This window comes from Coenobita brevimanus, chromosome 50 (assembly GCF_032717465.1).
Source record: "Coenobita brevimanus isolate Jiangsu-jjx chromosome 50, ASM3271746v2, whole genome shotgun sequence".
Classification (NCBI taxonomy): domain Eukaryota; kingdom Metazoa; phylum Arthropoda; class Malacostraca; order Decapoda; family Coenobitidae; genus Coenobita; species Coenobita brevimanus.
Genome location: NC_137003.1, coordinates 53167694 through 53239782, shown reverse-complemented (window position 1 = coordinate 53239782; position 72089 = coordinate 53167694). Strand labels below are relative to the sequence as shown.

At 41.9% G+C, this 72089-nt stretch overlaps 1 protein-coding gene and 1 non-coding gene across 2 annotated transcripts; both read left to right on the top strand.

The window, feature by feature from the left end:
* Positions 1-57408: 57408 nt before the first annotated feature.
* Positions 57409-57527, top strand: LOC145399907 (5S ribosomal RNA). Its single transcript, XR_013897354.1, has one exon. It is a non-coding gene; the product is annotated as a 5S ribosomal RNA (ribosomal RNA).
* A 2076-nt stretch (positions 57528-59603) lies between these two features.
* On the top strand, positions 59604-71831 carry Pdp (pyruvate dehydrogenase [acetyl-transferring]-phosphatase 1-like protein, mitochondrial). Its single transcript, XM_080272401.1, has 3 exons — positions 59604-59857; positions 68985-69171; positions 70663-71831. The coding sequence occupies exons 1-3, from the start codon at positions 59642-59644 to the stop codon at positions 71829-71831; spliced, it is 1572 nt and encodes a 523-aa protein (XP_080128527.1). The 5' UTR covers positions 59604-59641.
* Positions 71832-72089: the final 258 nt, after the last annotated feature.

The window sequence follows — 72089 nt, the reverse complement described above, 5'->3', positions numbered from 1 at the left end:
ATCAGAATTTCTGTAAACGTCCTCTTGGCATACTCTGAATAACTTTGGTGAAATTGTAGCCATATCCTTGTCTAACGCCTCTCATTATCCTTATGGAGTTTTATTTTGATGTTTTCAAGCAAAATCTTCTTGTACTTCTGCAGAAGTTTTTTCCTTACCTTGTCTTCGATTTGCTTCAATCACTGCTGCTGTTTGAAGTTAATTAAATGCCATGCACAGGCCGGGGTGTCCATAACCCCATGACACACGTGTCAGAATGTTCTCTCACATCAGACCACACCACACCACACCATACCACACCCGTACTGTATCAATTCACCTTGCCCACCCTCCCCTCCCCTCTCCCATCCTGTCATTTCTCCTCTCCCCCCTCCCCCTCCGGCCCTGCACACACACTCAGTCATCCCTCCTATCACTCGAGATTCTCCAGACTGCAGCGCTTGAAGGTGAGGCTGGGGGTGAGAGTGGGGTTGCAATGGGTTGGTGCTTCTCCCCTTGGCAGTGTGTGTCGGTGGGTGCACCTCACCGACACACACTGCCAAGAAGGGTTGGGGTAGGGGTAAGGAGAGTGAGTAAGGTTTAGTGAATGAGAGTGGGGTGAATACTGATCAGTCATATATGTGCTACAGAGATAATGTAGATGGAAGAAGTGGTAAGAGTGAATGCTGGGTGACGAGGAAGTGAGAGTCAGTGAGAATTAATAAGTGAGCGAATGAGTTAGTGAAAATGAAAAAGGGTGAGTGAAAGGGTAGTGAGTGTGTAAAGGTGAGGAGGGAGATGGTAAGAGTGAACAATGTTTTGCTGGAAGTAGTGAAGTTATCTTTTATCAAAGCGAGGAGACAGGCAGAAGTATAGAGTAACTGTGACTGCCAATGAAAAGTAAGTCTGTGGTACTGCATCATCTTCAGATCACCGCACAGGACTGAGTATCGTACTTTAGGTGGCACAGAAAGTCTTATTCTTAGCGATTCATTAAGCATATTAGCATATTACACCTTCATTGTGCTAGCGAGGGACACTTTCATGTGGTGGCACCAAGTAACTCCTATGCCCGGCTATGCAAACGTCCCACAGCTCCATCACCATCTCCTGACAGGAGGAAAATGGAGCATGATAAGGGTAGCTTTAGTCTGGAGTCCACTGGGTTCACATTTCAGATGAGTCTGGGGTTGCAACTTCAACAACAACAACAATAACAATAGCAACAACAACCACTACAACAACTACTACTATTACTACTACTACTGTCTGGTCCATATGCTCAGTACCATCTACCAGCAGCAGTATGATACAAATGACGGACTCATAATGAAGGTATTAGGTTTGTGGGGCTCAGACGGCTCGCAGAGTACAATGCAAATCCCGGATTCATAAACTTACGATGAATTCCTCATCATAACTACAATTTTCAGATTACCTCAATTATATATTGTTTACAGTATTTATTTATTTATTTTGTTTACTTATGCTGGAACATAACGTAAAAGAGGATACCTTCAGTAGGCCAGTTGGGCCATGCTAGGCAGCTCCTAAAAGAGTAACTGAACTACTAGAATGAGATATGGATAGCAAAGAAGATAACATTCTCCTCGACGCGCCTGTGAACTCAAATCACAGACACGGCTAGGATTCATCGTAATTGTGTTTGTGAATACGGGGTCAGAGACACGCTGGCTAAATATAAACACCAGATGACGCTTACCACCTCCACAGCGGCCATGCACGTCATTCAGGGGATTTGTCCTCACTCACCCTCCTACACACGCATCTCTGGCTATAATTACCGCGGCAATACTATAAATACCCCCATCAGACGCAAATAGAAGGTATTTGTGGAAAACGGCCAACCCACGCTCAGCACGTGTCTTTCAAAATTGGGACAGATTTTAATTGGTTGATATTTGCTTCATAGTTTATAATTAACCTCATAATTTCTTCTTTTTTATTTTATCACTTTTTGCATGGTACCGCCAGAAGACTAATCGCACTGTCAATGGGCCTCTCTTACTGAAAGATTTAAAAACAATCACAGTTACGAAGGTCGCTGTTTACTAAAGGGTTAACGGAGACTTTCTAACACCAGAGCTACAAAAGGCTGTCAGACGATAGCAAGAATGAAATGAACAAGCAAAGCTGTGCAGCCCACCTCCAGGGCAGCTGCTATGACGAATATGAAGCCTAGATCACAGCAAGGCCAAATATTGTCATAGATAACCCAAAAAAGATTCGCAAAACAACACCACATTTAGCCCTGAAACAGCTTACTGCAACGGAACACGGATCGTCGTTACATTTCCTCTTGAAACTTCCTCTGTCCTCCTCTTCCTCTTCCTCCCCCTCCAAAAAGGCTGTGCTTTGTTCCACTCCTAACTCACGGAAACAAAAAATAAAGTGGTTAAATCAGGAAAAAATAATGATACGTGATGTTCCCTAGTGCCATTTCAACACCACCTCGCCCTTAACAAACAAAGGGTGGCGTTGCGGGGAAACTGGCAAACAACGCCATTTGTAAAGGAGAAAACGTGACGATGAGGCTGCACTTGTGACGTGAGAGGCTGGGAAACTGCTGAGACTGATGGGAAAGATGATGGCGTCAAGGTCTGTTCTCTCTCTCTCTCTCTCTCTCTCTCTCTCTCACACACACACACACACACACACACACACACACACCACTTTCAGCAGGTTTATTTCCTTGAGACAACAGAGAACCTCAGTACTAACACTCTCAACAAAAGGGCACACTTTTTTCTTTCTGCTATGTACATTTTTTTTTCTTTAAGTTTAGGGAAGGTGATAACAGAGGCTATTTTACCCTTCCTGTTCGAACATTCTATCCTAAATTCAAAAAGTCCTGAGATACCAAAAAATATGTTAAAAATACCTCATCGGATTAAGGATGTTAATGAATGTCAATAAACACTCCTAATCGAGATCTAACTCTTTGTTGGCCGGGCGTCTTCCTCAGCAGGGGAAAAAATCGCCTGTCGTTAGCCAGAATAAAACATGCATTCAACACCCAGAGTCCAGTGACTGTGTGTGTGTGTGTGTGTGTGTGTGTGTGTGAACTAATACAGTATAACTTCAAGCATCTATTAACTCATTAATATACTGAGTTTCTGTAACACTGAATAAACCAATGCCTAAAGAATAAACTGTGAGGAGGGAACGAAAATAATAAAAGATAAATCACACTGAAAGGATCGGAAGATGGCTTTTAACATCTTTGCAGTAACAAGTCTCTTCTAAACTGAATAAACTAGTTTGTCTGTGTCATGAATTGTATACTGTACAGTGCACACATCACTGTAGTAAATGAGCAAGTCGTGCGTCTGGCAGGGGGAGGTCGGGGGAAGGGGATAAGTTGGGGGTTGGGATAGGAGGTAAAGGATGTGGTAAAGGTGCTGGAGGTGAGGAGTGAAGCAGCAGATAACACCTGTCAACGTACACTTTTTACACACGTATAATTATTTCATCGTTCAACGCATCCCACCATCGTTTTTTTTTTTTGGCCGATGTCTCCATAAGGAGCCCCAGGGGGAGAACCTCTAAACAGTGATATATATATATATATATATATATATATATATATATATATATATATATATATATATATATATATATATATATATATATATATATATATCATCCAATCCTACATTGCCCTATGAGGAGCGTAGGAGCCCGGGGCTAGGTAGTGGGTCCCGACATTTAAGATGAGAGTGACCAGCCTCACTCATCCCTGAGTGACACTACATGAGCAATAAACCCCAACCACCTCTTGGATATAAACCTTCACCGGCTCAATCCGACTGGAGCGCAATAATTACCCACTAAACCATCAGGCGCCAACATTTGGTTATATGGTTACCACCCAGCGTAGTAAATGGTTTCCTGATGTACAGGAAACCTTTGGCTTGTCACTCAGTGTAGAGTCACCCACAGGCAGAAGGAAGAGGAAAGAATGAAGGAAAGAAAGAAGAGGGAGTGTAAAGTCACCCGTAGGCAGAAGGACAAGGAAAGAATGAAGGAAAAGAAGACAGAAGAGGATGGAAGGAAAGAAGGATGGAGGAGAGGAAAGGGCAGACACCCGACAGCAGCACTAAATAGAGTGAGTGGATGGTGACCGCCCCCGGGGGAGGGTGTTCGTAGAGCAGGAATTTAATTTACTGAGGGTCCTTAACACATCAAAGTCTGATTAAGCCTGCCAGGGTGTAGCAGTAAGATGTTATGGACCTGAAAGTTTTGAACCCCTTCTCCATGAATTGCATTCACTTGCAGACAGCCCTCATTGTAAGCCACAGACGTTCCAGTATTTTAAAACTTTTTCCATGCATCTGGCACTGTATACTGGGGAAACTGACCAATCAGCTTTATAGATGGCAATGGAACTCTGCTAACAAGGATATTTTCCTGCAAGTTTCTGTGAAGTCAATAGCAAAGGTGCACGACAAAAATAGACTTACAGCAAGGATTTACTGTAATTCTGGAAACCGCCATGTGAATAAATATGTAACTAATTTTATTGGACGCTTTAATTCTTGTGTTTTATGCTCTCTTGTTCCTTTTTCTGGATCCCTAAAACCCCATGTATTTTGTTACCGAGTAGCGAAGTTAAAATGATGATGATGATGGTGATGGTGATGATGATGGTGACTGTTGCAATTATTACTACAGCCAGACAACACAGCTTCCGGGAGACATCTTGAGGGAACAGGTTAACATCCAAGTATTCCGGTTCAGTGTTAAGAAAAAGTAATAGAAAATGAACGTAGAACGAAGTGGTCATTTCATAGTGAACACAGTGTATCATGTGGGTGTATTTTCCTCGTTACCCTTTCACCAAAATTAACATTACTGTTGGTTCTCTAGAAACAGCATTCACAGTAACAAGAATTATCAGCCATAGAAGAATAAGAGAAAAAAAAAAAAACTGTCGTGAAATCGTGTATAGACTGCGCAGTAGTACTCGTATGTTCCCCAGTTTCACCCAGGCTTAATTGAGAAGGAAAGCACCCCAGATCATTTCCACATACTGTGCTACTACTGCGAAGAGGACACCGATGCGTGACTTGGGACCGTATTTGTGTGAGTATTAGTCTTAAAATATCGACATAAACTGCATAAAAACATGCAAGAGGATACCAATATATAATATGCAAAAATTAACTGCTAGCGAGAAGGTGCAAGGCAAGTTTACTTATATAATTAAATATGAAAGTGTCATATCCAAAATTAATTGGTAAGGACTAGGTGTAAACATACAAGGGAATATCAACGTGTCACATGCAGATAAAGAAGACATAAACACAAAATATCAGCATGTACCATACAAGAGAATAACATCGTGACACATCGATGCCAAAATGAGCTTTTAGGAAGGAGGTGTAAGACAGATTCCTCGGCTGATGGGTGCCATGGTGTTCAAGTGTTTGTGACGGCTTCTCCTTCGCACCACGTCACTGTTAGACGCGTCCACACGTGTACTTGAACATATGTTGACAACGCAGCTGGCAACATGTCTGGATAACAGTATGCAGCAGTATTTGGACAGATGAATGCAAACATGTTTCAATGCAGCTTCAAACCTGCTGGCAGCAGAGGTGATAGGATAAACGTGTCCATGCGATGCAACTGAGCCTTCATCATGATATTGCCAAAATATCTGGACGCTGCTGTTCTCAGCATGTTTGCATCTGGTTCGTTATTATGTTGTTTACATGCTGTGATCACTTTTCCAGCACACATGTGGACGCACCCTTAGGTGTCATTGTGGACTATGACTTTTACATAGACACGTTCAGTGCCCCGGTGAAGGCTTCGCGCGAAGGTGTGATAAAGAGAAGGAAAAGAAGGCAGAAAAAAAAAAAAAAAACAGAAAAGGGGAAATGGGAGAAAAGGAAGAGGAAGAAAAGGACAGGAGGGGAGGGAGAGGGGAAGGTGGAAAACTGAAGGGGAATAAAGGATAAGAGAAGGAAGAGGGAAGTCCTGAATAAGTCCGCCTTGAAAGAGGGGAAAAAAATGATCATATGACGACGAGAATAGAGCCCTGGGAGAGTTGTGAGGCAGGAGAGTGCATGACAACATCACTCCTCGCATCTCTCTCCCACATATTTCATCCCACCCGAGACATTCTCCACCTTTATCTTTTCCATTCATCTTCTTTCTATCCCTTGCCTCACTCCTCTCACCCTCACCTCTGACCCCTTACTCACCTTCTTTCTCACTTTGTTTTTCACTCATCCTGCCATACCCCATCTCTCACTCACCTTCTTTCCCCCTTTGTCTATCACTCATCTGTTCTCATTTATTTTTATCACTCACTTCTCTTCATTCCTATTGCTTTACTTTTTTTCTTTTCCGTCCTTTACCTCTCACTCACATTTTACCACCGTAACCTCATCCATTTCCTACCATATATACCTTACCTTTCTTTCACTCTTCCTTTCTCACCCCATACATCTCTTTCATTTGCTTCCATTGGTAACTTCATCCAATCTCTTCCATCTCTCTTACATTCTTCCTTTCCCACCGCATAAATCTCACTCATTCTTTTCCACCTCTAACATCTCATGTCTACCTCACATTCCCTTTAACCTATTACCTCATACTCATCCTCTGTCACTCCTTAGCTCTCAGTCAAGCTCTTTCACTCTACCTCACACTCAGTATCTACTACCTCCACCTCTCTCTCATCTTCGACCTTTGCCTCATACTCATCCGTTTTCACCCTTTACTTGTCACGCAACCACTGTCACTCCTTGTCTGGTGGCAGCCAGATTAAAAATTCTCTGGCGGTAACCAGCTTAAAGTCAAGTCCTAAGTGTGTCCATTACAAAGGAATATGTTAGTGATGAGGATAAAATTTGTACACAGGCATATACAGTACAAGGATGAAACTATAATGCAAACGCGGCAAGTAATATAACTATCATAACAATAGCTTCAGTCACATTCCAGTGTCTGACTGAAATATAGATTCGTCCCATCAAAAATCATTATTCAATGTCTGCCAGAGTAATTAAGAACGACATTAATTATCTTACGAAGTGTATTACGACAGAAAACCAAGATTATGCAATCAAATATGTCACCACTTAATAATCTGCTGTGCTGTGATAGTTTTGGAGACCTGAGAACACCAAACTTATCCACTCTGATAATCTCAGTTCTAGTCATGCAACGAGACTAATATATATCTTAATAACAGGTCTGAGTCTATCATATTTCCTTAGGCTGGCAGTGAAAGAGGTGAGATTATCAATATCAAGCTCTGTTATCAGATTATTTGAAGTTACTGTATGTCTGGAACTATTTCGTAATTCACATAATTCTTTACCTTGCACTGCAGTATTTATCTTCAATATCATCGTACAGTGAGGTACAAAATATGTCTTTGTTGATTACACCCCTAGGGAATGGAATGACGGGGGAGTGAGGGGAGTTAAGGAGAGAGGAGGTCTGTGAACCTGACAGCAATGAGTCAGCAGGGACGCTGAACTCAGCACTCCAGCAGGTGACTCCTTCCTCACCCCTCACACCCCGACCCTCCCCTGCCCCACGCTTGAAATAACTGGATACCGAGATGCCCCACCGCCAGCAGCCACACGCAGCATGCTCAGTATACATCACCAACTGACGTCAAATAAAAGGTTACATGGAATATTAGTCAGCTGTGGGATAATACCGAACATCACAGTACATTTGTTGTTTTATAAATCATTATCATCATCACCATTCTGAGTCAGCCCAGTGCGCCTCTCCCATTTTTTTTTTTTCTTTACATTTTGACCGATGGGTTGTCAGCAAAACACCAACACCAGAACATCCATTGCTACTCGTATTATACACTTTAAAAAATTGCACATCCATACTAGATAAAAATAAAAACTGTTGAAGGCCGTTTGGTTGTTGTTTTCGTTATTTAATCTCAGTCTATCTGGCTGGGCAGACCCGTCAATCACAAGTAAGCAATTGTTTCTAAGGGACCGTCCTACAGGCACAGTATACTGCACTTCAATATAAGCACCGTACAGGGAACCGGCGCCCCCTTGCGGTAGACAGCGTCTCATCAGGATCGGACCAGGGTCCCTTCCCAAAGTGAGATGCAGGGAAACATGAGGTTTGGCTCCTGGGTGGACGCTGCAGCTGCTTCGCTCCATCCAGGGTAAACACCACCACCACATGTAGGCTCCTCGTCAACGGAGCCGGGTCAGGTATTATCACAAAGTTTCGTAACGGCCCATGTTACCTCAAATGCTCCCTGCTACAATAATAATAGTAATCATCATCATCATCATCATCATCATCAATGTAACAGCTGATAAACCACATCAGTCACGAGCGATGTAAAAATGCGTAACCCTTGCACTCGGTAGGTGAATGAGCCATCTTTTTGTACTGCTTATTATCATTATGAACACTTGTTAGGCAAATAACTTAACTCTATTTGTTGTCGTTGTCGCTAAGAACACCTGTTAGAAGAAATAACTACATGAATTTATACATTTTTTTAAATCGCTAATATTATCATGAACTTTTACTGGATGACTGTCTGACCCTTTTGTTATCATTATTATTATTATTATTATCAAAAATTACCAGGCGGATGGCAAACTCGTGTATATCTATTATCGTTTTCTCATCAGCACTTACTGTATAAACATCTACTCCTTATGTAGTTGTTATTAATACTTTCAGTCCAATTACGCATTTTTCATTTCAATCAGGCCAGAACCAAACGATACTATTCATCTTAACCCCTTCGATACGGCGACGTCTTTCTGTATTTTACTCTTGCTACTCCCAGACGATTTCAGTCAACTTATGACAGATCCCTGGTAGTGAAGAAGTGAAGGAGGGCAGTATCTACCTCTTCGTCTAGAGATATGAAGAATAAAACAGAAAATGCGTTATCAGATTGAAGGGTGAATGTTGATCTCGTGCAGTGAAGGGGTTAATGAGGCTATACCTAACCTCTCCTGCCAGAAAGTCTTTCCTTAACAACGTAAAAATCATCTGGTGGTAGAGAGGGAGGAAAAAAAATGTTCCCCGAGAGTTTTAATACTTTTTCACATGGCAAGCAAAATCCGTAGAGTTTATTTGTCTCAATAATTTGCCTTATCAAGCATTAGCGTATATTGCATTCTGTTACTGTACACCTTTTCTGATTACAAGATTAATACTTTCAAAACTCTCAGGTTCCTTTGACTACTCACTCCAACCAAACAAAATCGATTGGTGTTAGGTGACGTAGGATATCAGGGTACCAAAACACACTCAGTCTCATAAGAATCACTCTCAGCTGAATAACATAGTATGGTGTTAGCTAGAATTAAATGCGAATGACGTGAATGAGATAATACTTCCTTACCTGACCAGCACAATACGTTGAGTTTCAGTTTTATTTTCTTACAGCGAAACATATATAGCTTCAGTGTTACTATTGTATATTTTTAACCTGAACCTTGCCTCTCTACGTACCAACACCCTCAGGCGCCTATGACCCACTTGAAAGTGATTATAATTGTCAAAGGCTAGAAGGAATAGAATAATAGAATTGCTCCGACAACGAGAGGGTTATGAACGCCAGGCCCCTCTAATTCCCTTCCAGCTAAAAAAGAAAAAATCGTCTGGCGTCAAATGAATATATATAATACGAGAAACTACGAACGATAGGATGGCAAGCGCTGTCCGTAGAGTTTATCTGTCCTAAATTCTTACGTTCAGACATACTAAATATCAGTGCAAATTATATACGGTATTGTTTGTGATCAAGTTTCGGCACTACAAGATCAATGAATAATGATGACAGAATGTATAATTAATGAAATAATATGCGAATATGCTGCCGGTAGATAATGGTTAGGGTGTGAGTGACAAGAAAGGCGCCCAAAATGGTTTGTGCATAATATAGGTAAATATGTATCAGTCATTATCTGTGGGCCTGACCGGACACACCCATCTCCCCCCACACACCCTTCCCTCAACCCCTTCACTAAGATGACGCATTTCCTGGTTAATCTCCTCAACCCCTTCACTAAGATGACGCATTTCCTGGTTAATCTCCTCAACCCCTTCACTAAGATGATGCATTTCTTTATTAATATTTCTATCTCCAGGCGACTTTATTCAGCTTTAGGACACACTTTCGAGGACGTGAAGTTACATCCAGCTTTCACAAAATTCATCAATAATACGTCACTTTCCTCACGTAAATGATAGTCTAAAAACAGCATGAATAAACCCGAAAAATAATAATAATAAAAAAAAAAAAAGGATTCAGATGGCTAATGATCACACTCAGTCAGCCAGAAAACCAAGTCATAATTAGGAAGCGAATTTGGAGATAATGAGTGTAAATGTTTGGAAATAATTCAGTTTTTTTATTATTATTATTATTTAGCAGTAACTGAGGTTAGCTTTGTCCCCTATCTAATCCCCAGAGAGAGAGAGAGAGAGAGAGAGAGAGAGAGAGAGAGAGAAGAAAAAGATGGAAAGAAGAAAAAAAAATACGTGTGTTTCAATTCACATTTACCTTCACCCTCTCCCCTGCTCCTCCCATTTCAGCTGAAGATATCTTGGGTACGTTCCTATGCTGGATTATGGTGTGTGTGTGTGTGTGTGTGTGTGTGTGTGTGTGTGTGTGTGTGTGTGTGTGTGTGTGTGTGTGTGTGGGATGGTAGTGTTTAGCTGTGGTGAAGGCCAGTTTAGTCCTAGAGAGATTCACCACATTACCTCCATCCTTATAGCAATTATCCGGAAAATAAGGACACACGTATGAAAATATGGTGATCTGGTATAGTGTTATGATGTGGTTTGTGTGGGATGGTAGTGTCTGGTTGTGGTGAAGGTTTGGCCCTATATAGCTTCACCATACCACCTCCTTCCTTATTAGGGTTTTGGACACAAGATTAAAAACATATATTCGTTCTCTCTCTCTCTCTCTCTCTCTCTCTCTCTCTCTCTCTCTCTCTCTCACCAGGTACACGGGTTGGGCAGTGATTAGCCACTCGGGCAATGCTGGGAAGTTAATACGGCAAGTTTTTTTCCCCTTGTCGACTCCAGTTTAGGTGGAATTCTGACTAGGTTCTCTAGATTCAAGTGTATGATTAAATTTCTGGTATTTTTTCTAGATTTGTGCTTAGACGGGGAAGATTTTTTTTTTTTTCTAGACATACAGTATATTGCTCGTTTAATTTTGCTTGTCAGTTACTTTTCTCGTTTTTTTTTTTTTTTTTTTGTGGAAGTGTAGCGGTACTCATAAACTTCGTGAAGCTTAAGTTATGGATGAGATTATTTGTTTCTACTCTGATCTTTATTCACCTCTCTCTCTCTCTCTCTCTCTCTCTCTCTCTCTCGTCATATTTCGTGCAGACATCAATGTAATCACAGTCAGACACTGGACAGTTTGTTATATCAAAGATCGACTCTGATATGGAGATTTCAGTTACATGCACATCGATTAGAGAGAGAGAGAGAGAGAGAGAGAGAGAGAGAGAGAGAGAGAGAGAGAGAGAGAGAGAGAGAGAGAGAGAGAGAGTGATGTATTTATTTCATGTTATCACAAACATTTACAATTCCCATTAACCCTTCCAGATTTTTCTTTGACTACGAAGAGTTAAACACTACACACCGCAGCACACACAAAAGTATTGGCATCTCGAACTATATTGTATAAGCTATGCATGCTGGGATTTCTTTTTTCTCTCTCTTTTTTCTTTTTTTGCTTCATTTTCTTTCAAAGAGAGAGAATGGAGTGCTCGGATAACTGGACGGGCAAGAATGAAATGAATGTGTGTGTGTGTGTGTGTGTGTGTGTGTGTGTGTGTGTGTGTGTGTTAGGGAGGGGGCAAGAGGAGGGATGGGTACGAAACAGGGGGGGGAGGGGTCAAGGGGAAGGGGAGAGGGAACTAGTGAAGGAGGGGAGGGACAGACAGAGGGAAGGGGGTAGGTACAAGTCTGGGAAGTGGAGGAGAGGAATGGGGGGCGGGGAAGCAAGGGGAAGGGCGGCGTGATAGGACGAGGGCAAGACCAGGCCAGGCCAGGGGAAGGTGTGGTGGGGCGAGGAAGGCAGTCACGAGAGCTCGGCATTTCTTGTACCACCACACTCCGGCCAACCCCTGAAGCACACACACATACACACCAACCACTGCAAGATTTACTCTGCTTTCTCTTGGACAGTGCATTCGCTTGTATTTCAGTTCAGTGGTCAGTCTATGGCTTCCATTTCCAGTTTAGCAGTATCGTTGTGAAATGTGCACAAGCATCTGCAGTGAAGGAACAGACAACCTACAGGATCTGCTTATCTTATGTGGCTTGTCCACTATGGCAAGCGAATAAAAGAGGGACAACACAGGACAGTATTTCAATTCTTTATATCTCTAAACGTTTCGAACTAAGTAAAGGATGGACTCTGTCTTCGGAAACGATAAAAGAATTAAAAAGTTGACCAGTACAGCCTGGGTACGTTATTATAAAATCATTCTTGTCAGTTCTAGACAATTTTATTCAACTTGGGAGAGACACTGCTAATTGAAGGGTTTAGATACAGCCCTCATAAACCCCTTGACAGCTATTGGGATCTCCTCGGCTGAATAAAATCGTCTGGTGGCAGAAAGAATAAACTACAAAAATACTCCATCGTGGTGAGGAGTTATAACTTCTTGTGTTATCCCTACTACTCTGTATATCCGAATAACAAAAGTAAGTGGAAAAGAATAATATCTATGTAGACTGTATAAGTTAAAGTGACATTTCGAGAGCTAAAATGAAGAATAAGCAACCCTAATTCACGTCAATAAAAGTAACAGTAGGCGGCCAGGAACATCCATCAGTGACCTCGCTAGGAGTGTAAGCCCTTAATGAAAACTTGTGCTGGACTCGACAGCCTCCAAATGACACTCGCCTGCCTTTGCAAACTCATTCCGCAATAATTCTCTATCAGGCATTGGTGACTATTGGACGGAGGTTGATTAAACAAGAGTCAAGGAAACGGTCAGCGGTAATATAATTCTGATGGGATTTTAATCTACCTTCGCGGTCACACATTGTTGATTTGTCTTACGGGATCGTCGTCTTGGTTACTGACATCTGAATAACACGGACTGATTAAATTAATTGAAGAGAAATACGAAAACTGATCTCGAAGGATTATCTGAAGTGACACACTTTTCTGTGCCTATCGAAATTAACTGTCAGTGGAACTTAACCTTCTATCTGCTAACGTGTGACCCTTTTATTATTTTTCGTCTGTAATAACCAGGAGTATAACTAAGGTTAACAAAATGAGGTAGTCAAGAGGTGACAAAGGCTAATTAAGGAGTGGCTGAGGGATAATTCTTTTAATGTGATCCGGGGGGGATTCCCCTAGAAATTTGGGGTAGCCACTGGAATAGCCACACATGTTTCAGGAGGGGCCTGTGTCACGCTGTCCACCCTTCTGGCTACACCATTGAAAAAAATACGCTTTGATTTTTAGTTGAATGTGCCGCTCAGTTCTCCTGATTGCATAAAACATGCAAAATCATTCTAACTTGAGATAATTTATGCTGAAGAATCACTCACCAGCGTACTGCAAGATTAAGTGCGAATATAAGCCTAAGATAAGTCCTGAAATCTGACTATGCCTACAGTTGACAGTGATCATATGCAAGTCAGCATAAACAAACAATAAAGATAGACATGCAGTATCAGAAAGCATTATGGGTAGCCTTATATGAGTATTATGCATCTTGCCGTTGAAGTAAGGGAGCCCTTTGTTTCTCAGAAGCAAGAAAGCTAATCCTTGAGTAGGAAAAATGAGAAACAGGTCCTCCTCAGCCTCCATATTGAATTTATCGGCTTCGAGTCTTATGCTCGGGAAAACAAATGTGGAAACCGTTCAGCAATTTCTTGTAATGTTTTTGTCATCAGATTGCAGCACGACAAGACTGTAAACTTAGGGAACTTAGGTCATTGTGGTTGTGACCTTGGCCGGCTATTTGTATCAGAAATCTACATAACGATGCAACACGTTAATATTTCACTTCTTACATATTATATACTGACGACATTAATTCTGCTTTGGACAACCTACGACTTTTATAACAACATCTTCCAGTTCTCATAGCCCGACGTGTGACAGGAAGAGGAAGGAAGAAAATGCAGTGAGTACAACTAGTCTGCTGGTTTTAAGGGTTTCCTCTCAAAGGTAAAAAAAAAGTCTTAAAAGTTAATCGTGGTGCTCGTTGTCACCATTTACATTCTCCTCGAAAATGGTTAAGAGCCAGATTCTCTCTTTCTCTCTCGTTGTCCTGTTGATTACCTGTAAGTACATCTAGAGTTTCGGATTTAGACGAAGCTTCCTAAAGTGACAGATTTGTTATGCCTGGAACTCTGATAAGTAGGGAAAGGAAGGGGGGCTGTGATATCTTTAACTGCTCATGTTTCGTATCAATATGAAGTATGATGTGATAAATCTAATTACTCGGTCATTACCTTCACCGCGGCAGAGTCTAGCAACACACCAGATCTTGTGTCTGTACTCTCCTTCATGTGGCATGAGAATACGAAGTGTCGAGCCCTTCTGCCAAAAGTGCAGGTTTAATTACGGTATCTCTAGAAGGTGGTCTTGCTAACTAGTATCGTAGTTGATGATGGGTGTCTCATTTTTGTTATTAACTGAAAGACAGACCAATGAGTCTATGTGCAACTGACAGGAAGCACACAATAATCATCCCTCCAGACTACAACACGCAACAGTCGCTTTTCACAACCAGGTCCCTCAGTTCTAGGCGCCAATCAACTGGGTTCAAAGGCCCTGCTTAAAGATCTCGTGGTCGGCCCGGGACTCGAACCCAGGACTTATCGGATGATGACCGAGTTTGCGTTCAGTTAAATCACCGTCATCCCAGTGAGTGTACGTATGACGAACCTTTAGTTAACAGCAGACGAATTTAGCAGTTTGGTGATTACAAGTGCTATTGTCACTAATTTGTACTCGCAGTATATAGCTGTACTTCTAATATCAATACGCTGATAGCACAGTGCTATAAATAAATTTCTAACATCAGATATAATACAATTGCTAACAACAAGAAATGAGGAAAAATACAACTATATCGAATGTCAATGATAGTGAAAATGACATTAAAGCCAGACCAAGATAAAGAATATGAAGAAAGAAAGGATAGTCTTGTACGTAATGTATCACGCTAAATATGCTCACCATGACATACTGACGCCACAAGATCGTTGGGTATTTTTTTTCCAGGCAGTATAATAATGTGATCACCCAGAGAAATTTCAGACGTCAAACTGTCGGAGTAATACTGTCAAGTTATGAGTGTTCGCTAAAATATACTTAACTTAAACGTCTGGGTAATTTTGTCAGGCTAACAATGCCCACCCAGACATAATTCATCCACGAATATACTTCTTTTTGTCTGCCTGTTTTATATGGCGTCGTATCCATTAACACAATCAGAGCAATGGCATCTTTTTTAATTTCATCCTTGCAACTTCCCGATAGTATTATTTAATTTAGGAAAAACTCTCGTCGAACAGAATGAGTTATAAGTATTCTGTAGCTCAACACCATGATGTATTACTTCCTTTATTCTTGTTACCTTCTGACGATTTCATTCGGCTTTAGAGATATTTCCTCGGACTCAACGGGTTAGGGCTAAAGGGGTCTCCACAAAAGAACTTTCAGGTATTTCTCACCCTATTAGGTAACAGCCTCCCATGACGCATCAATCTACTTACCATCATCATCACCATCATCAGTACCCTCCTTCCCTTCATCACCTTCATCATCGTCAGTACCTTCTTCCCCTTCCTCATCATCATCATTATCACCACCATCAGCAGCAGCATAATCATCATCTCATTTCCCATAAAGGCAGTCTCATTCCATTTCCATATTCACTTGTATTTTTCTCTGTGTCGTAAATTCTCGTATCGTTGTTTGTCGTCAGTATGAGGTTACCGACGTGCATCCTACTGTTACAAAACATTACATATACCGTACACGATAAATCTGCCACCCATTCAGAATCATTCAGCATCGCTAGTGTGTGTGTGTGTGTGTGTGTGTGTGTGTGTGTGTGTGTGTGTGTGTGTGTGTGTGTGTGTGTGTGTGTGTGTGTGTGTGTGTGTGTGTGTGTGTGTACAAGCGAGAATTGATTGGAGTTGTACGAGTAATATGATAACGTCAGAGATACGGAGGCAGTTCGCGTACCTTTCATAAGATGTGACGGTCTCAAGTTTTTCCCAACATGTTTCTGTTATTCCCTGGATGCAGATTAATGAAGTCAAAGGAAAAATGTATATTGCATATCAAGTACCGACTTTTATCGAGAGAACTGTGGCAACATGAAGGAGATATATATATATATATATATATATATATATATATATATATATATATATATATATATATATATATATATATATATACACACAACACACACTTCATGCGTGTATCTCTCTCTCTCTCGTTTCTCATTGTGTCACATTTGTCATTCTCGTTGCCTTACCATTTTATTTGGCAGAGAGAAACCCTATTAATTCAAAGACGATATTACGTATTGTTCACTGCTTCATATTATCGTCAGGAGTTATGCAGAAAAATAATATCCAGTTGCTATCATCAAAGCCGAAAAGTTACTAAAATTATTCTTAATCTTTTAAACGAAAAGGGTTTGCTCAACTAAATAAATTCATCTGAAGTTAGGAAGAAAATATTTATTATGTATGATTCTCGAGGCGAAAGGGTTAATGTTGACGTCACTGCTGTTATATCCGTAACTGTGGCAATTTGGAATACGCTGAGACTTAACAAATATCTAACCGTACGAGAGGTCTCCCTTAAGCTGAAGGAAATTAGCTGGGCGCGGGAAAAAAAAAAAAAAAAAAAAAAAGGGCGCCATTGCACATAAAGGGTTAATATTGGTTGAGGCATAATCCATTGCAACACAGGTTTTCACAAGCAACATGTATATTTAAGGAGTTAAGTTCTTGAAAATGTTCATGGTCACGCTTATCCCCTGCAAGAAGCTGTCGTGCAAGATAACACCGGCAGCAAAACCCATGATGCACCGCCGCACCGTGTATCTATAATCATCAACATGAGTGATAAACGCACTGGGCTGGGGCAGGCGGTGTTCAGAGTGCAATAACTGTCCCTTCAGCGAATCTCAATGGTCCTTAATTTCAGTTCGACAGCTTACCACTTCAACTGAATCTTTATTTGCAGCATGATAAGTTTTAGCCGAGTCATCTCGAATGTTTGCTGATTTTGGTTTAGGCGCTTCCCTCGACCTTCAAAAACTTGCTTTGTTGAGAAATAAGGTATTAATTAACTTCCGTTCAGCTACCTACCACTTTTACCTACGCATTCAAAATATCAACCGTTAATTTCCGTTCAGATGTCTACCAGTTCTTCACATGTTTGTACCGTAATATACTTCTTGTCCAGTATACAAATTTCACGCTATTTCCAACTCACCAGCCAACCCCCACAGTATGAATTTTCGGCACATCATACCTAATGTCGGTAATTTACCCATTGTGCCAATCATTTTACAGCATATCATGTCGAATGTTTACTAACTTCACTTTTTACGCCTGTTTCTATCGTTTTACACCACAACAAATAGGATACTTGTCCATTTCATTTCGATAGTTTCCCATCATAGTTTATTATCTATCTGCTTCTAAGGTACCACAAATGTCTCGCCAGATTCAATATCCTAGAAATTGGTGGTGGAAGGGCGTGCATGGCGTGGAAGGCAGCAAATCCTAATGACTGGGTTACCTCGCCGCCTTGCCGTATGTTAATGTCCTGGTATTACCCGCGCTGCTTCTTGTGCACAGTTACCGGGCTCATAATTATACTTCCGCAAAATCCTCTATACGCTACGGCACCTGCGTCGACCGGCTTTGTCTGGTTATATACCGCTGAAATACATGGCTTACAGATAAAGGCCAGTATATTTGTAGAGTTTGGAGATTTCGTGTTACCTCTTCTTAAGTTATTTGTTTTGCACTTTACACTTTAATATCCTTTCGTATGTTACTGATGCAAACTATAATTATGTCAAAGATTAATATAAAAACATGCAAGAAAAACTAAAGCTTGTGTTCTGAGTATATCGCCAATGAAGGGGTGCTGCAAAGTCTCCTATACCAACAAGAATCGGCTCACAGCATGTCCAAATTCATATAACCCAAGGAATTTCACCTTCATCACAAACCCATCTATTGGTGGAGAACAGGGTTCGGATGATGATGAAGCACAGTGTCTACAAAATGTATATGAAATAAACAATACATTCAGCAATCTTGACTTACGAGAAAAAGGCAAACAGGAACAACAGTCATTGTGTAATCATTAGGAACCTAGTTAAGGATAATTTTTTGTGGGCATTGTACTGTACGTACCTTAGATTACATGGGTATAGTGCTTGCATTCCAAAAAAGTTATTCGCCTACGTACAGTTTCATGACGTTGCAAATGAAACTTCTCATGCCATGGGAAGCTATTAACCATACATTAACTCCTTTCACTACGAGGTTGCCATTTATTGATAAATTTTTAAATACCACCATTCAATTATAATCAGCTTTAGAGAGCTCCTTAGTAGCGAAGGGGTTGACGAAGGAAATACGTAACTTCTCCCAGTATGAAAAGTTCCCGATGCTGAATAATAGCGTCAGGAGAGAGCAGTTTCCTCTCTGTCTTTCTAAAATAGTTGGCCTGAGTGTCGCTCTGTTAGTCTGTGAAGATAACTGAAACGCTTTTATTTAGACTCAGGGGAAATACTTGCAAATAAGTAACAGTTTGGGGGCACGTTAACTATAGAGGGTCTGCACAGTCGTTCTTTAGATTACTAACAGTGTAAGGACTTCAGGTAGTACTTGAAAATTAACTACCAATATAAGTTTTGTGCTTGCACACATGTCGCTTCGATAGCTTGTGAGGAGTTGTGGTAAATACCCGAAAATAGTTCGTGTTTGTTGTTCATGTAGTGATTTGCGTACGAGTTAATCAGACAGCCTGTGAGGAAGTCAGGTAATGGTTTTCGTGTTTATAGACAAGGATAATGCCAACAGGTAAGCGTCCGTACACACACACACACACACACACACACACACACATATATATATATATATATACATATATATATACAGTATATATATATATATATATATATATATATATATATATATATATATATATATATATATATATACAGAGAGAGAGAGAGAGGGTATGCAACCCAACAAGTCTTCTCTCAACCCAACATAAACACAACAAAGAAGAGGACATTGATTTTTCTGGACGGTTCATGACACCAGGGCCAAGGGAGAGACGGAGAGAGTGGAATCGAGAAGAATGAGAGTGAGAAACAAAGTAAGTGTGCAACCTAATTATCCTTCCCTCACCCTAGCATGAACACAACGTCGAAGGGAAGGACATTTTTTTTTTCCTAGGTCCGTTCATGTCATCAAGGCCAAGGGAGAAATAGAGAGAATGAGACTGAAAAAGAAAGTGAATAGGGAGAGAAAGAGTGAGAAACAAACTAAGCTCGCAAGCCCATTAATCCTTCCCTCACCCCATTATAAACACAGAGACGAAGAGAAGGACATTTTTTCCTGTCCGTCCGTGGCACCAAGGCCGAGGGTAGGGTAGGCAAACAGGCGGCCAGCACTCCAAACCTGTCCTTCTAGCCCCTCTCCCCTCCCCTCCACCTCCCGTCTCACTGTGGCTTCTTGCTGCGCCAACCTTGACTTGTCACCAGTTATTATGTGGGTGCCTTTCTTGCTGCCTGCCTTCCCACTGCTCAGGTGTGGCGAAGGTTGGGTAGGGTAGGGTAAGGTAAGGTAAGCTAGGGTAGGGTGAAAGGTAGATAGAAAATGGCAGGGTAAGGAATGGTAACGGTGGTGAGGGGAGGGGACGTGCAGAACTAAGTCGAGTAGGGTAAGGTAGGGGCCGATACGTAGACGGACGGAAGTGGGGTATGATAAAGTAGCCGACATGCTGACAGACGGAAATGAGATATGATAAAATAGGTTACGGTAGGACAGGATAAGGGTGACTAAGGCAGAGCGGGGCAGGATAGGGTAGGGCCGGACAAATTAGATTAGGGTAGGAGTGGATGGGGTGACAATCAGAAGCAGGCCAGGACAAGGCAGGTTAGGTTAGGTAAGCTATATGATTAATTGCAAGTTGAGTGATCAGCTGCCACACCCATCCAGTAGTGAAATCCACCCATTAAGGCAGACCCACAGTAAATATGGATGGATGAACTAGTAGGCAGGGGTAAAGCACAGAGGAGTAGGGGACTCATGGGTTGCTGGATGGGAAAAGAGTGAATGGGAAAGGACGGAACAGTAAAGGGTTGAAAGAACGTAAGCAAAGTCGAAGTACGGCAGGAAAGGGTAGTGCAGATGTGGGGCAGGGTATGGATGGACAGACAAAAAGGAGGGAGGTGAAGAATAGTAGTCTTAGGTATGGGTGACTTGGTGGGAAGGGAGAGGAACGATAGGGTAAGACAGGGATGAGCAGGGTGGCAAGCAAGGGATGAAGATAGTGGTAAGGTGAGGAATACTGAGATAGGGCGACAAACAATGGATCAGGGAAGAGAGGACAGACATGGTGACGAACTGCACACTTAGGATAGTCATGCAGGATTGGGAACAAGGTAGAAGCAGAAAGGTAGGCTGAGTGAGGAACTGTGAGGCAGTCAAGCAGTCAGGGTTAAGGCAGCATGACGACAGAGTGACAAGGGGAGTGGTAGTGGAAGGTATAATTTTGTTGCAGACGGCAGAGAAATTATTATGGGTAAGGCCATGTTCACGAGGTAGAGGGGTAGAGAGGGATGGAGAGAGGTGCGGCAGAGAGAGAGAAACTGAGGAAGGGTGTGGCAGTGCGAGAGGAAGAGGGAGGGTGTGGTAGAGAAGGAAGAAAAGTATGGTATCGGAAGCAGTAGAGAGGGAGGGAGGGGGAAAGGGTATGGTAGGGAATTGATAGAGAGAGAGGTTGTTGTATGGTATGGAATAGTAGGAAGGGAGGGAGGGTATGGCATCGAAATGGTAGGGAGGGAGGGAGGGAGGATGTGGTGAGGTATGGCATGGAAGTGGCAGGGAAGGAAGGGGCAGTGTGGCAATGGCATGGGAATGGATAGATAGCAGGAAGGTGGGTGGTGTGGACGGTGGAAAGGTATAATAGTTAACATGAGGGAGGGTGTGGTATGGAAGTTACATGAGGCAGGCTGTGGTATAGAATTAAGGCAGGGCTGATGGTGTGATATGAGCAAGGTGGTGGAAGGCGATGAAAAACAAGGAATGTAAATTAAACCCCCATCATAAACCAGTCCTATTTACCACACTGCCCAGAGTACAGGTATGCACCCAGGAGTCTGATGGCCGTAGTCTCGTTAGCTAAGAGGATTTCCAGCAAGTCTTCCATAACGATTTAAAATCCATAATCGCCTGGAGGTAGGGAGAAAGAAATATACTAAATCGTCATCGCAGTAGCTTCCCCTTTTGACAGCCACTGAACCTTACTCTCATACGCTAAAGATAGTCTCCGTCATCTCCTCCTCACCTATTTGCTTGCATAGTATACCAAAAGGTTCCATTACATATCATTAACTTAGTATCGGGTTGGTTTTGATAAATCGCACACAAGAAATATTAATAAGTGATACGTAGAAATGAATAGGTAAAGATGGGGTGAGGTGCTGGAAATCTTAAGACGGCAAAAATACAGTCCATGTCCTGGATTCATAAACAGATTTCAGCCTATTTCTCTGTCGTATGATTTGTGTGTGTGTGTGTGTGTGTGTGTGTGTGTGTGTGTGTGTGTGTGTGTGTGTGTGTGTGTGTGTGTGTGTGTGTGTGTGTGTGTGCGCGTGCGTGCGTGCGTGCGTGCGTGCGTGCGTGCATGCATGCGTGCGTGTGCGTGTGTGTGTGTGTGTGTGTGTGCAGAAAGGACAAGGAAAAGCAAATCTTAGGAACGACAGGGAACTAATCGAAATATTGTCTGTGGCCAGTGTTGCGGGTGTGTAGGAAGTCTGCTTTCCCAGCAGGTCTGGCCAGTGCAGGACCACAGAGGCAAACAGGGTGCGGCAGTGGAGGCAAGGCACGTACGATAGGCTACATCAAGAGTATAACCTATGCTATTCCACTGCTTGTATTTCACTTACCGCATAATTCTCTTACTTTCCTCTTTCATGCACTGTATCAAAGAGTTATCTATGGGCAAAGGAGCATAATAACTCTTTCTCAGCTTCCGAACGATCGTCAGCAAAGGCTGCAAGAAACATAAGTGGTGGAATATCTAGAGAACTAATGTCCTCGACTTTGTATGGTGGTGCCTTCAATCACATTCATAATATATTTTTTTCCCCTTTTATTGCAGAGGAAAGTGGTTTGTAAAGGACAGTTGTCAGTGCCCTTGGTATCTTTGATTGCTGCACGCTGATTTAAAATGGATAATTGTCGGACCAGGAATACCTGGTATAATTTGCTAATACTTATATTTTTCGTTTACCTTAATACGGCTCGGACAAAGGTGCGTCAGACCACCTTGAATCAAAGTAGTTTCAAGGACAAGTGTGGCCTCGGCTGCAGGTATGTCTAGGTCGCCGCCAACTGCCTCGCTCTCAAGGCCACAGTACAAAATTCCACTGAGTTAAAGCAGGCCCATAACTGAGGAGGGGGAGGAGATGAGGGCTCGACTCCTCAAGGGGACGTTCTAGTCAAAGTGCACGAGAACAGTTACTTTTATTTCAATACATTCATTCATTTCAGCAAACGTTTGTTTGGGAAAGACTATCGACTGAGTACTTTCACTACCTGTTCAATTACGCGCCATGATATAGAGGTTTATGATAATATTTTATTATTAAATATGATAAAGACCATATCAGACAGTACTTTTTTTCAAACAGTATCTTTTAAAAATCGTTCTCATCCCTCTTTCCCATCCCCCACCCTGGGTACCCAGACACTGGTGACCCTAAGCCGAGATACTGTACTCCTATACTCGTGAATCGTTTTATTCTCAAACTAAATAATGCCGCCATGATTAGACTGTAAGCTGTACTAAGACTATATTCATAACCAAAGATAATGCTTCATGAAATAGTACTCAAACTGTCCCTCGTCTTGCTTAAAGGGAAAAAAAAAAAACATTCACCATAAGCGCGCTAAGCTTTCCAGAACAATGTTCCTCTTCTTTCTGGTGGCTTGCCATAGAGTTCTCTTACAATACTATTCTTTCCCTCTCCTTTTCCGAGTCACTTCCATGGCTCTGCTGTAGTCCTGTCCTTTGATAAAGCTGAATTGTTTGCTCAGTCTTGGTTCAATTTCCTGTATGGATAATTCAGGTGTTGCTGCTCCATTCCCTCCCAGCACTGGCTTACTAATGCCTAATTGAATTTCAAATCTTTGAACCTATTCTGGACAGGGAGATTTTTATGCACCTTTCATCTCTTGACCTTTCCGATAGCGATTCGGTCATGCGAGATCTTACGATCCTTTCAGATTTCTAGTCATTCTCCTTTCAAACTTCAGTAAAGTTTAGGCTATTGTGTTAGACAAATCAATGGTCTTCGACCTTGTCTAGAATAGATCTTTAATATCCAAGCTGCCCTACTATGGATTCGGTTCTCTCATCTGTGCGTGTAACCCAGGTTCCTTTCTGGTTGGTCTGTACTTGATTATATAGATGGACCCCATTCTTCATCTCAAGCTACAGACTGTGATATTTAACATGACTCTTTCCTTTCACCATCTTTCCTCCTAGTATTTATCTCTTCATGGTCCTAAATCTGGCCATATTCACACAGAAACTTGATATTTCCATCTTTCAATATTCCACTCCGACCCTCGCAGCGTCAGTCAAAAAATCACTAAAAGAACCACATGAAAAAAAACAAAACAAAAAAAACTGGCACTCTTAGCCTTTGGTTTTTCTTTTTTTTTTTTTTTTTTTTTTTTGGTGGGGGGGTGGAGGGAGGCATAGGAAACGTTGTTCATAATTCCTCAAACTCGCTTCTTTCCCAGTTCATGTCAACACAGTCTTCCACACGATCAGACAAGACTCAGCGCTTCATCATTTCATCCTCGTTTCAGCTGTGTCCTTATAGTGAATTTTCTTGGAAGGATGTCATGATAATACCTGCAAAGTTTTCCAGAAGCTACTGAATGTAAGGGGCCTTACGCAACCCTGTGTGAAATACAATTCTCATGTGTGTAAGATAGGAGAGGAGGAAGCTCATCATGCACATAGCTTTTCCAGACGGGTTGGTATCAGACTTTTCGTTCCTTTCACTTCGTTCCTCTTATTTACTCCCTTTAATCTTCCTCTGCTCGCCGCATGTTGCATCACTTTCTCTTTACTATCGCTGTTACACTGAATACTGTTCTTTTGAACTCACTGTCCTCTCACTGCAACGTCTACGCAGTGCCCGTCTAGCTACGCAGTCAAGATTTTCCTGTCTAGCTCCGTGAATCAACAATTAACCGATATTTTCAGCTTTTAATGCACAAAACTTATCAACTCTGGAAGAGTTATTATTTTAACTCTGTCTTTCTCTGTTCCTTACGACACACAGCCTCCTTGAACTGAACTAATCTTACCTTGTATTTGCATTGTATGACTATCTTTGGAAAAGACAACCTATCATAAGCTTGCAGCCTTTCGTTTCTTTCTGCTGAATTTATTTGTCTGTCTATCTATTGATCGATCTATCTATCCATCCATCCATCTATCTATCTACCTGTCTATTTACTGTGTTTCAATCTTTATCTTTGTCTATCTATCTATCTATCTACCTGTTTGTTTCAATCTTTTTATCTATCTGTCTATCCATCCATCCATCTATCTATCTATCTACCTATTTAGTCTGTTTCAATCTTTTTATTTTTCTATCTTTCTATCTATCTATTTATCTACAGGTACCTACCTGTCTATCTATGTGTTTCAATCTTTTTATCTATCTTTCTATCTATCTATTGAAACAAACCATCAAAAAGTCTCTCTTCAATGCTGTCCTTCTTTTAGTATTATAAGTGATACATGTGATGTAATCCCGTTTGTTCCTTTCAGTTTTTAATCTTTTTTTGCCATACACTGCAAATGACTTTAGTAGTCGACTCAGCAGATGTTTACCTTTCACCATCATCATCAGGCCCTTCTCTCATCACATGGATATATCTGCAGTACAGCCTACTTGGACTATGCAGTTTACTTACTCCCCCTGAGGAATCAAGTAACTTCCCTGTTTTACGAAACATGCGGGTAACCTGTGTGTCGCAGACTGGTTCGACTTTGCGCGACGTATTCACAAAAATTTAGGTCGGCACTACCACTACATTCTTTTCTGACCATTACATGTTGCTTTTCCACGTACGTTGTTCCTCCTGGCTATACTACACTGCCCATGATTATTTTTATAACTATATCCACGATACCGTTATGTGAAATGCTGAGAACATAAATAAATAAATTAGTAAATATGCAAAATAGGAGAAGCCATCAATAGAATGCCCAATGAATAACACCAAACATCGACCCAGTCACCAATGAAGCCCTTAAAATTGGGCTACTCGGTTTCATCCCAGGCGGTACATCAGATTCATTTTAAGGTCCGTTTATAATATACATGCACCTGTGAGATGACACAGCCTTTCTGGTAAAAGTCAGTCATGACAGCAATGCAAACCTTCGCCCACCGTAGGCTCCAGAGCACTTCATAATACCCAACCACACCCGACAGTGAGAGTGCATAAAGCTTGTAGAGGTCGCAAAATATTGTCGGATCTGGTTTGTATGGGCAATGTGTTAAGGAAAAAATTGTTGATGAAATATATCTTTATTCGACAGAGGAGCTACGATACTCGTATCTTCTACCATAAACTCATGCATATATACAAGTCCTAACACCGTATACTAACTACCTTTGCTACATTTATACTTTATACTACAGTGTTTACAGTGATTCTTTATACATTTCAATATGGCAAGAAGATGCTATACAACTGTAAACTCATGAAGGTTTATAATCACACTGTACAGTTACAAAGTTCCTAGGAAGAGAATTGGTAATGACACTGTGATATCCATGCTACTGAGCGGTAAAGGTAGGCTACAGCCAGCAAAAAGATGTATTGGTACTGTCATTGTGCTTTATATTCCGAAACGCAAGAAGAGTTTTAACATACTGCACTATTCCATATCTAAAATTTTTACCTTGTTTCATTTCTGTATTGTCATTCAGTAAAGTAAAAAAAAAATCATCATGCTGAATAGTTGGTTGTTCCATGCCATTAGGTATATAGAAGCATGGAAACAAATTACGCAAGTGTAATTTTGTCTAACTCATGTGTACCGATCATGAAGGCACCGATAATTCTGCTGTCGAGTGCAGGCTAGGGAGTGCTGGTGGTGGTGGTGTTGGGAAGTGCGAGACTAGACAAGTTTGGTAGCTACACACAGAAGGTCGCGGGCACACCTTCCATCGCCAACCAGCACCTCACACTTGCCGTTACACTGGCTGGAGGGCGAGTCGATGGCGACCCTCAGAGCGCTCAGTAACTCTCTCTCCAACTCAATCATGTTGTCGTCGTCGTCATCGTCGTCCACACCAGCCGCTGACTCCAGCATGTCGCGTGTGGGCATGAGGAGCAGCGTCCCCTCAACGGCATCAGCATCAGTCTCAGTCTCAGGGGCAGAAGCAGCGCCACGCACAGGAACTGGGACGAGTGGAGTGGCAACAGGGGAAGGAACAGAAGTAGGGGCTGAGATAGGCAGCGGAAGAGGGAGAGGGAGAGGGGCAGGAGCAGGGTCTGGGAGAGGGACAGGGGCAGGGGCAGGGGCAGGGTCTGGGAAAGGAAGAGGGAGAGGGACAGGGGCAGGGTCTGGGAGTGGACCAGGGTCTGGGAGAGGAAGAGGGAGAGGGACAGGGGCAGGGTCTGGGAGTGGACCAGGGTCTGGAAGAGGACCAGGGGCAGGGTCTGGAAGAGGACCAGGGCCAGGGTCTGGAAGAGGACCAGGGCCAGGGTCTGGGAGAGGACCAGGGTCTGGAAGAGGACCAGGGGCAGGGTCTGGAAGAGGACCAGGGGCAGGGTCTGGGAGAGGACCAGGAGCTGGAAGAGGGCCTGGGGCAGGGATAGGAGCTGGAAGAGGACCAGGGGCAGGGGAAGGCGATGGAAGAGGGCTAGGAGCAGGGGCAGGGGCAGGGAGAGGACCAGGGGCTGGAGCTGGGCCTGCGGCAGGAGCAGGAACAGGAGCAGGGCTTGGAGCAGGGGCAGGGGCAGGGCCTGGGCCTGGAGCTGGGACAGGACCTGGAGCTGGGGCAGGGACAGGGGAAGGGGCAGGGACTGGACCTGGAGCTGGGGCAGGGGCAGGGGCAGGACCTGGAGCTGGGGCAGGGACAGGGGAAGGGGCAGGGCCTGGGCCTGGGCCTGGAGCTGGGACAGGTGCAGGGGCAGGACCTGGAGCTGGGGCAGGGACAGGGGAAGGGGCAGGGCCTGGGCCTGGAGCTGGGACAGGTGCAGGGGCAGGACCTGGAGCTGGGGCAGGGACAGGGGAAGGGGCAGGGCCTGGACCTGGAGCTGGGGCAGGGGCAGGGGCAGGGACAGGGCCTGGAGCTGGGACAGGGACAGGGCCTGGACCTGGAGCTGGGGCAGGGGCAGGGACAGGGCCTGGACCTGGAGCTGGGGCAGGGGCAGGGACAGGGACAGGGACAGGGCCTGGACCTGGACCTGGAGCAGGGGCAGGGGCAGGGACAGGGCCTGGACCTGGAGCTGGGGCAGGGGCAGGGCCTGGGCCTGGAGCTGGAGCTGGGGCAGGGGCAGGGACAGGGCCTGGAGCTGGGGCTGGAGCAGGGGCAGGGCCTGGGCCTGGAGCTGGGGCTGGAGCAGGGGCAGGGCCTGGGCCTGGAGCTGGGGCTGGAGCAGGGGCAGGGTCTGGGCCTGGAGCTGGAGCTGGAGCAGGGGCAGGGCCTGGGCCTGGAGCTGGGGCTGGAGCAGGGGCAGGGGAAGGGACAGGAGCTGGGGCAGGTGCAGGTGCCGGGATAGGAACAGGGGCAGGAGCAGGGAGAGGTGCAGGTGCCGGGACAGGGACAGGGGCAGGGGCTGGTGCAGGGGCAGGGGCTGGTGCTGGTGCAGGGGCAGGGGAGGGTGCTGGTCCAGGGGCAGGAAGGGGTGCTGGTGCTGGTGCTGGTCCTGGGGAAGCGCTGTACACGGCAGGGACAGGGGGCGCTGCGACGAGGGCTGCACTGGCAACAGGTGGCGGGGCAGCGGCGTGTGTGCCGGTAACATCGAGGGCTATGCCGTGGGAGAGTGTTGGACCTGCGGCTGTGAATGGTGAGGTCTGTGTCAGGTCCTGCAGGCTGGCACTGGGGGCATCATCGTCACACCCAGGCTGGGGTGCTGGAGCGCCCTCACCCACCCACACGGCCGCAGCCATCGCCACTACTACCAAAGTCCACTTCATGGCTCCTCTTGCACCTTCCTGTTACCAGACCATGTTATTTGGATTGTATTAAAGAAAAGACAGTCATGAAAGTGTCAATTGCAAAATAGTTTTAAAGGCTACATTTCATGCACAATCTACAGAAACCGTATTTATTTCTTAGGCAAATGTTGTATTTCTGATATATTTTTACCGTTCTCACAGCTCTAAATACGGCTGTGCAACAACATTCTTGGCAGCATAGCGGTCGTATGTAAGCTGTCTCCAATGCTTACTCCTATGAACTCGACTAGATTATATTTCCCAACATTTTCAATATTCATGGTTTTCAGAGCACTGCGGCAAGCATGATTTGAAGTACAGTACGTCCAAACTCAACAGAGAAGAAGGCAAGTAGTCCAAAGGATGACAAGGAGTGAAGGTCCAGTGGATGTGGTTTTCACTGTTAGGTTAGTCTCCTTCATAAATTGCTCAAAATAGGAAACTTTTAACAACCCATTTTCTATTAAATATATGAGATAGTCTTCTCGTCAGTATTTACAGCTATATTTTTCTACTGGGTTCATTGAATGCAGCCCATTTAGTTGGGCAAACTTTGGTTTGACTCATTTTGTTAAATTTTTCCTGCCTCTGTGAATCATGTTTCACTCCACCTAGTGTTGGGGAAGGAGGTCTGGATATTACACACACACACACACACACACACACACATATATATATATATATATATATATATATATATATAAAATGTTTTCTTAAGTTAAAAACTAACTGATGATTAGGGAAGACACAATAATTGTTAGAGAGCTGACAAATCAAAGGTGAGGATGACCAAGTGGCCGCCAGCCAGTGACAATAATACCAATAATTTTGCCTCAGTGTCGTCCCACAACAAAGCCAGTTTTTGATCCTCCAATCCTGTCCAGCGACGCGCTCCCTCACTGCCAAGGTCTGCTGCCACCCTGCCCTACGCCACCCCCTGCCCCGCCCTAACACAATACTTTTATTTCCCGGGTTTCTTCAGGGGCAAGGGAGTGTTGAATGGAATCATGGAGAATAAGAAAGGGTACCAACGGGGTCAGTACACGTTATGTGCTCTCTTTTTCAACAAATTCATGAACGAATTTTTTTTTAACCTTTAGCATCTTTAAAAGCTTGTGTACCGTATATAAAAGCGCTCCTTACTGAATCTAATACCTCTTCAGTTTTCTTTTTTCTTGGTTTTATTTATTTGCTTTACCGTAGAGTAATAGTACACAAATCAAATAGCAAGCAGTGGCACCTACAGATTTACTTATCTGGCAGTAATAACTAACTAGATATAGACAAGGTTTCAGTTCAAGGGATAGTTGGAATTGATGCTCATTGATTGCCACTCAAGGATGGGTGCCTGGTCACTCTTAAATATCTCGAATGAGTAGCTTAGCCCAGGGCTCCTCCCCTTACAATGGGCAATAAAAGTTGAAAAAAGACAGAGGGGAAAACAGCAACGAGGTGGACAAATAAGGTGTAATATTATGTAAGAGAGGGTGCGGTGTGTCGTGGGAAGAGCGTGTCGCTCCTGTGTAGGAAAAAAATTGTTGGAAGACCCTTTTACCGAGGCTACTTCTTCACAGGATGCGACGTCAGGCAACAGGTATGCGTTTAGAAAGGACCTCCATCCTGTCCTTCTCTTCATTCAATAACATTAGCTCCTCCCTTTGTTTCAAGTTTTCCCTCTCTAGCCGTCCTCGCTCACCCTCCCCCCAGCCCCGCTCCCACTTGCTCACCTCCACCACAGTTAACCACTTCAGTCCTATGACGTCTCAGTCGTTTTATTCTTCCCACCTCCAGACGAATTTATCCTACTTCAAGAAACATGGCGTACGAGGCGGGGGGTTGGGGGCGGGAGCTCCCCCGGAGAATAAAAATACCTGCACCGGTATTTTTGGGGAGGGAAGGGGGCAAAAGCTTATTTTTTTTGTTCAGGGTAAATCCTTCTGATGGTGTACTGGTATTTTTAAAAGGAATATGGTTAAAGTTATTCGAATCCTCGCATTCTTAAGAAGATATTCTCCTCAAGGTATGAGGGGTCGAGGACAAACTGATTTCACTGTTTTCGATCTCTATAGGTACTGTACATATTCATTACCACTATCAGCTGTCATGTGAATATAAATCTGAACACGAGATGTTAAGTATACAAACTAAATTACACAAATATTATACTTTATATATGTTCCGGAACTCACATATCCGTGTACTATGGATATTTAGTAGTTATTTGGAGATCAGAATAATTTCGGACATTTTCAGGATAAACTTCTTCCGCCCCCCCAGCGAAATGCCTTCCTGTGGGCTTGTCAAGAAATCCTCTGTATTGAAAAGGATAGCAAAGGTTTTATCTAATCCCCTCCTGTTCGAAAAGTCTGTCATCGTCCGGAGAGAACAAGAATAAACTAGTATCTGATTTAAAGAGGTTAACACTCTCATGGTTGCGTCTTCTATTAAATTCCACCTAAAGCTAAATAATTTCATTCAGGTGAGAGTCAGTCGTAAGAGTCTGAGTGTTTTTACTGGTACCGGGTACCTTTAACCCACTCATGATCAGTACAACTCTAGTATTTCACTGAAGCTTACACCAGACGATTTTATTCAGCTGAGAGAGAGTTGTAAGAGCCTGAGAGGGTTGAGACATTTCAAATCCTCTCAAACTGTAGTTTTAAGTAAGGCATCATCCGCGCTGTCCTGCAGATCCCTCACTCTCAAGACTCCTTTATTCAGAAACTACAAATTTTACCTCACTGACGACTGGGATTCCTCTCAACTGAACGACATCGCCTGATGATAACTATATTTTAAAAATGTTTAAATGTGTCAACTAATGCTAAAAAGTTAACTATGCTTTTCTTTTTCTATATTTACCTTATCAGAGTTAAAAATTTATCTCAGTTGAACAAATGCATTTTGTATTAAACTGAGTAACATGAACTGAATATATCCTCCCCAGATAAAGTGTTTATCTCTCGAGTACGAGAGATCCTAAGCAATTATACTGCATGAAGTAATTTATTAAACATGTGACTATATCTCTGATGGTATGACTCAGTGAACATGAAGGAGGCTGGGGACCTGGCGAGACAGTGTTACACCTGTCTCACTTACCTTAATATAGTATTATATATATCTCAGTATCACACCTCCTGTAGTACCACATCAGCCTCAGTACCATACCACACTAGCCTCAGTACCATATTACACTTGTGTCCGTACCATGGCAGCCTCAGTACCACACCTGTAACACCACACCATACAGTACCTGCTTCAGCACCACGCCTTCCTCAGTTCCACACCTCCTGCCTCAGCAGCAAAACTGCCACAGTACCACACCACACCTGCCTCAGTACCACATATCTACCTCTGCACTACACCACATTTGCCTCAGTGCCACACCTACCTCAGTACCACACCATGCCTCAGTATCGTGCCAGCCACAGTAACACACCTGCCTCAGTACCATATTATACCTGCCTCTGTAAAGTAACACACCTTCCTCAGTACCACACCATACCTGCCGCTGTAAAGTAACACACCTGCCTCAGTACCACACCATACCTGCCGCTGTAAAGTAACACACCTGCCTCAGTACCACACCATACCTGCCGCTGTAAAGTAACACACCTGCCTCAGTACCACACCATACCTGCCGCTGTAAAGTAACACACTTGCCTCAGTACCACACCATACCTGCCGCTGTAAAGTAACACACCTGCCTCAGTACCACACTATACCTGCCTCTGTTAACAAACCTGCCTCAGTAAGGTGGGAGAGGCTGCATTTAGTATGAGAGCTTAAGAAGGATGAGGTTTGGGTGAAGTGCGTGAGACTGGGTATGACAAGCACGACTGAGTGAACTGTGTGGAGTTGAAAAGGATAGACAAGGTTGAGTACGGCGTGTAAGAAGTGTGTGAGGCTGATGTGAATGCATGCGACTGAGAGGACCATGCGAGGTGTGCTTGAATGAGTTAGTGTGGGGATCAGTGGTATTAAAATAAAGCTGAATACAGTGAGTGATTTTTTTATGTTAACCAGTAAGGTATGACGTTCAAGTTGCTGTGTGATTCTAAACAAGATAAAAAAAATAATCAATAATGATGTGTGGGATTATGTGTAAATTCTCGTTATGCATTTCTAAGTAAAGCGTGGAGGTGCCTGATTTGTGGAAAGTTGAGTAGACATACGTAAATGAATAATGATGAGCAAAGAGAGGACTTGTGTGTGTGTGTGTGTGTGTGTGTGTGTGTGTGTGTGTGTGTGTGTGTGTGTGTGTGTGTGTGTGTGTTTGAAATGCAGAAAATTAAGTAAACATAATCAGCTAATTCAGTACGATAACATCTTTTTCAATCGCTTCTTCATACTATCAGACTATTTTATTAAGCTTAGGAGAGCCCTCTTGAAGGAATTAACGAGGCCTGGCTACATCTAACTCTTCCACCTCTAAATGTCTCGTTTAAAGTGAATAAAATCGACTAGAGATGGCAAGCAGAAAATTAATAAAGCGCCATCGTAAGAGATGAGTGACTACGAGAATAAAGATTTGAGTGCGGTGCGTGTGACAGTTACTGTTGGTTGCGTGTATTGTGGGTGAGGGATGGAGGGCGACGTCCCTGTACTGATATATGGCTAGGATGTGCAATGAAGAAAATGTGTGAAATGCCCAAAATGAGAATTGATGAGAACGGAATCAAGTAAATATTTGAGTGCGGTGTGTGTGATAGTTACCGCTGCGTGCGAGTCTGCCGGAGAGGGCGTGGTGTTGTGCGCAAGAGCAGACAACCCCGAGGACTGAGCTCACACAGCCCGCGTCCATTCCTCGTCGCTTCCTATCAAGGACAGGCCTACCACCCAGCGGGACTTCCAGTTTTTCGTTTTCTTTTCTTTGGAGGGGGGCCGGGATAGGAAAGTGCCCTTCTTGCCGAGTAATTAATATTCTCAGTTAGATCAAAATAAGAGTTCCAGAATAAATTTTTCCGTTCTCTCTAGATAATTGACAGAAGGACACAAGTATATTCCCAGGATGAGGGAAAAGTGGTATGCTATTGCCACCTGAAGTCTTGTCTCGCCCCACTTCAGGCATTACAAGGGTGGCTATGTGGAGCGACGACAGTGGTCCTCAAGGTGACACTCCGGATTTAGCTGAAACCTGCCCTGGCGGTTACCCTTAATTATTCTAGCATTGAAACGTAACTCGCAGAGGGTGTTGACTCGTGTAATACGAGTACAATGACGTCTTCTCAGCTTTACTCTCCCTACTAACGTTTATTTACTTATTTATTTATTTTCTGATTTGAGGAGACGTCTGCTAATGAAAGGGTTAAAGAGGGTTATATATATGAACCCTCCCCCCTTCGAAAAGTTTATGCTGATGCTGACAGATTCGTGTTGAGATAGAAAGGATTAAAAAAAAAATGTAGGGTCATCGGAGAAGATGTTACGGCCTCAGTGCTGCTGATCTGTGTGCTGAATTACCAGACCTTCTCTTCTTCTCACATGTAGTGTAATGCGATCAATTTTACATGAGTAAAAATATATAATTAGCATGATGATGATTTTATTTCTATAATGAATTCATTTTGTACGATCAATATAAAATGGGTTAATTATTATACGCTACTTACAATTATACATTATTTTACATGCTGGATACAATATTATGTTGGACTTAACATGATGCATACAACAATGCAATCAATTTCACATGCCCTCCAGCCGGATGTGGCCCATAAGGGTTTAAGTCCAAGCAGTGGTTGAACTGCATTATTCACTTAATGCAGATCAGGGCAAGCAACGATCACTCTTCCCTTAAATTGTCTGAACTGAGCAGCCTAGTTCCGGGTCCCTATGCTCCAGGTGGGGGAATGAAGGACTGGACTATGGAATGATGGATGGATGCACACAATGATGCGTGGTAGGTGAGGGCGCTCCAAGAATAAAAATCGTCTAATAATCAGTTATTCAATTCAGACGAAAGCGATAACCCTATGTTACCTTACTGAAGGCTAAAACGTTTTCTGACCTTTTCCCAGTAGCTTGTGACCGCGATCCACACTCTGCCATCTTAAAATCGCTTCACATTCCTGCAACTTATTTAACCTGTAGTATTTACGTAGGATATTTCAAGCTGCTTTGTAACATTTATGTGCTTGTTGTCATAGCAAGAAATGCGATCCTGTTGAAGCAATAAACTAATTTTGGTAGAGAACCCCTTAGGGTAGAGAGCGCAGTATTGCTGCACACACCACGCCCAACTAGAGCCGGTTTTGCCCACCGTCTCCATATTTTTACCATCATCTGTGGCCATTCACTCTCTCCTATCGCCTGCCACTCTTTTCCCTTTCGTTCGTCTATACGTACTCCTTTTCCTATTGTCTGTCATTTTCCCTTTCCTATTGTTTATCCTATTGCCTCTCCCTATACTCTACTCTATCCATTTTCCCTTTCCCTTCGTCAGTTCTGTTTCCCCTTCCTACCGTCTACATCTCGTACCACTTTTTGTAATACAGTCGAGTCTCTCAAATCCAAATCAAAGGGGACTGGTTGCATCTGTAATATCGGTGATTTGTAGAATACTGCAGATTATCTCTACTTTTCTTTTTTATATTTCTAGACACTGCTTCCAGTCTCTAACTATTGCCTGATCCTTATGTAAGAGGTGACCTGGACAACAGTGCCTCCAGACGTTGCCGTTTTACTCAGTAACGACCCATCTTTTTTTATCCTTAGGTTGGAGTTTGGAAAATGGATAAACAGATGCTTGGATTTAGGTGACCAAACTGCATCGTGTTATCCAATATATACTGTACATTTCCTGGTACCTCAACAACTAGTTAAAGATTTTCCAAAGATGATAAAGTTCCCCGCTACAGAATTTCTTAATAAGGCCACATTTACGAATCATAATAATCTACAGCATGAATGTGTGTAAATTCGAGGTGAACAGCTCGCCACCTGCTCATAAGCTCCACTGTCTGGACCATAATTACTGATCTAAGTTATATGACTGCCAGGACTTCAGCACTTACAGGTAAATCATTAAGTTTTTGGTGTGTTTAGAGGTAAGTGATGGAAACAGGTATACTTAGAGGTGTATAATTAATGTAAGCAAATGTGATTTGATACTTCATTCCGGTGACATATTTTTCATATTCACTCTTCCCCTCTTGAGACACTTGTATTTAGCATAATAGGAGCTCTCCGCTACTGAAGATATTAATGAATGCATTTTCTAGCTCTTACAGTTAGAGAAGAGCGGTCACAAAAATATGAAGAAACAAGAAGTGGTGCCAAGGCACAGCAAACCCATCCTCGGCTGTCATTTTAGTGCTGACGTATAAAACAAAACAGGATATCTAGGCAATTCAGCATATCAGGTTTGGAGTAAATCGGGTGAAAATTTACGATTTTATGCTCATTTGAAATTTTAGGTCCGACCCACCTTACTCTGACCCCCCTACCGCTAACTGGGGGGTGAACCCCCTGATGTAATAAGGCATCTTATAGAATGCAGATTTAAAAGATGCACCTTTAGGTTTTGGCTTCATGTCGATATGACGAATCTGAAAGTTGTGGCAAAAAAAACTATTGTTTACCCGTTATTTTTCTTTTACATTTTTTGCGCCTTTATACGTTAACCATGAGGTAAAAAAAAGAAAAAAAAGAAAAAAAGAAAAAAGGTGAAAAGTAGGTAACAAAAAACATAATCAGAAATAATACATACATGAAAATTACCCATTCAAGCAAAGGCACAAAAAGAAGGGAAACGTGAATAAGTATGAAAATCAAAGACGCTGAGAGGGAGAGAGAGAGAGAGAGAGAGAGAGAGAGAGGGAATAATCCATGTTTTCTGATGACCACGGATGAATACACCGTAAACACAAAAATGAAAGAAAAAAAGGAAAGGAAAAGTTGACAGAATCCAAATATAGACAATAACCAGGCTACGGGAAAACAAACAAATAAATAAACAAACACCCAAGCAATAATAAAACAGTAAATGCACAGTCAGCTACAATGAAACCCTATACAATAAAGATGGAAAAAAAAATGAAAACAAAAAGAACCCAGAAAAAGAACAGCAAAAAAAAAGTGAGCATTTGGGAAAGATTAAACCACAACCACGCTACAACGGAAAAAAAAAAAAAAAAAGCGAGATGAAAAACCAGTCTTCGCTTTAATCACAAGGGAAAAACAGAGAGTGAGCAAGAACAACAATAGCCCCTTCAGTGTGATAACGTCTTTTTACTTATTCATTTATCTAATCTTTATTCCACCTGCCTTCACAATGTTTTATTTAACTTATTAAGCACCTCGCGTCCTAAAGAGTTCAATGAAGGCATATCTATCTCTCCTCTAATCCGAAAGCCTCTATTTAACTGAATAACATCGTTTGAAAATAGAAGGAATATAATAGAAAAAAAAAGACTTTATCGTAGTGAAGTGGTGAAGCCATAGACACACCACAAAAAAGAAACCAAAATAAAATAAAGCCGTCCAGACAATTATAATGAAAATGAAAACATGAAAAAAGCGCAATAAAATCAGAACAGGAAAACAAATTGAGCAAGAAAGATAAATGACAGTTGGAATGAAGAAAAAGTAAGGAAATGGGAATTATGATAAACCATAACCACCCTGAATCAAAGAAAAAGTGAAAGAAGACAGCTCTCTCAGTCCCTGATATACAGTATATATATATATATATATATATATATATATATATATATATATATATATATATATATATACACAGCAATGAAACCAAGAGAAAAAAAAGGCGAGTTCATATCAATCACACTGCAACAAAAGGAAAAAAAAAAAAAAACTAGAGGAAAATAAACCCGTCCAGGCGTTGATTGACCACGGAAACCGCAGGGACACCAGTAAGAAACCAATCTCCGTAATGAAGGTATGGCGAACGCGTTAGATGAGAACTTTTGCTGGTAAGCCGCCGCGGCAACCCTGAGACAGAGATGGCTCAGAGATAGCGAGGGGAAATCAGGTACCCAGAAGTTGCTCATGCGGATATTCGAGACCAGGCGGAAATTACGATTGTATTCAGTTTTTGCCCCGGCACTTTGCACTTTCCTCTGTTTTAAGCCATCTACTGCGATATTATTTCTTCTTCGATATTTAATACTTATTGTCTTTGTCAGGCTTCTTCTCTTCATAGATAATTTCCCTGTGATTAGGGCTATTGTATGGGCCCTCTTTGCAGCGAGGTTGGGTTATACTTACTGTTCTAAACAAGCTCCGAAGTTACATGGGAGTCTCTCTGTGGGAGTGCTATGCACTTCATGCCTTACGTTAAGTAACTGCCTTCACCTGTCTCAAAACTGGCCATACACATCTGACTCACTGCTCTCTTCTGGAGAGGAGACACTTTCCAGGTGTGATGACTGTCTGTTACCCGTCATGGTATGACACTTAATGAATGAGAGTCCCAGCCTTAGGATGCTCACCGACGTTATCTTTGTAAGTACCGGGCAGGTGATGGGTTTATTATTCTCTCCCCCATGATTGGTAAGGAGGCGTTTGAGATGGGAGGAAATACATTCTCTTTGGTTCACGGAAACTCCATCAAGCAAATTTTACCGGTGAGATTTTATAGTGTGTCTGTTACGTATGTGTGTTTGCATTTTGCTTTTGGTTTACTTTGTCTTGCTTTACGGTGGCAAAGACATATGCCGTTATGTTCCCAGAATCAAGCTGTTTTGTCACACCATTAATCACTATATTCTCACCAGCTCCTGACACTAATTTACTCCTTCCACAGCCATGGTCAATCCTATATATTATATTACAGGTAACTCGAGACGATACAAGAAGTGGCTCTCGTGGATATTTAAGTCTGAGTGGCGGGAGGGAAGCAGAAGCTACTTTTTTCTAATGCACTTCCCTTTCCTGCATTGATGGTGCATTTTCCTTTCCTGCTTTGATATGTACAATTTTATCTCTTAGGAAGGCTACATACACCTTCATATGTTCACTTCAGCATATGTAGGCTATGCTTCTGCTTTAGAAGCCACTTGCTCTAAAACACGGACTTGGTCCACAGTGGCTTTGCATTAGTGTGTTCGCCGCCCAAACTGTTCACTGAATCTAGCTTGGGTCAGATTCCCAAGTTCTGGCGGACATCAGTCTAAATCGGGTTTTGGTATTATGATCTTTTATATGCGGGGATACTGTATGTTTACACCTTTTCGGTTCACAGTGATAATATATAGTGACTATAACAGTCATAAACATAACCCAATACTAAGTCGAAGTTTTGAATACTTTGACAAGCAACGCTCTCTACATAATACCTTTTCTGAACCGTACGTAGCCCTGACGATTAATTTGCCTCAATAAGGAGATGCAGACATGCAGTGTGTCTGTAGCTATATATCAAGGCTTATTATTTTCCGTCTGATATTATTAGAGATATTTTCCAAGATTTGGAGATATTCTGGTGATTGTTTCTTGTTCTTAGCAATTATTTATGGGTTTTGGAATTCAACAATGCCAGAACACCTTTCAACAAGTTTCAGGACCTTCTAACACCTTTTGAAAGCAAGTTAAGATCGTTTTAACACCTTCTGACAACAATCTTATGAACGTCCTAACACCTTTACAGATCATGAGTATGGACGTTTTAACGCCTATTGACAGCACGTTCATGACCGTTTTAACACCTTTTGAGAACATGATTATGAACGTTTTAACATCTGAGAGCAAATTTAAGGCCGTTCCGACACTTTTTTAGAGAATGGTTATGGATTTTTTAAAACCTTTTGACAGCAAGATTATGAACATTCTAACCTCTGTTGAGAGCATATTAAGTCGCGTTCTAAGACCTTTTAAGAGCAACTTTGGGGACGTTTTTACCCAGGTTGGGAGTGACCACTTGATACTGAAGGGGTTAGGAACAATCTCCATAAGTCCCTTTAGTCCAGTGACGCAGATTCCATTTTACTATTGCCATCTCAGCGCAATATTATTTAGCTCTGGAGATATTTTTGTACCTGGAAAGATTAGATACAGCCTTCATTAATCTCAAAATTGCATAATATTTTATTATTACCACCACCAGACGATTTTGTTCAGCCACCAGATGATTTTATTCATGGTTGGAGGGCCTTTTCGAACCAGAGGAACTAAATATACCCTTCAGTAACCCCCTCGCTACTAGAGCTGCGTTCCTCGTTGACTTTAATCGTCTAGTGGTAGCAAGAATACTGTATAAAAACAAAGCACCGGATTCAGTGGGTTAAATCGATCATGCCTGACTTAGGGGGGATCTCTTGTGTCTCATCTTCCCGGTTCGAAAAGATGAATAATGCTGTTTGGAGATTAATTCGATCATGTATCTAACTTCTCCCATTCGGGGAAAAAAAAAAATCCCCTAAACCTGAATAATACTGTTTGGAGACAGATTAATTCCATCATGCGTCTGACCTCTCCAATTGGAAAAAATCTCAAAACAATATTGCTTGAAGACAGATCAATTCGATAGTATACGTAAACTCTCCAATTCGAGAAAAAAAAGTCTCCCTATAATTGAATAATATTGTTTAGAGATAAATGAATTCGATCATGTGCATTTCTCCGCGATGTTCATAAAGTTGTCAACACCAGTACGCTTCACTTCCCTCACTTATTTTTACCCACTTCACAACGCTCCGCTGCTTTCATAAACCCACCGCGCACATTTCATTAACCTCCTAACTATGCCATAACATTTCATTCGATCCTCAGCTTACCATCACAAACCTAGTACAAGTAATTTCGATGAAATTAATGAACCCTGAGAATTCGATAATGTGATGTAACTGGACTTGTATGCATAATTTAGAGCAGGTTTAAGTGATAGCAAGAAGTATTTACACCGTGGCCTACTGGCTAGTATATCCCCAGAAGTTTTTGTGGCTTTCAATGAGCATTCCTACCTGCCCCACCAAAGCCGTCGCTCCTACCACCACCACTGACATAATTTGGCGCGGACCTCAGTAATACTAACCATAGCTTTCTGCTTCTTCTTATAGCTGTTCCTCAGTGACAGAGAGTCCTGCCGATTTAGATTACGGGACTGATCACGTCTGGGACCGGAAACATTATGGGAATCTGCATTTCATTATAAAAGTCTTCACTGGCTTCTCACAAGACCCAGAGACGATATGATAAGAAGAGCAAAGGAAACATTCGTTTAACTCATGTCCTTGCTGTCTCGCGATGCATGTAAAATGACCAGAGAAAATACCACTATACTGGCTCAGGAAGAGACAACCTTCACAAACTCCATGCCCAAAACAGAAATACAGTAAAAGCATACACATCTCACCTGCATCGACTGCACTCTAGCTGGCAGTAAGACTGCAGAAAGTATGATCCCCCCTTCTACTTCAGTTCACCCAGCTATTGGGTAGACCCGAGTTTTACCTAGATGTTGGTTGAATCAGGCTACAGCAGAAATTTCTTACCTTTTTCCTGAACAGATACGTCCCACAGGGCCCACGGTGACGTACCTGTAAAAGAGAAATAATGTATGATAAGTATGTTCAAGACCTGATTTACATCAGCATGATAACCTATAGCTTTAATGTTTCAAACTGTAAGACTCTGACAAATTCAGTTAATCCTAAATGTTGTCGATTACTATTTGATGTTGATGGTTATCCAAGGATAAATAATGGATTAAAAAAAAGTCTGATGCAGTGTGACTTACCGTTTACCACTGCACCAGAATAATTGGTGAGCAGTAGGAAGCAGATTGCTGATCAGCTTTTATATTCCGTCCTGTCGCTCGAGTTGTGGATTATAGTTCAACTAGCTACATATTTCAAAGTCCAAATGAACAACTAGTGATATATGTAGTACTATAGCTTGAGAATTCCTGGTCTACAGTGAGAAGAATAATCATACGGGAAGTCGGATGAGTAGTTGGAAATATTTATTTTCGGGGCATTAACCCTATCAGGTCGGGTGGTTGCTTCTGAGATGAATAAAATCGTCTTGATATGGTTAAGTGAAGTAGAAAACTCGTCACCATGGTGAAGGTGTTTCTAACGCCATCAGTCAGAGGAGTTACTCCCAAGAAGAATAAAATCATCTAGTGGTGGCGTAAATTATCTAAAGACGGCATCGTATTGAAGAGGTTTGTATCACACTAGGGTTAGAAATCATTTCATTGAATGAACACTTGTAGTCAGTAAGACTTTCATACATCTTAAAGGCTCAGTATTAACGAAATGAGATTCTAATGATTCCAGTCCTCTATAATATTGCTAATTGGTTTACAATGGTTTCATGAGTTTTTCTGCGGCATCAAGACGGTGTAAAGGAATTAGTGGTCAAAACTGTTCAATACAGGCGGCATTTAGTAAGTCAGTTGAGCCACTGTACAGTAGGAAGTCGCCTGGGTCAGCATATAAGTCACTTGAGTATGTGTACAGTAACTTAGAGTAAATACAATCATAAAGAAGTTAGCTCAATCAGTATACTGTGAAGGTAGGGTTACAAAGTCAGTTGAGTTAGTGTATAGTACAGTAAAGGTGGCCATTCTAAAGTCAGGTGAGTACCGAGTTATTAGGAATTTACGTAAGTCAGTGTACAGTACAGTACAGTACAGTCATCGCGAGTCGGATGAATACCATTGTACAGTGCAGTAGAGTCATTAGGAAATCAGGTGAGTCTGTGCAGTACTGTGTATCCTCATTAGGAAATCAGGTGATTTAATGTACTAGCTGCTGAGTCATTAGGAAGTCATGAGAGTCAGAGCACAGTACAGCAGAGTCATTAGGAAGTGAGGTGAGTCAATGTACAATAAAGAGAGTCACTGGGAAGGCTGAGCAGACGAAAGGCAGGCATAGCGATGTGTCAGGAGCCAAGCACGTGAGAGAGGCGTGCGAGGCGAGTGGCAGGTGTGTTGTCCTAGTTAGATAAGCACGGTGGACTACGATTTGATAAACTATAGTTGGTTTGTTTTCATATGACACATATACCTTATCTCTCTCAACTCAGCTGATGTAGCCAGAGTGGAGAATTGATATGACCACTAACCAAGGAGATTCATTTCTACCTTATAACCAAGGCTCTTCGAATTTCATACAACCACGACGGAGTACTGAAGTTGTGATAGTTACCGAGTTTCCTTAAGTGAAAACTATCTGACTATAACTTCAGCAGGTTATTCTTTGCCTAATTTTGCGTCATAAATGCTATACATGAGTCGTCTTCTCAACCGTTACGGAACTGCAATTATTGACCACCTTACGAGCGAAAATAGTCTCCCTCATAATTCGTCCATAAGGGAATCAGTAATTGCAGCTCCGTAATTGCAAGAAATTGGACCCATGTTGTATTCTTTACTTAAAATTAGCCCAAGAACGACCTCCAGAAGCTTCTCGCACATTTCCCGAGATATCTGTACAGGTAGGGTGGCGTAGAAGACATAAGGCATTGCAAGGAAACCCACTTGATTATGCATGCCTGAGAGACGAAGGAAGGGAGGAAGGCCAGGTTTCGTATTTGCAAACTTTCTTGCATTTAAGCTGTGTATCAGACTGCTTATTTATACTGCAGTCTTCAGGAATACTGCTACCACGCACTTCACAACTAAATAAAAGTGAACACTGAAGAGCAAAGTAACAAAACATGGAAAGCAAAACGATTTCTGATAACACTAAGTTTCTATGGAACTCATTTACCCTATATATTAACTAGGATCCTTGATAAATACAGAGGCAGGGAAAGATAATGTCAAGGCAGCTGTCCACGCCCTGACGGCTGCTGTGACGTTAAGTACTGAGTTAAACACATCAGTATGGACTCGACTTATCTTAATCACCAACAGTTTCACATTATTTATTGTCTGATCAGATGCGAAGCTTAAACCAAGTGCAGTAATTGTGCTTAAGTTTCTCCCCGAATTTTTGCCGATTTAAATGATTTCTTACTTTTTTTTTTTTTTTTTTATACGTCACTCCCTCACCTCCAGCCTATCCTGTTGATCGTGCAGTAATGTGAAGTGCTAAAAAAAAGGGAGGGGGGATAAAGGAATAATGATCAATAAATATGCACCTCAATTTGACTTTAAATAATGGCAGACATTCATATCAAATTTTAAAAGGTTCGTTCCACACCTCACATACAAACAAGAAAAAGTACTTCCCAGGCAGTGCTTCCACTCTGTCAGCACAATTACTTACTAATTTGTCTGTTATATTGTTCTCTGTTCATATACACAGATCTTGACATGCTGCAAATACGTATCTTTATTTTACGTCCTTAAGATTTGTTGTATTGCTAAAGGACAAACCCTCTGTTAAATCTGGCTTTAGTCTACATCTACAGTGGCAATCAAAGCTGTTGTTTTATGGCACGACCTTACCTTTCCACAACAGAATATACAAATATGTTGCAAACTGAACAGTTTTACCATTGTAATCTTGTCAGCTGGATTATTAATCTCTAACGCTTCCACAACCTGACGATAATTCCCACACAAACTTTGGGAAGATACTGTTTATTATTAGCTCTTGAAGTTCATTCTTTAAGTGGGACTGGCACCATAAGATTGAGGAAGATATTAGTTTGTGTCGATGAAAGGGGAGAGTTGGGAGGGGGAGGGAGGAGGCGAAAGGAGAAACTTTGGTCTTTGATTTTTACTCATTTCCGCCAAACACTCGCGTCACAGTTCGGAAGTCTCAATAATAATTATGCAGCATCAGAATGCAGACAACCTCAATACTGCTAGAATGAGATTATAAATACGGTAAAACTATCCATCAGCAAGTTATTAAAAGGATTTCATCCAACAGCTGAACCCTACAAAATTTATGTCTTCGGAAAGAAAGGTAAGAAAACCCTCATAAAAATGGGACTGAATTCACTGTATTCATACTTCATCAGCCTATTAAAGACGAATACGGCTTTCATATTAAGTTATTTCCATCCCGAAACGAATTAATTCACCTCAGGAGAGTTCTTCGTAATTAACCACTTGACTCCGATAACGTATGTTTCATTCTTTTCTTGCTAATTTCAGAAATTTTTGTTCATCTTAGAAGAGATTTTCTGAACTGGGGGGGTGGGGGTGGACACAGTCTTCATTAACCCTTTCAGTATATTTCCTAACCTGTAGAGAGTAGTCTGAAGGTAACAAGAATGAACTGGAGAAAGACGTCACCGTATTGAAGGGGTTAAGGAGTTCGAATATTGATCCATTTTGTTATCTAACTTATGTGAACCAGAGACAAACCGTCAGAATTTCAAGTGGTGTCGTAACTGGTTTAGGGTATCAGCGAAAAACACCGGAATCGCAATAACTCATTTACTACGATGTCTCTTCATATTTATTTTCGTAGTGAAGGAGTTAATGAGGGCTTTATTTAATCTCTCCAGTTTGAAAAGTCTCTCCAAAAAGTAAATCCGTCGGGTATAAGGCAAAATAAGAAAGAAAATATGTCATCGGATTCAGGGGGTTATAGATAAAGCATAAAATTAGGGACACCAACAGCCGTAAGTTCGTCACCAAAGGATGCTCTCAAGCACCACTTCCTTACGAGTATATTTCAGTATTAGGCACAATATTATCTTGTAGGTTATTAATGCACAGTATAGTAATATTAACATTCTGAGGCTCCTATGACTCACTTTCAGTCGAATAAATTTGTCTGGCATTGGATGAAATAGAATACTAGAGTTGCGGTTAACTCTGACAGTATTAACATTCAGGTTCCTGTGATTAAATCTCAGCTGAATAAAATTGTCTGGTGTTTGCTGGAATAAAGTACCACAGAAGCCCAAAAATTCTCCCCTAAAATGAATTAAGTCGTCGGGGGAAAGCAAAAATAAAACTAGAAGCCATCCCACAATAGGATCTCACCACCCTCGAAGTCGGAAAGTTTTTTCCTCGGCACATAATTTTGTACCTCCATTTCTGATTTGACGCAAATTCAGGATGTAAAACACACACAAACAAAGCCAGCCAGCCAACCTCACAACCGAAAACGTTACCACACCGCTCGCTTTGCAACGCGGGTGGTAATAACAGGTCTTCGAAAAAAACACCACCAGTTGTAATAGCCATCTTGGAGCACTGTATGAGTCATGTAACTATTTTTGCGTAATCTTGGTAGATTTGTTAAAGCTGGTGAGAAATATCCTTGACCATTTTAGAAACGTAATTTTGTGGATTGATCTGCCTGTGCCTCTAATCATACTTGATGACAAAATTTGATCGCACATCAAATTAGCTTGTCTTAAGTACTTATTATCTTTTATTCGACGAAATCACATCCAGGTGTGGAGGGAAGTGGGGAGGATGTCTATACTCTTTTGTGTGTGTGTGTGTGTGTGTGTGTGTGTGTGTGTGTGTGTGTGTGTGTGTGTGTGTGTGTGTGTGTGTGTGTGTGTGTGTGCGTGCGTGCGTGCGTGTGTGTGTGTGTGTGTGTGTGTGTGTGTGTGTGTGTGTGTGTGTGTGTGTGTGTGTGTGTCCAGGCGAAGATGCAATTGACAGGTTGCCGATGAGTGGCTGAATGCAACATGTCCAAATAACATCGTTGTATTTCACATAATTACCGGTAATTACTGGTAATTATCTGAAATACAGAACAATAGTTTATGTAATAACTGTTGTTTACAGTTTTCATAATTTAATTTTTAGTTGTTGTGGTCAGCATAGCACATTTAGTTTAAGGCTGTATTCTAAAATGTAAAAACAACCTGGCCTTGAATACGAACATTACAGTGGATTCTAACATGAGTTTTGACATTCAGTTATGATTCATCTGTGCATAGGTTGAAGCAACTGCGATCTACTGAACATCTGTATTTACATATTTTGATCACCTGCCATTCATTAAAGTTCTCTATGTCATGGCCACCCCACACTAGCTCTGTGTCCAGTCTTGGCCATCCCAGTCAAAATGTCCTGGATACGCCACTGCAATGAACATAGGTAGGTCTAGCGCTCTTCTTCCCATGTCCTTCCTGTGATAACAAACTCTGAATTACGAAGGGGGGGGGGAACTGTATGTTTACTTGTGATTCCCAGACCAGGCCTGCACTGAGTTTGAAGAAAATCCCTCCCCTAGCCTAGAATATACGAGAAAATTGCGAATAATAAAAGGAACTTTTTTTTTTCTTTTTGTAGGAAGAACAAGGAAGGGATACTGTAAAATCTTCCCATGTCTCCTGTTCTTCCTGCAAATTGAAATCCCAGTTATGAAAGGAAGTTTATATAGGTCTTTTGAGGTATCAGAGGCCAACCGTAACATCACTATATTCCTATTCGTCTGAGAAATGACAACAGCAGCCACTCCCATGCCTACATTACCCCAAAGAATCGTATTTATATGGTTGGCTGCAGTTATTTCGTAATGTCTTTTCCTCAGTGATTTGTTTTGTATATCACGCCTTTCTGTTCATCTAACGTTACAGATGCAAACTGTGTCGACACGGAATAGATATAGCCTACATAACATACAGGAGAAAGAAAGGCGTACGATGGAAAATTAAACACAAGCAAGGAAACACTATGATCTCTTATTCCACATTGAAAACGGTCCTAATACGCCCCCCCACCCACCCACAATCATAACATAAGGCATGGCAAGAATGACAACAACCACGATGACAAAAATAGCAACAAAAGCAACAACATTAGGGGTACCTATAAACAAAAGCGGCCACAACAGTAACACAGAACAATAACAACAGAGGTAAAAAAAAAATAACAGTCACAATAGTAATAAAGCCACAGCAACGACGATCACAACAATAACAATAACAACCAGAAAAAGCTGCCAAAAACAAGACGAACCTGACAATAACAATACCTCTAATAACAACAAAAACAACAATAATAATACTGCAGCAATAACATTAACAACCACCACAGCACAATAACACTAACAACCAGAAAAACAATAACAGGCGCCAAAAACCAGAGGAACCAGAACAATAACACCAAGAACAGCACTGCGCCTCCCGACCTTCACCTTTACGTGAGGAAGGCTGATGGACTGGGGCTCAGGGACACACACACACACACACACACACACACGGCAGACACCAAAGGAGTACAGGTACACGCGTGCAAGCAAGCAGGCAAGCGAGCAAATAAATAAATAAAAAACAAACAAAACGCAAAACCAAAACCAAAACCACAAGCTTTCGTAATCCTTCTTGCCCCTGTGATGTAGCTTTTGATGTAGTCAGGATCTGTACAATTTTTTTAATACGTTAATGGCATGGTCTGTGTAAAGGCCACCTGTTTTGATTTGGGAAAGACGTGTTTTTACCTGTGATAATTAATCGTGGGCGACAAATTTCCAGTAAATCTATACTTGAATTGGAGTGTGGTGGAGGAAGGAAGCTCAGTGTCCGCATGGAACGTATTATTTCTTGTATTACGAATATTTCCTTGCCCAAATTACTTGCTGCTATATAAGTCCAGTATTATGTCGTACACGGGTGGCAACAAACGTGGTATATCGTTTCGCGAGATATGAGGAGAAATACATACCTATTTTGGTGTTTTTTTTTTTTAATCAATTGTTGTGAACCAGAAGAAGTTGCCTAATGCGTCAGTTCATACAAACAGTTGGCCACACCCTGCCTGCTCCCTGATTGTGTGGGTAGAGGGGGAGCTAGTTGAGAGGCGGGAACTTACTAATATTTTCTCTTTTTACACAAATTCCGCCAACTTCCTCACACTCTGGTTATCTGACTACACCACCTACTCACTCATACATCTCCCACTCCACCCACTTCCCGCCAACTCCGATGCTGTGCCTACTCCACGACTTCCCTTATATATTTCTCATATTCCACCCACTCCAGTGGAGTGACATCCCCACGCATTCTCTTTTATATTAATCTCTCATTCCACTCAGTTCCCGTACATTCTGCTGTGACTACCCCACTCCCTCCCTTACCTCTCATTCCACCTCTTCCAGTGGTGTGACTTCCGTACCCTCTCCCTTACACATTCCTCTCTCATCCACTTCCCGCTACGCCGGTGCTATGACTACCTCACATCACATATTCCTCTCTCATTCCACCCACTCTGTTGTTGTGACTACTTCATCGGCTCCCTTACTCCACCGCTTCTTGAACAGTGGCGTGGCCACGTCTCCACAAAACGGATGGGGCAAATCCTATTCGGGGGGAAGGGGACATTAGGCTTGTTATGTAAATGTGTTAAATATTTTTTACGGCTGCACTAACAATGCCATATGCTCCTAAGAAGCATAGCAATAGTTTGAAACTACACGATACCTGTCAGTATCTATATTTACCTATCTGTCTGTCTGTCTGTCTGTCTGTCTGTCTCTCTCTCTCTCTCTCCCTTCGTTTTTCATTCATTCATCGTCCAATACAGTGCTGCCCCACGAGGAGCATAGGAGCCCGAGGCTAGGCAAGCTGGTCCTGACATTTCAGATGAGAGTGACCAACCTCACTCATCCATGAGTGGCATTATGTGTGAGCAGTTAACCCCAGCCACCCTTAGGATATAAACCTGCACTGGCTCAATCCGACTGGAGTGTCTTAATTATTCACTAAACCACCAGACACCAAAATTTGGTTATATGGTTACCACCCAGGGTAGTAAATGGTTTCCTGGTGTACAGGAAACCATTTGGCTTGTCACTCAATGTAAAGCCACCGTAGATAGATGGAAGAAGAAAGAATGAAAGAAAGATAAAAGAGAAAATAAGGAAAGTAGGAAGGAACAGAGGAAAAAGCAGGCACCCGAGAGCAGCACTACATCGAGTGGATGGTGAGCACCCCCACTTACCTACCTACCTACCTATATATATATATATATATATATATATATATATATATATATATATATATATATATATATATATATATATATATATATATACATATATATATATATATATATATATATATATATATATATATATATATATATATATATATATATATATATATGTTGCTATGTAAACAGCTTCATTTTTTCAGTCGCCACTTTTATCTAGTATGCTTGGTAGACTTTTACCCCTAAAATGCGCGGTTTAATTAACATAGTGACATAGTACATGCAGTTTCCCAATCCTCTCGCACCTCACCACAAATCAAACATATATTGAAAAATCTGCCTAGACCTTCCGCAATGGCATCCCCCGCTTTCTGGAGGAACTCTGTCGCAGCCCCATCCATTACTTTTGCTATCTCGCACCTCACTGTATGTTTTCCCTACCTCCTCTCTTCCCACCCGGTAACCCCCGCACAGTGAATATTCACTGAACAAGATTTCCACCACTGTCACTCGGTCATCAGTTACATATATCCCCTTCTCTCTGAGAACGTCCTTTTTTTTTCTTTTTTTTTTTTTTTACTTGATATTTCCTCTCAGTTTTCTTTCGATCAGGAGGGATGTTTCAAACTGGAGGGGTTAAACTTATTTCAGTACCCGATTCACAACCTGAGGTTCTTTCTAATTTAAATTTAATAGTGCGGTGGTAGTCTGACCGGAATGAAAAATACGTCACCTAGTGGAGGGGCTGAAAGTTATTCAAAATACTCAATCTCTTTTTAATCATATCAGAATGTTACGTTCCGCTTATCCATGCATTCACCTTACTGACACTCCCAATGTTCTTTCGTTGTTCGCTCGCTATTCATTGTTTTCTTGAATATATATATATTTTTTCTCTCACTGAATTCCCATGACATCTGATCACCTCACCATCCATCTGCTGTCCTTTCTAATGCCAATGCCTTTCTCTCGACTTTTTGCCGTTTCCTCTTGTACTCTTCCCACCCTTGCACACTTTCCCTGCAAATAGATTCTCATGCAACGCCTTCTCCTCTTTCACTTAAGTTTCTAACCTTTCATTTTTGCACTAGTTACATTTCTTTTTCTTATTTTTTTGAAACTCAAGTCTATTCGCCACTTCGGGTCCATTCAAGTAAGATAAAATAAATTTTAGTTATTTTAAGCCATTGCAGCCTTGTTTAAAGCTGTATCTTATTAACCTTGAGAAAAGTATTCCAGAAATTATACGAACCATACAGTGAAATCTTGACCGTATATGTTTGTCCCGCTGGCAGGAAAGAGGGTATTGTCCTAGAATCAAGTCTCGGTGAACGGCCTTCCCTTCCATTCGTGGTTGCACATGCCTCTTCCGCATGCACGTCGGCGGGAAAGACCATTAGGACAACTTTCCACTTGACTTCAGCTCGCCCGAGGAAGGTCAGGGGTGGCGCAGGACAGGTAATGTGGGCAGGTGAGGTCGCCAGAGGAGCGGACGAGTCGCAGGTACAGTTCCTATACCTGTAGCCGCTAGGAAATGTCCCTTAGGTCCTGACTGAGGGAGATGAAGTGAGGTAAGGGAGGTTGAAAGGGGTCATCTTTCACTGACAGGAAAGGTCCACACTGTAGAACACAACTATTACTTATGCTGCATCTTCACTACATAAATATCTACTGCATATGAATCCATTACTTATAGTTCCTCCACGATTCTAATTGTCACGGATTATAGAATTATACTCGCACAGTTACTGAATTTAAGAGTATTTGTTTGTTCTGGGATTCTGTATGCAGTTACAATCTTGCTCCATCACTACTGTAGGCACGTAGCACCCGTCTAGCAATAAACTCTCATCCCATTTCTGTCCAACTCTCTAATGCTAACCGCTGCTCCCAGGTCTTCATGTATGCAATAGGTCAACTTAGTAACTGTCTCTCTCTCTCTGTTCTTCCTACTGTCTACGATCTCCAGTCTTTCAAACGCAGTGTGTCCAGGCATCTCGAAATGAATGGATCTTGAATTTGGCTCTGTTATCCTGTTTTTTGTTTTTCTTGGAGGGAGTAATTTGCAGGTCCCAGGCCTGTAGTTCCTTCTTCCTTGGATTAAAATAAATATTGGCACTGTAAAATCAAGACATGGCATGGATTATAATGATATGTATACAATTATTCTCGCTACAGTACGATTATTCTCGTAAGTATGGTATAAGGTGTTTTAGCAATGAACTGCAATACTACCTTCAAAAGTTTTGTGATTCAGTCTCATAATACAGTATACTGTATTTCGAAACCATCCATTTTTATCGGGGTACCATCCACATACTGTATAACTTTTACTCTCTACATCTTTCTCCTCCTCAGTAAATAGCTCGTTGCACAGAAAGCAACAATTTTTAATATAAATTTAACCCATTTTTGGAAAATTCTAGTTACGGGACGACTTAACGAGAAATGAACATTTTCTTAACATCGATACTAGTTTCAGCTTCGCAGTAATCATACTTGGTGTGATATTTGTGTTGAAATTTGGTGCATGAAGAAAGCCAAATTTGACTCAGAAGAACCAAATTGCTTATTTCATGTGGTCACTGCAGTAATGATACAATAGATGCCACACCTTTCTTAGTACTGATCATCGTAAATGACGTCCCTTCTAAGAAATCAACATTATTCAGAGCTACACTGTTAAGTTTTGGAGGACTTTGTTGAAGTGCAGCAAACTACGACCAAATTCCTTTCCTGGCTTAAATCAGTAACCCTTGGGTAGGATCGAACGTGCAGTCCTTCTGTTAAGTGGTGTGCGTTTCAGTCCTCCAGGAAAGCTCACACTGAAATTATTAAATGTACTGAAAACATAAGGTAATATTATACTTCTATGACGCTACCGGCAAGACAGTTTTCCCAAATTAAAAGAACTGTCTTGCAGTTGTCTGTGCAGGGAAGATTTTACTTTTGTGCTTTTGTGCACAAATATGCATTGTGCTCAGAGTGCTATGAGTGGAATGTAGTCACCTTGATCAAGTCGACCTCTGCAATACTTATCATCATCTCTCCATCATTCAGTCCTTTTTTGTCCCATGAGGAACATAGGGGTTCAGAGCTTGGCTACTTAATCTCGTGGGTTAAAGCCAGGGTGATACGCCTCGGTTCCTCTTGAGAGGCATTATGTGAGCAAGAAACCCCAACCACCCATCGGATGTAAACCCTAACGGGTCCCATCTGGTTGGAGCGCCTAGATCCACTAGGCCACCACACGTCCATCTGGTATACTTTATGGTTACAATTTGACGTATTAAAATATGCTTTCCTGGATTACAGAAAAAGTGTAGAGTCACCTGAAAGTTGCACATAAAGTGAGTAGCTGATGGGCTCTGCCACTATTACAAATTATTCCTTATCATTCCCCCGATTTGCCTAGCTAAAAATAATAATAATAATAATAATAATAATAATAATAATAATAATAATAATAAATCATAGTTTCCATTAGACTGATATGATTGCTCTTAAGTAATACGGGAGTATAGACATGCAGAAATTATAATAACAGTTTTATGATTATAATACAGTATGCTGTGCCTTCTTGTTGGTCGCATAAGTGATGAGCTTGAGTATACAGCTTCCAGGAGCAATTCACTTCTTATATAAAATTACTACATCACTGGCACCTAAAATATATTAGTAACAAGACCTCTTCGGTTACACTTAAAATTTGGTGGGGAAGGTGAGGTTTATATTATACTAGCAGGGGAACCCGGCGTTGCCCAGGCCAAAAAGGCTATCACTCTAATCCTATTTGTTCTAGTTGTCTTTGTTTCTACTCCAGAAAGACCATGCACCTCTTATGCTTTTGAAGAGGGATTATAAGAGGTCCAGGAACTTTCTATTTCAGCTTTCGCTGAAATAGAATGTTACCGATGACCTTCAATGACCTCCGACCGGTGACCTCAAATGACCTCGGAGGTCAACCTCACATAGCCTATATCCGAGGTGGAGGTCATGTGAGTCTCCATGCCAGAAATTGGGCTGCAGGGGTACCCGGCGTTTCCCGGGTCAAAAAGGCGAACACTCTACCAGTGACCTCAAATGACCCAGATCTGAATTTTGACCCCCTTAAACCATCCTTGGGTCACCCTGATTCAGAATAGGAATGGGTTTGGGGGTCTCTGGCCCTTAGTTTGGGAGTGACTGAAGGAAAAACATACAAACAAAGCGGCTTTTTTTTTTATATATACATATATAGACTAGACCACTACAGAATAAGTGTGATAGTTGCTAAACAGAATGAGTACTGTTAGATCCAGTCTGTCAGGATGTACATATATTAGTGAATACGTATACTCGTATTATGGATACCAGACGGTCCAATCAGCATATTAAGCAAGTTACAGCGTGGTGGTTATGTGGGCTACAGAGGTAGCAGGGTACACCAATACGCCTGACTGTATCACGTGACGGATTAAGAGACCTGCCATGCTATCTGTCTTTGTTACCACTTCTGCAGACATCACAGACCAATTTGTATACTCCAGCACCTGTTCCTTGGTGACATCTTATGCCAATCGCATGTACACACGGCCGACCTCACAAGATGTGATAACATTAATAAATTTCGAATCAACTTTTCTTAGCCAACTCATCACGATTCAATACTTCGTTGAAGACGGCGGGCCTTTGCAAACAAATGATGTAGCCTATGTATATCGCCACATCCCACTTATGACAACCGACTGTAGCCACAAAGATGTTATATTCATTGTTTTTCCTTATCAGTAAGGGGCGAATAATATATTACTTATCCCCCCCCCCTCACCGTGCATTAAATCAAGTAGTAGAGGCGACAGTGAAAGGCGGGAAAAACTAGAAGCCCGACCCGGCTGTTTTTGTTGTTGTTGTTGAGGTGTTCCCGACCACAGGACAGTCAACTCGAGGTCGGAAAGGAGATGAACACTTGTAACGTTTTCAAATGACACTGACTTCTGTGAAGGAGTCCAGATTTTGATGGACTACATACAGGTGGTGCTGTCGCATAGGAGACTCCCATTTTTTTAATCTCTTATTACTGCACCTGGAAAATAGTACCAATGGGTCTACTATGATCATCATCATCATCATGACCCTCTCTCCCACTAAAGGGTCCAAATACGAAGGTGGATGATGGGCGCCCTCATATCACCCTGTATACAGTATTGTTTCACCCTGAACCTTTTTTACGTCTAGATGAGCCTGGGGCTACAAAACATCCTGTTTCACTCCTGTATCCTGTTTTTCCCCTGTATCCTGTTTTTCCCCTGCATCCTGTTTTTCCCCTGCATCCTGTTTACCCCTACATCCTGTTTTATCCCTGTATCCTGTTTACCCATGAATCTTGTTTTACCCATGTATCCTGTTTTATCCCTGTATCCTGTTTTACCCATATATCCTGTTTTACCCATATATCCTGTTTTACCCAAATATCCTGTTTTACCCTTGTATCCTCTATTTAACCACTGAATCATCCTCTCCACTTCTGAATTATTATCGCCCGCCTTTAGAAGGCGGAGCGGTAACGTTTTTGCCTGCCTCTGTGTGTGTGTGTGTGTGTGTGTGTGTGTGTGTGTGTGTGTGTGTGTGTGTGTGTGTGTTCCCATTATATCTCATGAACGGCTTAAGCAGTCAACATGGAACCTTCAGGGTATCAAGATATGACCAAAATCTTGGCCGAGTTCGAAAATAGGCACTCGGGGTCAAGGTCAAGGTCACCAAAATGGCTGCCAAAGGTCAACTAGTTTTTATCGCCCACCTTTAGCACCATTATATCTCATGAACGGCTTGAGCTATCAACATGAAACCTTCAGGGTATAGAGATATGGCCAAAATATTGGACTTGGCCAACAGCATATTCTGGCGGGCGATTAGCATTCGGTTCCCAAAGCATTTCTTTCATTTGTCTCTGTAACCCCTTTTGTAAGATGACGCCTTTTTCAATTTATCCTTGCTATTATTCTATTACCAGTGTTCTTCAGCTTATGGAAGACCTGTGAAGTGAAGAGTTTAAACAATCTCCGTTTACTGTTTCGGCATCATGACAATTACCTTTTTTTTTTTTTTTTTGTCATAGTATAATCTTGAGATCTCCAGACGACCTTACTGTATTTAGGGAAAAATCTCGTTTAAGAAAATTAATTCTGTGTTAACACTTGTATATCCTGTATTAAACTAGTTCCTTCTGACCAGCAGCCAGGAAAACTATGCATAGGCAAACAAAAAGATCACTAAAACTTGTATATTAGTTCAAAAATTTTCATATTAAAAGGGCATCACGTTCCCCAAAAATCTTAAGAGCGACTAGGAGTGGATCACCTCCATCTCTGACATTTTTTTTTTTTTCCAAATGTCTCCCTTATTATTTATTTATTTATTTATTTTTTTATCCAAATGTCTCCCTTCACTTTATCTTAGTAGTAACTGGGACATACGGTCATATTCTCAAGAGCTTCAGTACGAATTTTTTAAAGGTATGTTATGGCTAGTGATATATCAGGTACAGAACATGAAAGCGGTGCATGCCCATGTTTTTGTCACTGTTGCTCTGCTTGGAGAAATTTTGAACCCACGCCCATCCTTACCAACTTGTACAGTAAGAGCTTTTCCACGTGACGTCACGAGTCATGTGACTTTTGTTTACGGCGCCACACTGGATGGCAAATTGTCGGACGTCTTGAGAGACAGAATTGCAGAATCCACAATGGAATTTCACTGGTGTGCCTTCGACTGTATGACAAGGCAGAAAACTGGAAGTGGGGTACACTTCTACCAGTTTCCAACCTATGAGGAAAGGCGACAGAAGTGGATAGCTGCCGCGAAGAGGGAGAACTGGCAGCCGACGGCCTACTCCCGCCTCCGTAGCAAGCATTTCCTATCATGTGAGCCGATGATCTGTGAGTAAATACGGGCATATTTACCATTCTTAGCAGTTGTAGGTGTCACGGGATATCCTAATTATGTTAATGTCACAGAGCACAAGACCCACACGGCCATGTGTATGCGTAGGAAAAGAGGGGGAGGGGCCATGTAACAGGCCGTTTTGTTATTTTTCTAGAGTTTCACCTAAACCAAATCGGACACAGTAATGATGATCAGGAATGTTAGATGCGTAAGTAAAACCAATTAAATTACAGGTTAGGTCATACTTAAAGTTAGGTTAGTTTAGGTAAGGATGTAGGCATAATATAACACAATATGTAACTACAGTATGTAACTATATAGCTACAGGTAACAATATGTATAACAGGTAGTTATGTCTGAGTTCTCCAGGAAGAGACAACTACAGTACACTAACGCTACACGGGTCACGCCAAGTTCTTAGCATTTATTCTTAAAACTGTCTCACAGTAAACTCCATCGACCCAAATCTGCCAATTTCATCATCCCACTTAAAATACGAAGAGGATAACGGAACGGAGAAGGCCTACACTGACATCTACAACGCCCCACCATTAGCCTACTCTCCCCTAGTGCCTCTCTCATCGATGATACAACCAGATAACCTTCTCTATATAATTACACTCCTCGGCTACATCTACTTACAAGGAGGTTAGGTGAAAGCTTATATTTTTTTTTCGTTTTTCAGTGTGATTCATTTGAAACTGATATTTGTGTCATGGCCGATGATTTTAATAATGGTGCAATATACCACTATGAGCCTGTGCTAAACAATTTTTCAATTACAACTGAAGCATAATTATTAGTACTACTATTCATAATTTTCTATTTTATTTAAAAATAAATGTTGCTCCACAGAAAGCAAAACTGTCAATACATGCTCCAATTAAATATGCATTTTTCACTTAGTACAAAAATACTTTAATTACAAATAAGAGGATAAATAATGTACTTTATCAACAGCCCCCTAAATTTGTTTATTACCAGGTATGTAGCAACTAAGATTTTTTTGTTAATATAAAAGGTAATATCATGAAAACTATATTGCTGAAGTCTTTTAGTTTTATGTTGTGGTACTCATTAGCATGAAATAAATGACCTTAATTTAAACGTATGCCAATGTCACGTTTCAGTTGTAAAGTAAAAGTTAACTCCAAGAGTAATTCTGATAGTTTTAGCATATACTCTCAATTACGCATTTTATGCCAACGGCCATACCACGTTGAGTACACCGCTTCCCGTCCGACCAGCGAAGTTAAGCAACGTTGGGTCTGGTTAGTACTTGGATGGGTGACCGCCTGGGAACACTAGATGCTGTTGGCATCCCTACTTGTCAAGTGGGGTTGGTGGAGGATTAGTGCCCCTCCCTGTAAAACAATTAACTCTAAGCCCTTGGCCACCCCGTTTGGGATACATGGCGTCTGGCAGTAAAACTACTTGAAACATACAGTATATAGGCTGTGTATGTATCTAGGCCTATAATTACTGAAATGTCCAAAATAAGTAAATTTGGGGGTAAATTTCCAGAATTACACCCAACTCATCTTGAAGCTTACAATTTTCATTTTTGTTGTTTTACAATGTGATTAATTTGAATCTGATATTCATTTCTGCCGAAAATTTTTTTTTTTTTTTTTTTTTAATTCCAAACCAAGCTAACCCAACGAACCTAACCTAACCTGATTTAGGACCTAACCTGAAGATTATGAAGAGAGGATAACTGCAGTAGGCCAATAAGCCCATGCTAGACAGCTCCCACAAGAGTGTGACTAATTTACCCTGCCTACAATAGCCCATGGTAGGCAGCTCTCACAGGAGTGTGAATTCAAGAATGACAAATGTTGTATGCAACCCATACCTCTCCTACGCATGTCTAGTCTATGCTTGAAACCTTCTAAACAGGGGGCAGCAACTAGGGTACATCACTGGAAACCAATTCCAATCATCAACTACTCGATTCCCAGTCAGTGTAAGCTATTCAATCCCTCCCCCCTTGGCCGATTACTAAGACGATTTACTAGTAACATATGTTAATTCCAGCTATCTACATTGCACTTATACAATATGACACGTCTGTTTACCTTGAAGGATGCCCCGGTGAACTTTGATGGAGTGTTTACCAAATAGTCATAGAGATCGCTGTATCAGAGATCTGGTTTCGGTCCCCAATCCTTGAAACTGGTGAATATCTCCCCAGATATGGTGTAAGGATCTTGCCCCAAACAATTTATCTTGTTCCTCTACAGATCTTGGTGGCGTTGATTCAGATTTCTGCATATATCTGACAGTTTTATCTCTGACAGCCCTGTCTGGACAGCCATTACTGCGAAGAGTTTGCTGTCCAATATGGACTCGTAAACAAATCCACATGATTTCTGTGACGTCACTGGGAAAGGTCTATATCTGTATGACGTATTAACCACCCCCAGCTGACTGGAAATAACTGTAGGCTATTTGCTGAGGAAGGTGTGTGGCAAGACCCATCATCTTCTTTTGTTGCATAAGTTGTCTGTATACCTCTGCAACAATAAATATTTCAATCAATCAATTAATCGGTAGGTGGTGGCGACCATCATTCACTCGATGTAGTGCTGCCTACTTCCTCCTTAGCCTGTATCATTCTTTTACTGTGCCTGCCCTCCTCTCTTCCTATTTCTCACATCTTTCCTGTTACTTCTTATTGCTTTTTTTTTTCCCTTTACAGATGGCTTTACATTTTTTTCCTTTACAGGTGGCTTTACATTGAGTGACATCTCTATGTGTCAGCAAATGGGTTGGTGGAGTGGAGGGTTAGTCACGTTAGTGCCCCTCCCCGTAAAACAAATAACTCAAAGTCAAGTGGCCACCCCTTAAGGGATTATGGCGTCTGGCAATAGATAGATAGAATTAATCGACCTCTCACCACCCCATTAAGTCAGAGTCGAAAGAGACAATGTTTCCTTTTTAATAAAACGATTGTTTCCTCTTGCTGTTTTTCCCGATTAATTTGCCGTTTTGTCTTGTTGGAATCACTTTTTCTCTTGCGTGGTGACGAGTCCCAAAATCGTCCAAGTTTAGGATGAAACATAAAGTTGTTAATTACTTTGGTAGGTTAGAGTCAGTTTGGTTAAGTATGACCCGTTTCAGTAAATTCTCCAGTACACACAGAAAGAAATTAAAAAATAAAATAAAACAGTGAGACTTGCAAGAGGAAAGAGACTGTATAAAAAACAGTAGGGACAATAAGTAATACAAAAAAATCATCGTTCACAGAAAAATGTACAAAAGTCAGAAAGGTGAAACCCATGCTGTGTGGTGCAGTTGGTAGGCCTGCATGAATTTCGTCTGCTGCCAATTGTAAACAAGGTCGAGGCAAAGCTGCATGGTGAACAAGATCAACTCGTTAAAGTAGTTCAGACACCACATAAAGCACATCACATAATAACTGTAGCTGCGTTATGGCCAAAGTCTTCTCCATATTTTGCCAGAATGTGAAATCAATATCCCGTCGACTAGAAAGTCAGGTTGTATTTAGGGGTGCCAGTGAGGACAGGTCAGAGGTGGGGAGAGGACAGTCTTTTGGCAACTTATACAACATTACCAGTGTCAGGTCGTTCAGTTCTTCTAGAGTTCTCTTCCAGAAATTTTCTCGGCCTAAACTGTCACCGCAAGAGGTTAGTTAAATTATCATTGTTGGTCCTAAACCGTCATTTTCTCATTCCTGATAGAATGCAGTTTACTGTGTTCCAGAGGAAAGTTAGAACTTGGTGTAAAAAAATCCTGTAATACCTCTATGAATGCAATTTAGTATGTTCCAAAGATGAGTTAAAACATGGTGTGAAAGTCAAGAAGAGCTGACACTCCACTAATACTAACCTTGTATTGTGTTCTTATCTGTGAAATATGGACAGTTTATCAAAATAGGGGACTTAAAATGCTTTTTGTCGTTACCAAATACAGCCAGGTTATCAAAGGAGTGAATTAAAAAGACATTAATATTTTGCCATTGGGCTGGATCTTTCACAAATTATTTTCTGTTTCATAGATTACAACAGATAGAGTACAATGGAATTTTTAAAATTAACCTCAGACATATGTAAAAACCAAGTATAGTACTGTACCTGTATTACAGGTAGCCTACCTTTGCTTTTATTGTGTTTATACCTTCACTTTTTGGAGAATAAAATAAGCAAACAACTACCGGTATGTTGCATATCACACTACAATTATTTTCCTCGTGATCATGAGATTGCAAGAAGACTGTTTAAATTGCTGTGCCCTGGTTGTTAAAATGTAGCCGAATATCTCTAAATTTATACCTTTTATGATGTTAATGAGATTCTCATTTTTCTTATGGTAAAAAAAGTGGATGTTATGAAAGCTAAGCATAAAAGTGCCTAACCTAATTGCCAAAGTACTGTACCCTGCTTTGGATCAAACTTTGGTATCGGTCCTCTCCCTTGAATATGGTTTTGACTTTCAGTGGTTAAGTCTTGCTATTTTCACAAGCTTTTTTGCAGCTTAGGAGAGAATTTTCAAGCTGATGAAGCTAGATAACAGCCTTCTTAAATCGCTTAGTATAGGAGGGCTTTCTTAGGTTGAATAAAAGCTCCTGGAAGCAGCAAGAAAAAACTAGAATAGATGCAGCAATGCAAAGGTTTAATCATAGCATCCCCCTCCTCAAAGCTTGGCAGCTGGGTTACAGTATGTTGCTCAGGGGACTTGACCTAAACCACCATTCCTGGTTCTCCTTTGAGGCTGGACTATTAAAGAGAAGATACAAGTATTGAATCAGTATCCATAGAGATTCCGTATATTTTTGCAATGCTTTTAGAATAAATAGCATGCAACAGTCATCAGAATAAAGCTAATACTTCGTGGTTGTTGTTGAGCACCCCGGTCTGTTTGACCAAGCAGACCCATCAACTGCAGGCAAGCATTTGCCCCTGCAGAGCTGTCTTGTCCAGTGAACCAATGTTCTCTTGGGAAAGGCTACACCCCGCCATGGCAGGGTGTGACGTAGGGAGGAGTATGGAGGTTTGGTTTTGGATGGACGCTATACGTGTCTTTCCACACAGTTAACAGGGGGACCATAGTAGGCCCCACTTTACACCCCGTTATTTGGTTATAAGGTTACCACCCAGCAATATAAATGCTTTCCTTTGTTACAGAAAACCATTAGGCTTGTCATGCAGGGTAGTGTCACCTGAAGAAAGAATGGTAATAAAAGTGGCAGGAAAGATGAGAGAAATTGAAAAAAAAAAAAGTTATAAAGATGATGTAACATGGCAGCTGTATGTCAAGTGAGTGGATGAAGGTCACCACCACATATCATCTGTTACTTCTACATAGCACTTCATGAGTGAGGAAATGTGTTGACTTTGTAGACTTTGGGAAAGGTTTAACCCTTCAGTCCAGTGATATTGCATCACAGCTCACCAACATTTACAAAAATTCTTTCTACCAGCCAGCTATAGTGAGAATGTAAATCCCATATGTTTTAATCCATTTAACGACTGTATAATTTACCAGCAGGTGCTTTGTGTATTAAAGTTTATATTATTATTTTGGGGTCAGTGTGTTGCAGACTGTTAGAAAGATGTCAGGGTTTTGGATTCCTTGAATGGTGGAAGAGACTTTTCTGTACGGTAGTATATTCTCAGTGTCACCTAATAATACACCTAAATCCCACACCAAGCACTCCACTTCCCTTCTTCCCCAGACATCACATTTTGATTGCCCACACTGTCACTCACCACCACCCAGCGGACAGAACCCAGACTCTCCTTGGACTACCATATATCATCATCACCACAGTTATACGCTCAAAACAACAGCGGTTACTCATTACTTACACATACTACAAAAAAGCAGACTGGACTAAACTCACTGAAGAAACACAACACTTCAACACAGTAAACAGCTTGCCCATCACCAACACTGACAGGCACATTGCAAAATTCAGCAAGATCATACTAAATGCAGACAGACTCAAATTCCATGAGGCATTGGAAGACACTACAACCCAAACTTTGCACCAGAGATTACTGGCCTCTTAAAAGAACATGACTCAAATGCTACTTTCCTCTTCTACACACACAAGACATCATTACAAGGCTCCATCAATTAAACAACAAAATTAATGAAAAAAAATATAGTACAGAACTAAGAAAACAGGAGATTGGAAAGCATTTTTAGTGACACCCAGCCACTCCACAGACCTCTCATGACTACGAAACACTTAACAGTAAGACAATCACAAACAAGCCTCCTCAAGGCCCATGCTACCATCACCACCAACACCTAGCACATCCATTCTTACAAATAACAAGCAGGCATACTCATGAACCATAATGCAAACATAAGACACCTTATACCAACGTGTACTGAGTGTGGAAAAGACATTTCTGCATAGGCAGTCCTTTCCACATGACCACAACTTAACCATGTCAAAAACACAAAGAACTCAACAAGCACAGGGCCAGATGGCATCAGCAACTAACACTTAAAACATTTAAGATGACACAGCATCCAAGCCCCCCCCCCCCCATGCATTAGCAGTTATTCATACACACATTGCAGTATTCCCAACATGTGGAAGCCTGGAACAGTCATGTCTCTTCTTCAACCAAACAAGAATCCAACACACTATTCTTTGTGCAGACTCATAACAATACTTAGTATACCATCCAAGGTAACTAAATGCCTAATTCATATCAGAGTCACACCCCATGACCTCCCTGTGTTCTCACAACACAGCTTTAGAGCACCACACTATAAAGACCATACTAACCAACCTCTCACAACACAATCTGATGGCACCAACTCAGTGCAACCCTAACAATGCACAGTTTGTACAACAGTAGACATAAATAAGGCTTATGACGCCATCCTCTGATGTAGATTACCGGTAATCACCAATACTTACTACTCATCTTGAAGAATAAAGCAATGCTGGCTTTCTAGTTACTTCTGGTATGGTAGACAGGCATTTATTACACTCCAGAGCAAATTATCATGAACAAATAACTTCCCTAACAGAGTTCCATAGGGTTCCGCACACTTCTCAGCCTGTACATGCGCGACATTCCTATACTCCAGCTGCTTACAGACATTGCCTCATGTGCTGATGACACTACCATAACAATCTTACACCACATCACAGACACAGCCTGCATGCTGCAGCAAGACTACCTCAACACATTTCAAGAATGAGTCAAGGACAACAGACTAACATTCACTCCAGCTAGATGCACCATTTCATTCATCAATAGCAGCAACCAGGAGTACAGGTACACTTGACAGTGTACCTATGCCATACACCCTCTCCACTAAGATCTTGGAGTGACATACAACACTGGATTCACTTTCAGTGACCACATACAGGACATCATGAGGTTCTGTACCCCCAGATTCAATGCACTTAGGGCAGTTAAAAAAAAAAAAAAAAAAAAAAAAAAAAAAAAAAAAACCTACTCAGTACATTACAGTATATCAATGGTGTCCTAAGCCTACCTAGCATGGGTCCCCATCCTAACATGCATAACAACATTGCAGACCAAACAGAATAATTCTTTGAGAGGGCTCTCCCTACGTGCTAAGGGGTCTTTGTATGCAGCATGTGTTAGGAGTGTAATGCTGTATGGTAGTGAGACCTGGGCAGTAAAGGAGGAGGATATTCGCCAGCTCAGACGTACAGAAATGACAATGATTAGGTGGATGTGTAGTGCGTCCCTGTGTGCAAGGTCCGGGGGGGCTGGGTTTACGATGAAAGAGTTGAGAAGTAGGATGGGACTGGAGTGTATTGGTATTGTGATGAGGAGGGGTAGATTGAGATGGTTTGGACATGTGGAGAGGATGGAGGATGATAATTGGGTGAGGAAGGTGAGAAGTGTTAATATTTGGGGTGGGGTTATGAGGGGTAGACCGAGAAAGACATGGGATGAGGTCATTAAGTGTGAACTCAGGGTTAAGGGACTGAACTGGGAGGCTGCGATGGATCGTGCATTGTGGAAAGCCGCCATTAGGTGACCGAGGCTGATGCATGCAAGCATGTTGGAGTCTTTAAAAATGAAACGAAACGAAACGAGTTTACCCGGCTGCACCAATACCAATCCCACGGCTCACTTTGTTCTCCCTGTCAGAGAATATCTTGTCATGTGGGTGTGCTGCTGCCTGTAGTAGCACAGCACCTGTGTCATTACATGCAAAGCCACATAACACAACTAGACAGAGCAATTACCACACAGCACTAAAGTACTTACACACCCAGACACTTCAGCACCAGCAGTGAAGAAACAGCAACATACCTATTGCATATTCAGTGCATTACAATACCTCACTCTGAACACTACCCTATATTACAAGTCATCCTTCCTGACATTCATCAGAGATATCTTTAAATAGAGCTAACTGACTTCATGTCACTGGTCTTAGATTAAGACATCACCCAGCCTTCCTCACTTACGAGTTTAGATTTGGGTTGGGTGAAAGCATACAGTAGATGACATAACCCTCTTCTAGAATAGCCCCACACAACATAACCTACTTTATGAAGCATTGCATAACACATACCACATTAATATGCAGACACAACATCACTGCTGTGTGGAACCTATTGGGTGATCCCATAGGGGCAATTGTTTACCTGCATTCGATAGGTTTACTGAACTAAGCATGACTGGTGTTGAGCAACTGCAGCCATTTTTATTTTTGCCCTTTCAAGATGAATCAGTTCAACTTAGAGAGAATCACAGCACTAAAGGCATTAATGAAGACTATATGTACAGTAATCCTTCAAGCTTCATTGGTCTCCCCTAAGATGAACCAGTCATATGAGGTTGTCAGGAATAATATGAAAATGGTATTCTTGGATTGAAGGAGTAGTTTATTATGAATTACCATGTATGTGTGCTCTGTTTTAGTCTGGGATTGAACATCTGTCACCCTGAGGAGTACGGTATAATATACACTTTCCTGTCGAAGACCACAATACTCAGAACTGCCACCCGAGGAGACAATGTTGAGTGTCATTAATGAATTGCAAAAGTCCGTGTCATGAACTTTTCAACATGTGTGAGAGAGAGCTTTCCAAGATTTTTTTATGGGCATTACCAGAAAGATTTTTCAAAGGAATTCTTTTCTGCAGTTAATCCCAGTAATTTTCTGTTTCTGATTTTATAATGATTATTTTTTTGGATCAATGTTCATTACTTTGATTGATTTCATATTTCTTTTTGGGTGGGCTTTTTTTATGTATTCTGATTGAGTCATACTAAAGCCTGCTGAGGAATGTACTAATCTAACCTGACCTAATCAGGGTTTAAGTATCCTTAGGTAAAGTCAAGTATGCCCTGGTTAAGTGTAAATATATTCCATACCTTTCAGTGTATAATTTAGTATCCATAGAAACTCAGGTTATAGGTGGTTTTTGGCCTAGATATTCATTTTTGTTTATCATTTTGTGAGTTCATTTTTTTTTCCCAGGTCAACCATAATCCCACACATTGAATCACATAGGCTATGTACTTTGTTAGATGTATTCTTGAACTAATGTATGGTATAAATGCTGTTTGGAATTTAATCTAGGACTATTTAATGAATTTTTGTATATTCTGTCTGAAGCCAGATGCCTTAATTGTAGGAGTGGACACAAATGAATTACCTCCATGTCACCCTGTCCTCCACCATCAGGCTGATTTCTCTCCAACTTGAATCCCTCTCATATATGTATCCATTAACTGGGTCTGTCTGGGAACCAAACTTCCACACTCTTTCCCTGTGCCTTGCAAGTGAGGCACTGTCTGCCACAAGAGAACATCAATTCACTGCATGTGATGGTGCTGCAAGAGTTGTTGCTTGCCTACAGTTGATGGGTCTGCTCAGCCAGACAGACCAGGGTTCCTCAGCAACAATCCCATCCTTCCATCCCATCATTAGTCAACCCCTCCTCCTCACTCACATGCACTTGCTTAGTCAGCCTCTTATTCTCCATTCTCTCCATATGGTCAGACTATCTCAGGGTGTCGTTCCGAATGCTTTGCAGCAAATCCATAGTAACACCACAGTACTTCTTCTTTTTCTCCACAGAACTCCATATGCTTCTTTCAGATAATACATTACCAGTGCTCTAACTCTGGACTTATTTCCAAGCAACAGGGTCCAAGCTTCACTTACATTCATTAGAATGGGGATCACTTCAAGCCAGTATTTTTTTTTTTTTTTTTTTTTTTTAAGTCTCTTAAATGTGACTGTCTTGTCTTGTTTTACATCTGAATAGTAAGGTGTCTTAAGAAAACATATCTGTAAACAGGGTTGGCCCTACAGGAGTGGAAGTTGGGGTCAGGCTGTAAATAGGCAAGAGATTGGTTCCTGTATAATGGGTTTCATTTGTCTGTCATTTGTGGATCCATCATACACACTCGTTTGTTCGTTTTTGAAGGATCCAAAAAGCCTGCATGTGTCAGCCTTGTTCACCTTATTGTGGCTTTCCATGCAGCTCGATCTCTGGCAGCTTCCTTATTCAGTCCCTTATCCCTGAGGCCACATTCAGTGACCTCTTCCCAGGTCTTATTCAGTCTGCCTTTCACAACCCTACCCCTAACATTAACACTTCTTACTTTCTGCACCCAGTTGTCATCCCCCATCCTCTCCACATGCCCAAACCATCTCAGTCTGCCTCACCTCAACACAACACCAATACACTCCAGTCTTATCCTACCCCTCAACTATTCCATCATAAACCCAGTCCCCCCAGGCTTTGCACTCAGTGACGCACAGCACATCCACCTAATCATTGTTGTTTCTGTACGTTTGAGCCTGTAAATATCCTCTTCCTTTACTGCCCAGGTCTCACTACCATACAGCATCACACTCCTAACACATGCTGCATACAAAGGTCCCTTAGCACAGAGGGCGAGCCCTCTCAGTTGCAGGAGAGGCAACAGCTCCCTGAACTTCTTTCAACCACTCCTCACTCCAGCCCCACCTCCAGCACATAACATGTCTCCCAAGTAACAAAACTCTTTCTTACACTCAAGAGACTTACCAGCAAGTTCAGTCCTTTCCTGCATGACAGTCTCTACCTGCTCTCCCCGACTCACCGCACGCATGAAATCAGCATTATCTTACAGTTTGCCTGTGATACCACTACATCTCTTATGCACCCACTTATTACAGACACTGCCCAAGATGGAATTGCTTCCCACACCCTTTTGGCAAATTGCACATGGCCTCTCTTCCTCCTCTTTGACAGTACTGCCACCAGTCCTAGATACCATCACTTTTGTTTTATCTGCATTTACTCTGAATCCTTTGTGCCCCATATCATCTCTCCACTTCATAAATCTTCTCCATTCCCCTTCATTCTCTGCAGTCAGCACCAAATCATCAGCATACAACATCTCCCATGGGAATCCATTTCTGAAGTTGTGTGAGAGGGCTTCAGGTACCAGGTACCACAATAAACAAGAAGGGGCTCAAAAGTGACCCCTGGTGCACATCAACATTCACGGAAAACTCATCACTCATATCTCCATTCACTCTTACCTGGGTGCGAGCACCTACATAGGCTATATGGCCATAACCACCCTAACCAGCCACTTGTCAGTGCCAAGCTTTCACATTTCCCACTTCACCACCTCTCTGGGGTCTCTGTCAGAGGCCATTTGCAAATCAACAAAAACAAAGTACAGTTCCCTTTTCTTTTCTATATATTTTTCCTGAAGCTATCAAACAGTGAATATGGCATCAGTGGTCGCTTTGCCTGGCATATACCCAAACTGCATCTCATCAGTTTTCACTCTTTCTCTAATCATACCTTCTAGAACTCTCTCCGTTACCTTCATTATCTGGTGTAAAAGCTTTATGCCTCTATAATTTCCTCTTTTCAGGGTATCACCCTTCCCCTTGTACACATTTACATTTATACTCTTCAATCACTCATCTGGATACAAAAACCCACATTGGCAGATGAAAAAAGATGTATTCCAAACAGTTTCGGCGACAGCTGTCGCCCTCTTCAGTGGATCTACAGACCAAGAGTCTGTTGATCCACTGAAGAGGCCGACAGCTGTCGCCGAAACTGTTTGGAATACATCTTTTTTTGTCTGCCAATGTGGGTTTTTGTATCCTATTTCATGGTCATGAGAGTGTGATTCTTCAGCCGGCACTTATCTGGAACAACACACTCACATATAATCGTATTTATGAGGTCAGTGACTAACCTCACTCCTTTATCTCCTGAAGCTTTCAACATTTCAGCAGTCAACCCAGACACGTCTGTTGCCTTCTGCTCCTGGATCCTGCCTGTTGCCCCACTCACAATAGCAGCATCAATCAATGACCAAAGGCCAAACACTGGATCTGCAGGCTTCATACCTTCCCTGTCCCAGTCAAATTCCTCATTCAACAACCAGTTGTAGTGTTTTCTCCATGCATCTTTAATATCCCCACTGTTCACCACTACCCTTCCTTCATCTTCACACACTACCCTAGGTTAACACTGTAGCTCCATAACTCTTGGGAAATTATTGTACCTTACGATCTCACACATTCATTTACTGTGGCATGTTCAAGAATGTTCATGGACATCCATACTTCCTTCCATCATCAGACTCATTCACAGAGTCTGTGCCCTTTTCACCAGTTCTGATAATTTGTGAAAGTAAAAATGTGCCAGCACTGAGGATGTAAATGTAGAGGAATTTGGCATGTAGTGTGAGGATAGAGCAGTGCTAGCTTTCTTCACATTTACTCATACATTTGATTGCTAATGTTACTTAAGTAAAGAATATTCCTCAGGTCTCCCAGATCCTTCGACAGAATGAGGGTGTAATCCAAGTAAGTGGGTGTGGTGACCAAGACTGGAGCCCTGGCCAGATTGCCCCAGCAGCCTCTTACTCCATTGACTCTGTGGATTCCAACCAGCTGGCATCAAATTCCCCAATAGAGGACAGACTTGCTGCAGCACGCTGCCTACATACTACAGGTAAGTGTTTGCTGTCTTAAACCAGAGAGATCAGTACAGTGTAACTGTACTGTACAATTACCGTATATTTTTGTATATTGGTGTACTTTACCCTTTAGTGCCATTTTACTCCAGGCAATATTGATATGTTTAATTTTTCCTGCTAAGATCCCAGTGAACCACTTGGTAGCAACCAACAAAATATAAATATCTAGAGATGGGGTGAAAGAAAGGAAGAGACAGAAATCAAGATAGGAAATGAAATTGGCTTAGTGTGGTAGGTGGGGGCACTCACCATCCACTCACTTGATGCAGTGCAGCTCTCGGGTGTCTGCCCTTTCCTCTCCTTCATCCTTCTTTCCGTCCGTCCTCTTCTGTCTTTCTTTCCTTCATTCCTTCCTTGTCCTTCTGTCTACGGGTGACTCTACACTGAGTGACAAGCCAAATGGTTTCCTGTACACCTGGAAACCATTTACTTTGCTGGGTGGTAACCATATAACCAAATTTTGGTGCCTGGTGGTTTAGTTAGGCGTGGCTCAATCGGTAGAGAGGTGGCCTGCCGTTCTAACGGACTCAGGTTCAAATCCCCGCTGGGGCAGGGAACAGTTTAAGGATTTGAATTTCATTAAATCAGGCTTTACTGATCTACCAGAAGACCCTCCGACATGTCGTAAAAATACCCCCGCTAATACCAATACACCAGTCCTGTATGAGACAGCCTTAGCATATATTCAATATGGACGGTGGGTGTTAGCGCCGAAGTGGTGACATGTAGAGGTGTATGGTATGTAGGAGGACTGCTGGGCCTTGATAGCAGGCTGTGAAGCCTATGCCCAGAGTCGAACACATAAAAAAAAATAAAAATAAAATAAAGTTGGTAATTACAGTGTACAGTGCTCCAATTGGATTGAGCCAGTGAAGGTTTATATCCAAGGGTTGGTTGGGGTTTATTGCTCACATAATGCCACTCAGGGATGAGTGAGGCTGGTCACTCTCATCTTAAATGTCAGGACCAACTTGCCTAGCCCTGGGCTCCTATGCTCCTCATGGAGCAACATAGGATTGGATAATGGATGGATAGAGAAATATCCTTTTCCAAGGAGTAAACCTACTGTATCTTGAGTAACCCAGTCAATAGTATCACTATAATTATTACTACAGTATTTTACTGAGACTAAATCCAGATTATGTTATTCAGCTTTGGGATATCTCTACTCCTCAGAGGGTTAACTGGTATGTCATAGTGGGAAAGATGAGAGATCTTTTTGTTGTAGAATGTCTCAGGTTAATGTTGATGAAGGTGGTACAGTTGTAATAATACATATATGAGGAACATGGTAAATTTAGGAACATGTTGAAGGCAGGAAGGTTATACAAGTGTTTAGGTGCATTGACTCCAGTTTCAGCTGTTGTAACCATACTTACAGTAGGAGTCATTCCTCCTGTTGCGACAGTAGTCACAGTTAACTTTTGTATAATTAATGTAATGAATTAAGATCTTTCTGTTTCCAGGTTACCTCTTTGGTGTGTTTGATGGCCATGGGGGATCTGAATGTAGCCAAGTGGTGGCCAAACGACTGTTTGATTACATTGCAGCAGCTCTTTTACCACGCACAGAGCTGCGGCGTCTGGTGTCAGAGTGGCATACTACCTGTCCTGCCCCCCTCACCCATGTCTACAATGACCCCTCGCAGTTTGTGTCTGAGCTGCAGACAATTTATGACAAATCTTTGTTACGATATTGTACCAGACTTCTTACAGAGGTGACAGAAGACTTCAGCATGGAGGAGGTAATGATAGAGGCCTTTATTCAGCTTGATAATGATTTAGGAAGGGAGGTAATAGAAAACCAGCACTGTGCTGTACTAGAGCCTTTGCTGCGAGTGGCATTGTCTGGCTCCGTAGCATGTGTGGCCCATGTTGATGGACCCCATCTTCACCTTGCTAATGCAGGGGACTGTGGAGCAGTTTTAGGCTCACAGCGGCAAGATGGTGGTGGTACATGGCAGGCCTTACGCCTTACCTCTGATCACTCGTGGGAGAATTCTGCAGAGGTAGACAGAGTATTATCTGAGCACCCACCCTCAGAGGCTGAATATGTGGTGAGAGATCAGAGGTTACTGGGATTACTCATGCCCTTTAGAGCATTTGGTGACTTTCGATTCAAATGGGACCTTGAAAACCAAGTAAAGATCGTCAAGAAGTATGCTGGGCAGAACAGTTTGATCCCTCACTGCTTGACTCCCCCTTACCTGACTTCCAGACCTGAGGTGACCTATCATCGCCTAGGTCCCCATGATCGCTTCCTCCTCATGGCTTCAGATGGTCTGTGGGAGTGTATGAGTGGTCTAGACGCAGTGACACTGGTTGGAGAGTATATGTCTGGCCGCCAAACCCTTCAACCTGTTCGCTTTCCCCGACAGGCTATCACATTGAGAGAAATTGCCCAGTTGTTGGAGCAGCGACAGAAGGGATTAGCCCTCAAGCCTGTTGATACCAATGCTTCCACCCATCTTATAAGGCATGCTTTGGGAGGATCAGATGCTGGGTTAGATCATTCTCGCCTCTCACACTCTCTTACACTTCCCCCAGAAGTTCGTCGGTACTTCAGAGATGATATATCCATCCATGTTATATTTTTTGATGCCAACTTCCTGAGAATCTGTCCAGTAGAAATATGAGTTTTAGTTCATGTGTGATTTGACATTGGCTGAATATTATATGTTTCTATAAAATGGGCTCAGAGGGAAATTCTGTTTTCATAGTCAATTTTAATAACTACCTGCATGCTGTATGTACAATGCATAAAAGAATTATTGAAAATATTTGTACAGTATTATAATTGTGATTGTTGGAGTGGTATTATAAGGTCAACCCATTCTGCAGTACTGAACATGAATTATTTATATTACACTACCTGTCTTCTGTAAGCTAACATG

What these genes read in the sequence shown, in the direction of transcription:
- Pdp (XM_080272401.1), top strand. Translation starts at nt 59,642, where the DNA reads ATGGCCAAAGTCTTCTCCATATTTTGCCAGAATGTGAAATCAATATCC. An exon ending in CTAAACTGTCACCGCAAGAG is followed by an intron (nt 59,858 to 68,984) that starts GTTAGTTAAATT and finishes AATATTCCTCAG; the next exon opens with GTCTCCCAGATCCTTCGACA. An exon ending in ACGCTGCCTACATACTACAG is followed by an intron (nt 69,172 to 70,662) that starts GTAAGTGTTTGC and finishes TTCTGTTTCCAG; the next exon opens with GTTACCTCTTTGGTGTGTTT.